Source organism: Gordionus sp. m RMFG-2023, chromosome 2 (assembly GCF_954871325.1).
Source record: "Gordionus sp. m RMFG-2023 chromosome 2, tfGorSpeb1-WG-v2, whole genome shotgun sequence".
NCBI lineage: Eukaryota > Metazoa > Nematomorpha > Gordioida > Chordodea > Parachordodidae > Gordionus > Gordionus sp. m RMFG-2023.
This window is the reverse complement of record NC_088776.1, coordinates 48,534,653-48,606,741: the sequence shown is the minus strand read 5'-3', so window position 1 is coordinate 48,606,741 and position 72,089 is coordinate 48,534,653. Positions and strand designations below refer to the sequence as shown.

Here is a 72,089-nt window from a genome sequence, read left to right as displayed (position 1 = left end):
TTTATTTATAATGATATTATTTGAAAAATAAAAAATATATTAGTAATAGGACAAGTAAGGACAAACAAATAATATTTAATTTAGATATTTAATATGTAATCGAAATAAATATAGAAAATAAAAAGTAATATGCATTAATGATATTTAAAAAAAATAGGAAATGGCCAGAAGTGAAACTTGATTTAAAATAATATGCTCTAAAATTAGAGGGGAAAAAATTGTGCTTCTTTTGGAATACTTAAGCATATACATACCAAAAGAACATTAATTAAAATGAGTTATTCAAATCCTAAGAACTGCGTCGATTTTATATTAATTTATTACTAGTCATATTCATTGCATATTTCATGGTTATTTAAGGTAAATATTTTTATACATACATTTATATTAAATGATAAACTTTTTTTGAAACTTTTAGATATCATTTTATTTTTAAAGCCTATTATAAAAAAAATAAAAAGAATTATTATTATATATCTAGAGCTATTGACGTTACTCAAAAAATAACGTCAATACATTACGAGTTACTCTGGAAGAATAGTAACGCCGTTGCGGTTTTATGTTGCCTTATTTTTTTAAGATTGAAATCGTTACTATGAAAAATATTGCAAAATTTTCTTTTATTTCATCAGATTTATAATTATCCTAAATAGCATTATACTTTCTAATATACTAAAGGCATCCATTAGAACAATAACACCATAAAAATATGCCATTGAAATATGCTTATAATTTGTTTTTAAAAACTCTGATCTGGATTAAATCTATAAACTTCTTATTATTCCAATTTTATGAATTTGAATTATATAATCCATTCCGACTATAATAGAAATAATAATATTCGATAGAATAATTTAGAATTATTCTAAACTATTTATTAATCTTAGCATTTATTTTGGTGGAGTTTTATATTTATATAAAAGGAAATAATATTTTCTTTGAATTTAAAAGGCAAAAAGGCGTGGAAATTTTAATAGATTATATTATTTTAACATAGACTTTGCAAGTAGAGATCTGTTAAAGAACTGAATGTTACATTTAAAATTCAAAAATATATTTTAGATATTTTTTTTACATTTCAAATATTTTATTTACTTTAGGATATAACTAAATAAAAAAAAATATATGTTAAAAAACAAATAAGCATATTAAAAATGAATTAAAAAAATATATATGTATAAAAAACTGAGAAAAAAAATATAAAAAAGGGTACAGAAGAGTGAATGCTTAAAAAATTGGACCTGCAGATTTCCAGGGAAATCTGCCTGGCCTAGGTAAAATCCGTCATTAGGGTCCCCTTAGATCTGTCTCATTTTTTTCATATGATTTTAATGAATTACTTCTTAACATGTCTAGGGTATTGGTAATGATCGGTTGTTTTTTTAACTATTTTAACAATAATTTTAGATATCGTAATTTATGAATAATAAAATTTTAAATTCAATAAAATCATCATTTGCAAACTCTAATGGATTCATAGTTATCCAAATTTTTCGTTGTTAAAAAAGTTTAGAACCAAGACGAAAAAAGATTCTGGTTTCGTGAAAATCTTTTTAAAAATAGTTCTGATTCCTAAAATTTAAAAAGTAAGTTCTGGTTGCGGTTTCTAAATTTGTGGCGATTTTATGAATTCCAGTTCAAAAAATAATTTTAAACAATATTACCAGATGGCTCAAAAAAAATGTGACGTTTTGAAATATTTATAATTTCAAAGTTTCTTCTTTTTTTAAAATAAAATTTCATATTTTATACAAACAAGAACTTGAAATTCAAAAATTTAGAATTTCATAGAAGAATTGTAATCAAAAACTAAAGTTTGTCAACAAATAACTCAAAAACTTATTTTAAAAAAAAGTGCCAAAATGCTTACCACTATATTGGACTATAAGAGAACTCTAGTCTTTTTTAAAAATCATTTTATCTTAATTGTAAATTATATAGAGTAGGCTATCAAACAAATCGGAATAAACTGATTTTTATTTATTTTGAAGGTGTGGTAAAGGATTGAATGAATTACTTTAAGTTTAATCAAAATTTAAATAACTAGGTAAATAATTGGAAAGATAATAAACAATCTAACGGGTAATCCCCCTGCTTTGAAACAGAAGATAGAAATTATAATTTTAAAATTAATTTTCTTTATGCACATGTATTTATAAATTTTCCTATTCCAGATTTGTTCTATTATTAATAATAAGGTTAGAATAAAATAATATTAATAAAATAGTATGTTTTTAAATTTTATATAGTATACATATTTTTTAGGTATGTATTTTTTAATATAAATTTTTTGAATTGTTTATTTTGATGTCATTTTAAATGTACTTATGTAATTGGAAAATAAGGTATGAGATATTGCATAAAAAATTAAATAAATAAAGTATTAAGAAATTGATATCAAATTCCTTTGATTAAAATTTATACACTAAATTGCCATGTAGCTGGTTGCTAGTTATTTTTAAAATATAATTAACTCTAAAATGTTAGTTTATAGAAATCACATTTTATATAGAAAAAAATATATTTCCTAATATATTACATTATATAAATCAGTGGCGAAGCCATTATTTTTTATGGGGGGGGGGGGGTGAGATGGGGGTTTAAAATATTTTTTGAAGGCTTCGCCCCCTAAATCTCCCATTTTTTATGAACACTCAATTCAATTTCTTATATCTTAGATGTTAAAATTATTTTAAATATTTGAATATAACAAAATTTTAGAGAGTATTTCATTTTAAATTTTATTTATTATGTAAAAATGCTTTAGCATTAAATTCCTTTATTTAACCCTTCAATACTCCGGTGAAAAAAATGACGTTAGTACTCGGGTGGGGTTTAATAGACCCCAATTTTAAATGTATATATCTCCAGTAATATTCATTATTTTCATTTGATATTTGGATATAAGATAGATCTAACCTTAAGCTTGATAAAATATTTAAATATTTTTATTTCTTAAGCCTAGATTAAAGATGATGAGGATAATTATAATTTTCCAAAATTTTTTTAAAAAAAGTTCTTTTTTAAAATTTCAAATATAAAATTAAAAAAACAACTTATCCATCATACAATCATATAATTCATAATATGGATCTTTATTCTTCAATATAAAAAAAATTACACTAATACATTCAAATATAAAAAAATATAGAACATACAAATTTACTCTGGGAGTTATTACAAAAATTATATAAAAGTTATAACTAAGAATTCATTTTACCAAAAAATTTGTTTATAAATATTATATATTAAAACTAATATAATCATATTGCAATTTTTTGATTTGAATTTATAAAGAGAGGTCTACTTTTCTCTGAGATTTTGTTAATTCATCTATAATCAATTTTTTATCTAGAATAATTTCCTTATAAATATTTAATAGGGCTAATCCATTTAAACATTTTTCACCGGTTGTATTTCTTAAATAGATTTTAAACCTTTTTATAGTTGAAAAAAACCTTTCTTTCATCAGTGCAGGTGCTAATTGGTAAGGTAGCAGGGCCGTAGCCAGGAATTTTCCGTTAGGGAGGCCAATTGCTTACTTAGGGGGGGCCACTATTTCTTTAAAAATAAAACAAATAATTAAGCATTCATAGAAATTTTTTGCTATTTTTATTAAAAAATTATTAATGTTATATGAATACAAAATAATACTATAAATACAAAAATAATACAATAATATAATACGACGATTTTTATTTTTAAATTTTAACAAATGAATTAAAGGATAAATTTCGTGTTAATTTTTTTTCATAAGTCATCAATACTAAATTTTGCTTACTTTGATCTTTCATCGACCCTCCTCTTTATTATAGAGAATGAAGCCACACAAGAAGCCGTTGTTACTCCAATGCCGAGTAGCATTTATACAATTCTTTAAATGCATGATGATATTTTTTTATACATAATATTTAAGATATTTTCAAAATTATGTGTTTCGTTAACTTCTGCAGTTAATAATCTATTAGCCAATTTTCATTTCATGATGTAAAGTTTCCATGTTTAAGTTTAATAATTATTCTAAACGGGCCATTTTGTACGATATAAAATAATCACTATCAAAGGGGGACAATGCATTAAAACTTGATAAATGATTATAATCATCTTGTGTAAATCTATCTAAAAAATTATTATCTAAAAAATTATCACAAAGTAATCAATAATTTCATACTAATTCTATTTTAAAGAACTCCAATTGGAGTCTTTTCGCAATCAAATTGTAATTTGGTTTCTACTAAAAAATCTTGGAAATTTATAGGCGTTTTAAATAAGCTTGATGATTTGTGGGGAGTGAGATTAAATTTTGTTAAAAGTTTTTCAGCCTTTATTCTAATCAAATCAATAGAATTATTGCTTCTTATATTTTTTAAATATATTGATAGTAGAATCAATACAATTTTTACATCCACTTGATAAGTACCTACAGACTGTAGATACATAGTGGATCTATTGTTATTAATATCTCATAAATTATAATGGCTAATATAATGTAATTTATATTAACGTTTTGAGATAAAAGACCATAGGCTATGACAGAATCATGAGTGCTAACCTCTGTATTAATAAATTAGAAAAGTAAACTAATACTTCACCAATAGCCTCAAAATTAACATAAATGATGCGAGATGTTTCTAAATGACCCCACCTCTGGTCTAAAAGTCTTTTAAGAGTATGGTCTGCATATTTACAGGATACGTTAAACCGCCTAAAAAATTATGCAATGCATTGAATAAATTTAAAAAAATAGAAATGATAACAATATTATTATACCAATTTTGAACCACAAGATGCAACATATGGTTGTAGCACTGTATAAAAGGAACTTTTTTATTAATTTTTTTTTGAGGTAAAATTTGCACTCCTCCATTTCGGCCAGACATAACGTTTGCACCATCATATGCCTGGTTTATCATATTCGTTGAATTAATATTTAACTCATTAAGTTGCTTTAAAATGCAATTAGTAATGCTTTCAGCAGAAAGACACTGTAAATTAATAATCCCTATTAAATTTTCTTGGACTTCTCCAGAAAAAAATAATATAATTATGCTCAGGTTTTCAAAACCTGATGCATCTTTTGTCACATCTGCTTTAAGACAAAATAAAAGGCATCTCACTTTTATTATATTTATCTGAAATATAATCAAGCATCATATCTACCATAATAGATATTACTTCGTTTAAAATCGGGTGATGTATATCGCATATTTTTGTTTATAAATTTCGTAATTTTATTTAATTCAGGATATTTTTGGATGGTGTATGAGAACATTGCTATAAATAGTCCAGAAAGAATAAATTATGTTTTCTACATTTGCAGCATCCTTAATTTTTGTTAGTCCCAGGGAAAGGTAGCTTTTTATGTTAAGAAATATCATGAAATCTTGATTTAAGATCCTAAAGATTAAGGTTAATTTGTTGGCTTATCAAAATTGTTGTTGTCTCAGTATTTTATGATAAATTATTTACCGCTGTATTAAATAACTGGTTATATCGGGCTTAGATATTATTATTTTGTCTAAGATCTTAATCGGACCATTTTTAAAAATCGGCCTAAATCGAGCTGTTTAGCAACACTGCACAATAATTACCAAATTTTATAAAAGAACCTTTTTTATTTTAATCAGTATTTACGGATCGGTATCAATCTGTTTCCTTATATTTGATATATATATCAAGCCTTGAGTAACCACTTAATTAGCTTCAGAAAATTCCGGTTTTTTATGATTTGCACCCAGATCTATATCAGAGACCTTCAAAAGATAATATTATTGTGATTGAACCATAATAAATAAAATAATTATCATTGAAATAAGTACAATTTAAACGTTATAATTAAGCGCCTATATAATGTTATACACAAACACACAAGAAATGATAAAATATGAATGATGATTTATTATTGGATAAAAATAAAAGGATAGGAAGAAATTTACAAACAAGACATGTTTTTAAAATAAATATTTCAAATTTATTTTAAAAATATAAAAATAATCAATTTTTTTAAATTTGGGGGGCCGGGAAAATTTATGGGGGCGCCAAAGATTTTTTCTAAGCGCCAGGTTTGGGGACCAAAAATTTTTTTTTGGGTGGGGGGATCTGCCCCCCCCCCCGTGGCTACGGCCCTGTAAGGTAGTTAAATAAGTATTAATATTAGGCAGGGAATCTAAAGTGCAATTACACATGGAAACCTGCAGAACATTTTTTGGTCACAAAGAATGTTCTAATCTTTCAAGATCTTTATACCAAAATCCGACATCACAAAATAAATTATCATATGAGCCTACTAAATCATCAGCGTAAAACTCTAAGATTTTCTTAATATCCTCTCGTGTTTCAAGTGTATTGACTCAACTGGCTAAAGACAATAAAAGCTTTTTTAAATAAAATTATGACCAATAAATCTTTATTTTAATTGAAATAAAAATGTAACAATAAGAGGAATAAAAATGTTTATTTTATAAAAATCCTCAATCGTAGATGCATCAATATTGAGCGATTGGATTGTCTAGAATACTTTAGGTTTTAAAATTTCAGTCTCAAACATATTAGCAATCTCCTTTACTTTCTCATATATTTCATGAAATTTTCATCCACATTCTCTCTGATATTTGTTAATATTTCAACAATATCCTTTGCTCTATTCATAACGTACCTTAAATCTGAATCAATTTTTTGTAGCATTTTGCTAAAATCATATGTATAATTAAATAAAAAATCAACACATTGAATTGATATTAAAAATTTTGGCTTAACTATAGCTTGAAATAGATTTCAGCATCTGCTGAATCTTTTTCCTTGCTTGATATATAAAATTCCAGTATAATTTATTTTAAAAAATATAAAAATAATCAAATACCGTAGATCAATTATTATTTTTAATAAAATTAAAAACATAAATTTTTTTAAAATTTTCAGGATATATTATCAATTTAATAAAATTTTTTTTTAAAAATTTTGTAAATTTTATTTATTCACAGGGAATATTTACTGCATGCAGTAGATTTCCTACATGTGAAAAGAATCCCAAATTTACTTCTGCCATTTCATATTAGAAAAATTTTTTCAAATTTTAGGACAGCCTTTAAAATCTTTATTTAAGAAGTATTTTTTTAAGGGTTTGTAAAATTTTAAAATTCTATCGATGGCAGGTATTAATGACAACCACCTGATAGGTATATATCGCAACAACTCACACCATTCCAAGTCAGACCACTTCACCAACTCTTTTAATTCATTAACTCTTTTAGTTGAACTAAATTCGTTAAAATATTTCATCACAATTATTTCGACATCCACAGACAGTACATTCATTGCCTTCTTGCAAGAACTATGTAGTATATATGGCATATACAGCCAATTGGTAATAATTCATTTGTGCTGCCTCAATTCGGTAACTTTAGTTTTGGCCAAAATTTACAGAGGCATTATCAGCGCAGAAAGCTGGCATGCAAATCATTGATAACCTTGAATCAGCTATATTTACCCTTATGTGGCTAGCTACATCGTTGGATTTTTCACTATTTGAGGACTTTTTTTTAACAGTTTTATTGAAATGTTCTTATTCTTGTTGAAATTGCATAGGATCGAGGGAAATGTTTTAATATTTCCATTATTAGATACATTTGTTAGAATTGCATATGGATGCCCATCTTTCAAATCGTCTAGAATTGACCTCTAGGATTCAGGTACCAAAACATTGTGATAGCCTTGCTCATTTTTATTGGCACAAGTAAGGTTTGCACTTATATTGGAGTCGTTAAATATTACGAGAAAAAGATTCTACCCACATTGTAATGATATATATAGAGCTCTGTGAATGTTGAACTACATAATAGATGTATACGATTTCCGCAAATATAGTTTCATTTTGAGAATATTTTTGTATTGCAATCGATGTTGATATACTCCCCTGTACTGACTAATATTAATGAAATAATGTTGATTTATTATTGGATAAAAATAAAACAGGATAGAAAGAAATTTACAAACTAGACATGTTTTTCGAATAAATATTTAAAAATATAAAAATAATCAATTAATGTCTCAAAATTATTATTTAAATATTAAAAACGTTTAAAATACTTTTTTTTAAAAATCGCGGGCGAAATTAAATTGCGGTAGATTTTTGCGAGAGATTTCCAATTGCCGTAGTTTTGCGGGAGAGAGATATTTGCGTGTAAACTAAAAAATTGCGGGAGTCCCGGTGATGGGGAGAGACATGGCAACCCTGTTCATACTTAAAGGTTGCTACTGTCTATTTCTCTTATTAAAATTAGTTTTTGTTTATTGACTAGAAAAACTGATTGATGGAATAGTAAGTACTAATCTGGCATTTCTATGGTATGAGCTCACCCAAAAATATTTGTTTTTTTCGCATGTTGTCAATCGTGGCAATTTTATCTTATTTTGTCGAAAAACGTAATAAATTTCAATTATTGATTTAAGTTCCAGATTAAATGCTTCCAGAAATTTGGTTGGTTTTACGCTTTAATGGGAGATATAGATTTTATCTCTCTTTTAGTACGATTACCTTTTTGTGTGTGAAAAAAATGACTGAAGAATTAATAAATATTAGCGCAAACCAGCTATTTTCCATTCTATCAATAATGCCAAATTAGGCAATTTTTCTTATTTTGCTAATAAACTTTTTCTTTATACTGTCTCTTAAACGAATTAAATTATAATTAATACGGAACATCGATAAAATTTTCTGAATAAATTATTTCCGTCGCTTAAATCATAGATTTGCCAAAATTTTGTTACTAATAGTTTTTTTCCTTTTACGAGCTACTATACTCGTTTAAATACTCAATTGGTACAAATAAAGCAAGAAATAATGATATAATTTACAATTAGTTCGTAGAACTATTCAGCCGCCAAATTTAACGGCGCTGATATTAAAATATATAAATCTTGTTTATTCCTCTGTGATACACAAGTTGAAGCATATAAAGAAGTTACTCAGAATTATCAAACTATTATGGTAATTATAGATATAAATAGCTTAAACCTTTGATTTTGAATGATACGATCAAGTTAGAATATTTAGAAAGAATTAAATAAAAATGTAAATATAAGCCTAAAAAATATCTAAAAATTTATTTTTAATTCTACATTCAAATGCTGGCTCAGAAATGAGTTTAATGAATATGATTAGGCGAAAAAATTTTTCTTAGGTCTCATTTGATTTATTAGAGGCCGAATTAATGGTAAAGCAGAATTTTGACATGAATTGCGAAGAGTTAAAATTTATTTCATATATAATAAACTTTTAAATAAAATAAATTCCTTCCGATAAATATGTAGATTTGGATCTAATTTTTATATATTTTGACTTTATATTCAAATTCAAATTTAAATTTGTAAATTATAATTTGAAAAAAATTATTCACCAATATTTATATATAAAAGGATTGCAGTTGTGGCGCTTTCCCGCTTTTTATCCTTTAGTCATTAAAAATCCCACCTCACTCTTAGAATATGGGAGGTATGGCCGGCCTAAAAATTTTTGCAATTTACAAAATGAATGAGAAAATTGAATAATACACCTATTTAATATAATTAAAATATAGCCACTTTTTATAATTATTTTTTATTATCCTTCATTTATATATTCCTCTCAAAATTTAGAAAATGTTTTTAACAACCCCCCCCACCCCCCACCCCCACCCTTGTCGTGGTAAAATATGTAAAAGTAAATAAATAAACACTTAACCCATTTTGCCCTGATTTCCCGATATTGGAATATCTCTTTTTTCTTGATTTGGAACATTTTATATTTATTTTCAAAAAATCCTGATTTTTTTAATTCCATTTTATTAGAAAAAATGAGTAAAAGTGCTTACAAATTGAGTAGAAGCGTTTAGTGATGTTTTCACAAATACGCTATGATTTAAATTGAACTGGTATTATTTTAAAAAATGATGAAAACTATTTTACGTTTTTTAATTTTTTTTTATATTGTTTAGTTTGACTTGTGAAATCAGCAAAAATAAAAAACTAAAATAATTGAAGATCTAATGATTTATTTCCATAATTTATTCTTCATAAATATTACAAATTTATGTAATCTAGAATATTTTGAATTTTTTTTTTGATTAATCATAACTTTGCAGTTATTTCTATTTATTAAAATGCGAATAGAAGAAAAAGGAAAGGTCATAATATTCAAATGAATTAGTTACTATTATATTAAAGTTATATCGATGTGCATTATCTCAAAATTGTAATTAGGAGGCATTAATTATCAATAAAATTTTCTATAATTAAAATAATCTGAGAAAATCAATAAAAAATTCTTAGCTTTCAGTATATTTTTTTTATCTAGATTAGAAATAAAGTATTACTTTAAATGACATAAAGCACACTTTTAAATTTTATGTTGGGGGGGGGTTAACTTATTCTGCTAAAAACTTAACCCAAAATGTCCGCTCCATACTTACAACCATGAGTGAGTGAGACCAGGAAGACTAATATATTTTCTATCACATCAGATAGAGGTTACATGCTTATTAAATAAACAATAAGTAATAAAATATCCTTAAAACATTAGCGTTTATGATTTAAGAAACTTCGGTTGGTAAATTGATATTGAATATATCGATTTCACTTAAAATGAATTCACAATTTTCGCGGTCATGCGCTCGTTATAATAATTTCGCGCAAATACATTCGCGGTAGAAAATTCGCTATAAATGGTTCACGATTAAAGTTTCGCTATAACGAGTTCGCGATCAAAGTTTCGCTAAAATGTATTCGCTCTAAAGTATTCGCGGTTTAGGTTTCGCGGAAATAAATTCGCGATAATGAGTTCGCGATAAAAGTTTCGCCAAAATGTATTCGCTATAAAGTATTCGCGGTTAAAGTTTCGCGAAAATAAATTCGCTATAAAGAGTTCGCGATAAAAGTTTCGCTAAAATGTATTCGCTATAAAGTATTCGCGGTTACGGTTTCGCGGAAATAAATTCGCTATAACGAGTTCGCGATCAAAGTTTCGCTATAATGTATTCGCTATAAAGTATTCGCGGTCATGGTTTCGCGGAAATAAATTCGCGATAATAAGTTCGCGATATTGTCTTCGCTATAAAAGTTTCGCGGAAAAAAATTCGCGAAATTGATTTCGCGATATTGCCTTCGCTATAAAATTCCTTCGCGATAAACGACATTCGCGATAAAAGTTTCGCTGAATTGACCTGATACGTATTCACAGATATATAGTATATTACAAATTATAAAAATAAAAAAAGAATATATATATATATATATATATTAAAAGTGAATGTATATTTTAAAAATATCGATGGCTCTAAAAAGAGCTTATAGTAAAAATGTTCCTAAAAAACAGGTATAATTATGTTTAAAAATTTCTAATTGGAGTTTTTGTTTAAGAAAAATTGATTCGCGTTTTTCGTTTGTAATGTTATAAATTTTACGTGCTAAGATTTTTTAAAAAAAATATGTTGATTGTGAGAATTCGCCATTAGTTGAACTGACTATGGGTTGAAAAATAAAGTTATTTAGTATTGAGTATTTATTAATTTTTTTATTTTCCCCGCTAGTAAGAGGGTTGAGGGTTTGAATTAATTGATGAGGGAAAGGAAGAGACGCAGGTTGCGTCCCAAATTAGGGATTTCCCATACCATGGGGTGCAGGTTAAACTGTCAGGTCTGAGACCATCTTGTAAAGAGAGGTTTGTTGGTTCAAGGATGTTAGGTATTTTAGCTTTATTAAGAGCTTATGGAAGATTTTATTTATAGCTTTATGCCGGAGTTGGCGACCGACCTTGGCTGCAGGAGCAGTTTAGGCCGTGTCTTGCGTTTGGTTGAACGGGTAGGTTGCAAAGGTGGCAAGTGTGCGAATGTGTAAGCGAACATCCAGGTTTAAATCCTATGGTAACTCTCAGTTGGTAATTGGTTAAGAGAATATCAAGGGTTAGGCTGGAAGTGCCTCGAGTTATTCATGCCCGCCGTATTTATCGTTTAGTTGAAGAAGTTGTATATCGCTGATATCGGAATAAGACTATTTTGTAGTTTCTTTATAAGGGGTTCCAAGATTGATTTATTAGAAATTTCGGTTGGGAAGGTTTGACCGTCTGGGGTTACAAGACTCCATCTTTCGATATTACTGTTAAGAGATCGTCATTGGGGGTTATGAAAGATGAGATCGCGGAATTTAGCGAAAGACGATTAGAGATAAAAAGAGATAGGGAGAGTAATTCTAAGGGGATCAGGTCAATACCACTAAGTTTAGCGGGTATAAAATAAAAAAATTTTGAAAAAAAATTTTCATAGGGGATGTCTACGCCACTGATATAATATATATATATTTTTTCATTATATCAATATTAAAATATATATAATCATTCAATTATAAATATAATTTATAATTTAATACGGCTGAGTTTTAATGTTTAAGAAATAGATTAGAATGATAGTGATTTCAAATTGAGCGTTTGGGTTAATGTTAAATATAAAATATGCGAACTAACCAAATTTTGATATGATCGAGATAACCAATGTTTATTTATAATTAGTGCTGCAAACTTTACATCAAAAAAGAAACAGTGGCTCGTTACACGTTACCATTACTCGTTACCTTGTGAAAATAAAGTAATGCCTGCTATTGGCTATTCAAAAAGGTAGCGCATTATTCATTACTTAAAAAATATTATATTATAGATAAATTTTCTTTTTATTTATTCATAGATGATAAAAATAAAATTATACAAAATAATATGTTATAAGATAATTTCTTTTTGTAATAATTTTTATTTATTTTATAACAAAATTTGATTTACAAAGTTTTGATCGGATAATCAAGAGCGCTTAGTGCTAAACAGAGGATGGGAAGATGGTATTATAAAAATTTTAATTGGAGGAATTTAAAAAAATATTTAAAGAAAGTCTTTAATTTAAAGAAATTAATAGATCACCTCCACAAGAATCTTCATTTCGACTGTCATAATTGGCATTTTTTATTATTATTATTTTGATATATTTTTTTTTCGTAAAAATTCAGGGCCGTAGCCAGGAATTTTCACTTAGGGGGGCCAAGTGCTTACTTGGGGGGGGGGGAGGCACTATTTTTTTAAAATCAAACAAATAATTACGCATTCATAGAAATTTTTTCCTATTTTTATTAAAAATTTAATAACAAAATAATACTGTAATATGAATATGCAAAACAAAATAATACTATAATATGCATATACAAAACAAAATATTACTATAATAGAATACGGCGATTTTTATTTTTAAATTTTAATATAAATGAACTAAAAGATAAATTCTGCGTTATTCTTTTTTAATACGCCATTAATACTAAATTTTGTTTACGTTTATCCTTCATAGACTTTCTACTGCTCGATAAAACTCTCTTTAGTGTAGAGAACGAGGCATCACAGAGCCGTTGATATCCCAATGATTATCGCTGCTGAGTAGCATTTATATAATTCTTTAAATGCATGATTATATTATTTCTTTATACATAATATGTAAGATATTTTCAAAATTATGATTTTCTTTAGCTTCCGAAGCTAGCATAGAAATCCTTTTGCTATCTTCATTTCATGATGCAGTGTTTCCATATTTAAGTTTAACAGGGATTTTAATGGGGCCATTTTATCTGATAAAAAATAATCAGAGTCAAGGGGGGACAATGTATTAAAAGATGAAAAAAGATTAAAATCATCTTCTGTAAATCGGTCTAAAAAACGATCCACAAAGTTATCTATAATTTCATAATATATCCTTTTTAAAGAACTCCAATTAAAGTCTTTTTCACAATCGAATTCTAGTTTGCTGTCAACTAAAAAATCTTGGAAATTTTTAGGCGTTTTACGTACACGTGATGATTTTTGGGGAGTAAGATTAAATTTTGATAAAAGTTTTTCAGCCTTAATCGTAATCAAAGCAAAAGAATTATCACTTCTTTTATTTTTTAATATATTGATAGTAGAATCAATACAATTTTTAGCACCCACTAGATTAGTACCTACTGATTGTAGATACTTATTTAGTGGATCTATTGTAATTAATATCTCATAAATTATAATGGCTAATATAATGCAATTTATATTAATACATTGAGATAAAAGACCAGAGGCTTCCACTGAATCATGAAATGAAACCTCTGAATTAAGAGTTCTATTAGAAAAGTAAAATAATACTTCACCAATAGCCTCAAAATTCTCATAAATAATGTGAGATGTTTCCAAATGACCAGTCCACCTCTGGTCTAAAAGTCTCTTAAGGGTGTGGCCTGTGTATTTACAAGATACGTTAAAACGCCTGAAAAAATTATACAATTCAATTGATAAATTAAAAAAATTAGAAATAATAACAATATTATTATACCAATTTTGAACCACAAGATGCAACTCGTGGTTGTAGCAATGTATAAAAGGAACATTTTTATTAATTTTTTTTTGAAGAAGTGTTTGCACTCCTCCATTTCGGCCAGACATAACGTTTGCACCATCATATGCCTGGCTTATTATATTAGCTGAATTAATATTTAGATCATTAAGTTGCTTTAAAATGCAATCTGTAATGCTTTCAGCAGAAAGACACTCTAAATTAATGATTCCTATTAAATTTTCTTGGATTTCTCCAGAAAAAAATATAGCGAATTATTATGCTCAGGTTTTCACAGCCTGAAGCATCTTTTGTCTCATCAGCCTTAAGACAAAAAAAAGGCATCTCGCTTTTATTATATTTGTCTGAAATATGTTCAAGCACCATATCTGCCATAATGGATATTACTTCGTTTTGAATCTGTGGTGATGTATACTGGGCATTTTGGGGTATAAATTTTATAATTTTATTTAATTCAGGGTCTTTTTGGATGGTGTAGGAAAACATTGCTATAAATAGCCCAGAAGAATAAATTATGTTTTCATCTTTTGCAGAATCCGTAATATTTGTTGAACCAGTCCCACGGAAAGGTAGCTCTTGTACGCTAAGAAACAGCATCAAATCAAATATTGATTTAATATAATATTGATTACGATTAATTTGATCACCTCACAACATTTTAGTTATTTCTGTACCTTTGTTTATATTTTGATTTTTATCATGCCATATTGTAATTGAATTTAAATGAGCTTTTGAGCTCTCGTGTTTTAGCAGTCCCTTCTTGGCAGCTAACGCATTTTTCCAATTTCTGAATCCCGTTTGTCCAAATTCATCACTTGGATTACACAATATTTTCTACATGGAAAACAAAAGGCAGTGTCAGCTTCTACACTATACTCCACCAGTCTCGACCTCTATACCATGATTTTTGAAATGATCCTTGCCTTCCATGGATATCTTTTTTCGGGTAATTGTTTAATTTGATTTGATTTGGTTTATTCTGGCCAAGGTCACCTGTGATTTGAATTGAACTATTAGAGGACTTTTTTGACACTAAAAATATTATAATTAATAAATTGTAATGAGGGAAAGGGTCATAAATAAGGACGAAGGAAGGGCATGCTGAAAATGAACAAACACAAAATTTATCTTGTATTTAAGATACAAGTATATGCTTTACTGTAGTGCCCAACCCTGATGAAGATTATCAGTAAAGTTGATCAGTAAAATTATAGATATTCAGTATTAAAAACTAGAAAAAGGTCTTAAACATTGAATCTTTAAAGATTAACAAAAAAATATAATATTAGTTGCCTCTTGACAATGAGAGACTGAGTTGCTAGATGAAGATGATTGAGTCTCTTCTTCGTCTTTATTTGTTTTAAAATCAAAATGTAATAATGAAACATCATAATCTCTCACTCCTATTGATATTGTCAAAAATATATAAATAGAAAAATTTGGGTTAAATTTTAAACTAATTACTATCTTCCTCCTCCTTAGTGTAGTGAGGATCATTTTCTAGATTATTAGTTTCATTCATATCTTGAAATATGAGTGAATATATTTATTTTAATAATTAAAATTATTATACAAAAATGATAATATTAATAATAAATGTCTGTCTCTTATCTTATATAAAATAAATATATATGAAATAATAATATATAGGTATTGCCCTATATCAATATCATATAAGTCATGAAATAATAATATAAATTTATACTAACTATGAGAAGAATCAGTTTCTGAAATTTCTGATGTAGTATTACTAATAGTTTGTAGAGGTGATGTTACTTGACATTTGTTTAACTTTAACTTAAAATAAGAGTTAATAACTGATTGTTTCTTCATAATTTTAAAATAAACGCTGTAAAATAAAATAACTGGTTATATATTATAATATAAATGTGATACCTAGAGAGAATGTTATACACAACAAAAAAAAATGAAAAAAAAATGAATGAATGATAATTTAATATTAGGTAAAAATAAAAATAAAACAGGATAGAAAAAATTTTACAAACTAGACATGTTTGTAGAATAAATATTCAAAATTTATAAAAATATTATTAATAATCAATTCTAAATAGACATATTTTTTGAATATTTTGAATAAATATTCAAAATTTATATTAAAAATTTAAAAATAATCAATTCTAAAACAAATTTTCAAATTTGGGGGTGGGGGGGGGGCAGAAAAATTTTTGGGGGCCAAAGATTTTTTCTGGGAGCCGGGTTTGGGGGCCAAAAATGTTTTTTTTTGGGGGGGGGCCCTCGTGGTTATGGCCCTATAAAAATTCATTATATTTTTATCACGCGCAATAATCTGGTTTGATAACATTGGCGCATTTGTTTGACTTTGGATTATAAAACTAAGGATGAGTCGTGATATTTGAAATTTCAAGAATTATAAAGTATAAAAGAAGCCGTGTTAGGCAAAAAATTATTCATGATTTTTTTCCTTTCCTTTCCTTTCCTTTCCTTTCCTTTTTTTTTAATTTGAATTTAATAAAATTATTCTTTACGGTATCGGATTTATTCTCAGCGGTATAACGGCAATAATTGGTGCCGTGACCTGACAATAACGTAAAAATTTTATATTTATATTTATTTAGGTAAAAAAAACTTGTTTGTTAAGAGCACAGTGAGTTAACTGTGGCATTGATTGAATAGTAATTTGTTAAAGGCACAGGGGTTCTGTGGAGTATTTTTTGTGGGCGGTGGAGTGCCGTGGTTGTTGTTAAAGTCACAGAGATTCTCTGGAGTAATCATTTCGGCATTGATTTTATTAATTGTATCATATTGTTTAAAATTTAAAATATTTTTAGTTTAGTTAATTATTAACTTTTTGTAGGTAATATATTGAGCTATATTTTATTTTTGTTAGAATATTTGGTATAGATTAATTAATTTAGAGATAAAATAGCGCAATTTTTTAATTATTTTAATAAATTATTTTGTTAGTTAAATGAAGGATTTTAAATTAACTAAATATGCGAAAGTACAATATAATATATTGGGTGATATTACGTATTTGGTTAGGAAGTTTATATTTCGGCAGGAGAGAGCGCCGGAATAGGAGTATTAAAATACGGGACAGACGTTGTTGATCGAAGGACATAACGGTGAGGAGGATAGATATGGAAGGGTAACGTGGTTGCCCGTCCAAGAAATGTTGCAGGGATGGGTTAGTAATAAACTTTTGAAATTGAGTGAGGATGGAAAGGAGGTAAAGATGTAAGAATGGGAATATATACAGGTCATAGAGAATTAAAACGGTTGTTTAGGATGGAAGGTCTGAGGAATAAAAATATTGTATGTTTTAAATATGGTGCAAAAGGGCACATAGTGATTAACTGTTGGGACATTAAATGTTTTGAGTGTGGCAACACTTGTAACATTTCGACGTTTTGTCCCAGTAAGCAGGACAGAGTGAGATGCGCTGAATGTGGTAGATTTGGGCATAGGAGGGAAAATTGTATGGGAAATGTATCAATACGAGAGGAGGGTTCTAGCATAGGGTAGAAGTATCGGGCGCCATTAATGTGAAAATGTCAACGATTGAAAACGAAGGCAGAGTGCAGTGTTCTGGAGATAGTCAAAGAGAGCCAAATTGTATGTTTTAAGTAACGGAAGGAGGGCATTGGGCGAGGGATTGTGAAAAAGGTGAATGTATGATGGCAAGGCTGGCCGCCAGATGGGAAAGGTGAGCATGAGAGTAGATAAATGGAAAAGTGAAATAAGGATGTTGCAAGGAGAGAGGAAAGGGAGTTTTGTGTATGATCCCTGTCCGAGGGTATGGTTTAATCTGAATGGGAAGGTAGTATCAATGTTGTTTGATATGGGAAGGGCAATATTGGTGATGGGATATTAGGAATATAATAAATTATAGCCGAGGGGAATTATAAACAGAGAGGAGATTTGTGTGAGGCATTTTGATGGAGCGGTGATAACGGGGGGTCGAGTAAAAATCGGGGATTTGTATACAGGGGAGCTACAGGTGCTTGATTTATGGATAATGGATCGGATGGTAGAAACAGTGCTGGGATGGAATTGGAAGAGAGTAGGTCTGGTTTAAGATTTTTTTCTGGGGAGTGTGGGGGGTGGTATATGCGTGATGGGGTGTGTTTGATCCCATGGAAAACGATAGTAGAGATGGGATCCTGAAAACAGTGATGGATGATAGCCGAAAGGTGCGGAGGAGTGGTTGGAAGGAAGGGATAATGTAGAGATGAATGAAGGTGAGTCACTTTATTGGGGAGAAAGTGAGAGAATTACAATGAAAGATCGTGTAGATACGGTGAGAGAATGTCAAATGTTGATTAAAATGGAAAAGGGGATGTCGATGATGAGAAAGGAGGTAGTGAGACCACAAGTTCGAGGTGTAGGAAATGGAGAATTACAGTACGAGAAATGCAATAACAAGGAATGGAGAGGAGACCGGAAGGATCGGAGGGGAATTGGAAGTTGTGCAAAAGGAAGTAGAGCGATTGGCAAATGAGTATGATAAAATTTTTGCCAGGTGTTAGGCTGTTTGAGAGATTATAAAGTGAAAATACGGATGAAAGATGGATGTGTGCCAAAATATTGTGGTGTGCGAGAATAGAGGCAGGAGGTAGAGCTGGAGTTAGATCGCTAGGTAAAGGAGGGCATAGTGGGCCCGATTGTGTACCGCGGGACGACGCCTTTGGGATCAGTGAAGAAGGCCAATAGGAAGTTGCGGTTGTGTGCGGATTTACGGGTAGCGTTGAATCCATGGTGGTTGAAGTGAAATATCTGTTACCTAGGATCGATGTAATATTGGTTAATTTGAAAGGGGGGAAGGTATTTTTCGAAAGTGGATTTTTCGAATGCATATTTGCAATTGCAGGTGAGGAAGGAGATTCAGAAATTGTTGACGATAATCATGCCAAAGAAGTTGTTCGCCTTTCGGAGGTTGCCGTTGGGTTGGGCGTTTCTGCGTCGATATTTCAGCGGAAGATGGCGGCAGTGTTTCAGGGATTAGAGGGAGTTTTTATTATATGGATAATGTGTTGGTAACGGAGGTCACACAGCAGTACAATCGATGGTTAAAGGAGGTATTTCAGAAAATCCGGGAGAAGAGATTGCGAGGGAGTAGAGAGAAAAGTGTACTGGGAGTAATAGAAGTTGTGTATTTAGGACATCGAATAAATGGGGTGGAAGTGAAGCCAGTTGATAAAAATATTGTTGGAAATCAAAATATGATGAAGCCGCAGTGTAAAGCGGAAATTCTTTGTAGGGAGTGGCAGCGCCATTGAACAAGTTGTTGAAAACGCGAGTGATTTGAGTGGAGAGATGAGCAAGATGCCGCGTTTGAGTATCTAAAGAGAAAATTTGAGGAGAAGCCAATTTTGATATGTTTCAACAACGAATTAGAGGTGGTTCTGGCGGTAGATATGTCGAGTAAAGGAGTAGGAGAGACTTTGTTACATGAGATAGATGTGTTATAGACATGTAAATTTTTGTTATAATGTTTTCAAAAGAAAGGAGATTAATTTTTGTAATATTCATATTTCAGAAACGAGATTGTACTTTATCTTAATTTAAAGATGAATTGGATGTAAAATGAATGATTATAAAATTTGAATAATTGTTGCATAAAAAAAAGAGGATATAAAAGATTGTCATACAAAATTATTATAACTTTTTATATTTTTCGCCTTAATTTTCTTAACTTTTTATTTTTTCGCATTTTTATTTTTATTTTTTGTTACTTTTTCCTTTTATGTTAGTTTATAATTGAGTAATTTATATAGTAATTAATAAAGGAATTAGTATTTAATCCTATTTCTTCTATTTTATTTCTGAGCCCCGAAGTCTCAACTAAAACAAGATGGAATAGAGAAACCGGTATCGTTTTTCTTCAGAGTATTCCGGGATGTGGAAACAAGGTATTTGGTAATCGAACAGGAGGCCTTGGAGGTGATTTTCGGGCTGACCATATGCAGATAATATTTGATTGGGCGGCGGTTTGTGGTGTATACGGATCACAAGCTGTTGATACATTTTTAAAAAAGATAACAAGGAGTTGATGATTATTAGTAGGAAGTTTTGATTTGACGTGAAATATCAAAGGGGACAAGATAGGTATTTGCCAGACATTATGTCGAGATGAGTAGGAAGTTTTGATTTGACGTTGAAATATCGAATGGGACGAGAGAGGTATTTGCCAGACATTATGTCGAGATGTGGGGCAAGAAATGATGTTGAGAACAAAGGACTGAAGTAATTGAGAGGCTGGCTAAGCAATGTGTAGCGTGCAATACCTGGGCCAATGTGCCAGCAAGGGAAAAAGAATAACATGGCAAGCGTCGGGGGCCTGGGAGAGAATACACCTGGACCACTTTGAGTTTGAGAGGAAAGAGTATTTCCTTGTGGTAGACACATACTCCAAGTGGGCGGAGTTTGAAATTGTGGTTAGGAAATTGAAAAATTTATGGATGAATCGGAGTGGCCAAGGTAATCGTGTCTGACGGAGGTCCGGCTTTTAGTAGTGAAGTGTTTGGTAAATTTTTTATGGAAAGTGGGGCGAAACATATGCTGGCGCCTCCTTATCATCCGAGATCGAATAGGCAGACTGAGATAATGGTGGTGGTAAATAATTAGTTGAAGAAGGCCAAATTTAGAGAAGGTGAGATATGGGTATCTGTGGCTTATTAAAATAATAGCAGGAAAGGGGCGGAGTTGTCGCCGTCAGAAAAGTTTTTGGGAGGGGGAACGCGGATCGATTTGGATGCATTGAGGCCAGGAAATGAGCCGGAAGGGAAAAAGATTGAACAGGAAAATGGTGAAAGTTTGAGGTAGGCCACACAGTGTGGGCAAGTTTGTATGGAAGTAAACAAAATAGGAATCGGGAGTAGTGGTCAAAAATATGGATGGAATGCTGTGCCGTATAAGGTTCCCGGAGAATGGGGCTTAGGCATGCTGACCAGCGGAGAAGAGAAATCGAACCAGAACGGTTACGGTCCGGAAGTGGAGGACGGAAATAAAAGGGTAGTGAAGGACCCGAGTTTTTCTGTCTTTTAAATTTTTTAACGTCATTGAAAGATCAACGGTTTCCTTTTCTCATGATGGGATAAAGAGACAATATGGTATCTAAAAATGTTTATCTGTACATAATTATTGAATTTTTATATGAATATATACCTTTTTAAATTAATTTATAATCTTCAATATATATTACCGCTCAACAAAATGGTCTAAATAAATATAAAAAAAGACTTATGGTGTCTAGAAGAGAATTTTGTCCTGATTATTGAAGTTAATTTTTATAAAAATACATATTTTCACAAATTAATTAAAGCCTATGTATTTTATTTCATAACATGTTATATCGCATATGTTTAATTGAGGAATTTGTTTTTTTGCTAGAGGATAATGAGAATTTAAGACTTGAGTAGAAAGAAAATCAGATTATGTATATAAACCTGTGTTGAAATATTTATCGTAAATGTAATAGGGGAAGGTGAGTAAAATTTTAAGGGTTTTAATGTGATGAAAACACGAAGAAGTAGGAGTATTTTTTGTGTCTTTTTATAAAAGTTGTTGTAAAAAGGAAAAAGTAATGAGATATGAAAAATGATGTAAGGCAAGCTTAATATATATATTATATAAAGCATTAAAAAATTGAAGATCGTTTACCTTGTTTTTTTAAAGTTGAAGAGAAATAAGGGTCTGTCAATGAATAACAATGTGGATCAAATTTTGAAAGAAAGAAAGTATATATTTTATCAGATCTGTCAATGAATAAGAATGCGGATTAGATTTATAAAATAATATTGATATTTTCTGGGTGCCCTTGATTATTTTGAGTGTTTTTTTCAAAATGAGGAATGTGATATAATAATTAAATTTCTTGAGATAATGATAGGGTTTTTAAGATAAAGTTCATATTTTTCATTTACCCCGTTTACTTACGGAAGACGAAAGAAGAAAACGGATTATGAAAATATTGCGAAACAAAAGAGATCAAGTGGTCCACCGAAATCAACTTATGGTGAAACGTAGCCGGGAGTAATGCAGTAGTCAAATGCAAGAGAAGTTCGGTCGTTTGTAAGGGGGATGATGTCATAATTGGTGTTTTTTTTAATTATTATTTTGATATATTTTTTTGTGTAAATTCATTAAATTTTTATCAAGCGCAATAATCTGGTTTTATAGCATTGGCGCATTTGTTTGACTTTGGATTGTAAGACTCAGGATGAGTCGTGATATTTGAAATTTCAAGAATTATAAAGTATAAAAGAAGCCGTGTTAGGCAAAAAATTATTCATTATTTTTTTCCTTTCCTTTCCTTTCCTTTAATTTGAATTTAATAAAATTATTCTTTACGGTATGGGAATATTCCCAGCGGCATAACGGCAATAATTGGTGCCGTGACCTGACCATAAGGTAAAAGTTTTATATTTATATTTATTTAGGTAAAAAAAACTTAACGTTTGTTAAGAGCACAGTGAGTTGTATTTTCAAGAATTATTAAGTATAAAGAATAAAAGAAGCCGTATAAGACAAAAAAATTATTCATATTTTTTCCTTTCCTTTTTTTTGAATTTGATAAAATTATTCTTTACGGTATCGGAAGCGGCATAATGGCAATACCGTCAAAAATAAAGTTGATATAAAAATAGGAAAGATAAAAAATATCCTCAACCCCCCCCCCCCCCCTCCCTCTTTATTAGGTTTTTTATCGATTGTATTGTATGTGCTAATAAACAATGCGGTAACAAATGTTGTTATAATAAAAAAACAACCTTTGTTCGCCAAAAATGAAATTCATACGTGTTCATCAATTTCGAATTTTCTAAGGCTAGTTATTTCTAAAGGAGGGCAATTAAAATTTGCTAGTTGATTTCGATAACAAAAAAGGGGGTAATTAAAATTACTTAATTAAGTTGTAACACATTATCTGTCACTTAAATATTCATATTTAAAGAGTATTTATATCGGTATCTAAATACCCTTTTTCTTAAAGTATACCGATCCCTGTACATATAATATTGTTTTTTGCAACAAGTGTATATAAATTAAGATTTTGTAGCTAATATTGATTTTGGCAACTAATATGTAGTAATTAGGATCAATCATATGTTTTATAATTATTATATATATATGTCGTATGGGGATTCGGAATTCGTGGGGATTCGGAATCACTTGATTTTAAATCCTTTACCGAGGGCGATTTAAAAAATTTTAAAATCCAATTTAACCGGAATCTAACATGTGTAGAGTATTTGCCCTATAAATTTTAGCCAATTTTGTCATGAACTTTAGAACTATATATTAATCTTTATATGGATTTTTCATATAAATTAAAAAATACTAAAATGTCTATGGATGAAATTGGCTGAAATTTAAAGGGTAAATATTCTACACATGCTAGAATGCATTTCGGGTTAAATCGAATTTTAATTTTTTAATCGCCTTATACTTAATTCCTATAGGCTCTATAATTTTTATTTCTAAGTAGCTTATCATCAGTAGCGTCAGGGGGGTGAGGGATACAAAGGTTCGATTCTCCTCAAAATTATAATTTTTTTATACTAATAAAAAAAGGAAAGTTAGTTAAAAACAAGAAGGTAATATAACATAATGTTAGATAAAAATAAAGAAAGTAATTTTGATTAATTTTAGCTAACAAGAAAAAAAATGTTAGCTAAAAAAAGAAATTTTGAAAAAAAAAAAATTCCCCTCTGAGATTGTAAGGACTAGTGACCACCATGCTTATTCTGTTGATGTAGTTATTCTAGTGTTGTTAAACAGCTTGTTTCGAGTCGATTTTTATAAAGGCTAACTATATTTTAGCCAGAAAAATATTGTAGGCCTCAAGATTTCGATAATATATATTTAGACGTTTGTGCCTCCTATAAACAAAATCTTCAGGCTTGCATAATATTTTTTTTAGATGAAATATTGAGTTAGGTATTAAAAATCGTCTTGAATCGAGCCACTTAATAACACTAGTTATAATTTTATTTTTCACAATCTTAGATTTATATGAAAAGTTTTTATATCCCTTTTTGATTTTTCTTTCAAATTTTTTTTTTTATTAATTTTTCTCATAAAACAAAAAAGTAATGTCCAATGCACAATTTATTGTGATATAAAAAAATAATAATCAAAATAATTTAACAAGACAAATGTTTTTATAAAAAAAACTAATAATTATTTCTATATAAAAAACCTATCAAAAACATTAATGTTCATTTTGTTACACAATTAAAATTATTTCTCGTCTTTTACAATAACTCTCATAAAAATTGTATTTTCTTTGGTTGATAAAATCAGCTCGCTGACGACAGTCTAGGTTATCACCATTTCACTATCGTTTCTCATAATAAAGGCCGCCATTTACACCACCAAGAACTAAATTTAATTATCGCTAAAAATCTCCGTTCAGCTAATATTCCATCAACTTTGGAGCATGTTGGTCTTAATATCGGGGACAATATTAGGCTTGATGGAATGAAACTTATTCCATGGATTAGGAAAATCCCGGTATTCTGGGATTATACATGTGTTGATCAGTTCGCTCAATTCTTTAGCTCTAATTCCTGTTAGTGCGGAAATTAGAAAATTAATAAATACATTAACATTCCTAATATTACTCTAACCCCCCATTGTTTTTGACACAATCGGTGCTTTTAGACCCCTAGCAATAACTAATTTTAAGGCACTCGGCCAAAAAATGCGCTCAATTTCGGGTGATCGTCAGGAAGGTTTTTATCTACATCAACAAATTTAAATAGAAATTTACAGGCCTCATCATAGTATATCGATCCACGGTGCCATAGCCTAGAGGCACCTCCTCATGTTCATTTTTTAAATACATTACATTAGTTTATTACATTTTTTAAAAAAATAATAATATATATTTTATTTATATAGCTTATATCTTTTATTGTAAATTGCAATCGTTTTTAAATAGAAATAAAAATTAAAAAAAAGTAAACTCATCACATGGTAAACTTTATTATAATAATGTGACACTCAGAATATATTTGTAATTTAATAAATGTGATAAAGTATTTAATTTAATGCACGGTGCATGCATAACTACCCAGGGTAACTGTCATTCAAAATAATTATTTTCTAACTCTTATTAAACATTCTCAAAATGTAAGAAAAGTTTTTTAAATTTGTTTAATTAGCATCCTTGTATTATATCAACGCAATCTATATCATAAAAATGAATTTTAATAATATATAGAAATCTATATGATAAAATCTTTTTTTTACTTCTTTACATTTATTCTGCTATTCATAATTAGAACAATTTTATATTATAAATTCAATTCTCCAAACTAAATAATACCTGTCTTAACAATAAATCAACCAAGCAAAATTTTTTACCATATTTAAATTTTTTCCTATAAATTTATAGAACAATTAAAACTTGCTAAAGATTGCTCAATTTTTAAATTAGATGGAAGATTCAATTGTTGAGCCTCAAAATGAAATTCAAGCTCTTCCACAAAAAATGATATATATATGTGGTGGTAATTATTTTTAAAGCTATTTATATTTGATTATTTATTTTATATATACAAACTAGAGCAATACAAATTCTTTTTTTTCAGCCTGGCTTAACCTAATCTTACTATCTAGCTATTAAAATTTTAATTTTTGTATTCTTTAAGTATCAAGCTCAGGCTTTAAACTAACTTGCAGTCTAATTTAGAATAGAGACCTTCATGAGCCTTGATTTTTTTACAATCCTGACCCAAGCCTGTAATAAATATTTAAAAAAATTTCCAATCCCACATTAGTTTTAAATATTTTGCTCAAGCAAATCATATATAATTATGCGGAAATAATACTATCAGTGGTGTATCTATGGGGTTGGTTTTCGGGTTTGGACCCCTCCCAGAGCAAAAATTTATTATTAGATTATAAGTTCAAAAGACTTTAAAGCAACTTTATATCAAATAACACCATTAATATTTATATTTTTCTGGTTTTGATGTTTGTGGAAGGATATTATATTACTATTGAAATTATTCTGTATAGTATTATTTTAGAGTCATTGAGAATAATCTACTAAATTATAATAACATATTATTGATGCATTTAAAAAATATATTATTATATATTATCGAAAATATGGTTATGATTTGTAAGATAAACTTGGGGATCTGGGGGCAAAGCCCCCCAGGCTTTTATATGTATGGACCCCCTCTAAGGAAAATTCCTAGCTACACCAATGATACTAATGGAAATATAATATTTTATTTAGAAATTTCATATTAATTAGCATTTGGTTAATCTTGTTCAAAACATATCCAAAAATTTAATTTATTTTGTATTCAGTGAAAATAAACAACATTTAATTGTGTTTAGGCAATCATTTTGTTTGCAATACTGAAATTCATTATTAGAAGATTGAAATATTTTTTTAAGTTAGTTGGCAACTGTTTTGGAAGAAAATATGACTAGTTTGAAATAAAAGGAGATTACTACTACACTAGAATACAGTTATAGATAAATAATATTAATGAAATTATAAGGATTTGAGATTAATTGTTTAATTTAATATCCTTATAATTAGCTAAATTTAAATTAAATTTTTTTAGGCCCAATCCCATTTTAAACCTATACCAGACATATTTATCACCTCAAAATAACCATATAGTGAAATCACATTGGCTCATTGCAATTTTCATATTGGCGATACATTGCAAGTGCACCTCTTTTAAGATAATATTTATTTAAAAAAAACAATTTTAATGGACCATTCCATGTCAAATCTATCATGATTTGGCTGACTCATTATAAAATTGATAAGAGTATAAGGAATTATTTAGGATGTTGACCAGTTAGAATAAAAAAGTATAAAATATATAAAAAAATTCTGCGCCAGCATGATTTTCATAAACAGCAGCACTTTCGGCATAACCTAGTGCTACCATATACCCAAGTTGTAAGGTATGAGAAACACATCTTATATATATAATATTGCATTGAACATCATTAAGATCGATTGTTAATTTGTTATATACATTTATGAAATTATTAGAAATATTTTATTTCTCTATATTTTATATTTGTTTGTCATCATAATCACTATTCTCCATGAAAAATTTTACCATCTTTTATACTTGTGATGTTTTGATTCTATAATCATCTAATACTTTTATTAAAAGGAATTTTTTATTTCCAGCATTAGGCCATTTAAAAATTTCTTATATTGCTAGTGTTCTCAGAATCTTTTTTGAATATAATGAATATTGATTCAATAATGGACCTGTCTAAACAAGTTACAGTCAATTTTTGGAGATACTAGTTTTTCATTTATTTCTTTGGTTATATTTTGCCAAATACTCAAGGGTAATTTTGCAACATTCGATTTAATATTTTAAAAATTAATTTTAATATTACCCATGCTTTCTAAATAGGAATTTTTAAATTAGCTGTCATCGATTAATTTGAATGGTTCATCATTAAGGAATCCCTGACAAATGTCTTGGAATAAAAGACAATCAAAAATATCCAAATTTAATTTATATTAATTTTTAAATACATAGAAAGGGGAGTTTAAAATTATTTTTAAAAATAATTTATTTTACATGGCTCTAAGTAACTGTTATATTTACCAACTATAGTGGGTTTTGTCTTTAATCAAATTAGTATTTTTCCTCATCTAATATAAACACTAGTCCTTATCATTGTTTCATAATCTTAAGCTAATCGCTAACGTGTTCATGACTTAGCTTGGACCCCCTTCGGCAAGAACGAAAAGAAACTTATTTGCTGCTTCGTGCTGCTCAGGAGCTCTGAGTATTTTAGTTTTTACTGAATGTAGTGGGTTTTGTGCATAATAAAATGGTATTTCTCCATATTTAATATAAATACTAACCTTGTTACATAGCCCTAAGCTAACTTTTAATTCGGTCCATGGGTTTTGTATCAGGACAGCGACTAGTTCAATAAAAACTAAAAAAACTTATTGGCTGTTTCATGCTCTAAATTTAGATTTTACAGTAGGTTTGGTGCCTAATAAAGTATTTCTCTTCATCTAAACACAAATCCTTATCTATGTTGCATAGCATTAGCCAACTTCACCACTAGGGCAACAGGCCTTAACCTGAACAGCGTGTTAGATAAAAATTAAAAGTAACTTATTGTTACTTCGCGCTGCTCAGCAGCCCCAAATTTCTGTTAAATTTTAACAATTGTAGTGGATTTGGTGTTTAATAAAATTGAGTATTTCTCATACTCTACCGTTATGCTTAAATTAACCCTAACATCAGGCCTTGCTATGAACGCGTAGTAATACATTTAGCCCAACATCTAACATTTTCAATGTACTATACATATGTGCATAGTTTTTTTATAAAAATGTATGTAAAGATCACAGCGGCTGTGCATTATCATTAATTAAATATTTTTTTGTGAAGAATGAAACATGTGTATAGAAGATATTAATAATTTTTATCTTTTTCTTAATATTTAAACATTAAAATTTGAGCATTTTTGCCTAATGCCTTTTTGTCAAAGACACCTTAGATCGATTACCGTCATTATGAGGTACCATAACTACAACAATTTAATTTTACTGATATTTTTTGTTCGATACTTCAAATATCTGTACGCTTGATGAAATCCTAATTATTTTTCTCTTTTTGGCTTTAGTTTGTTTATTTTTTCAAGTTTTAGAGGATGATTTTTGTTGATATGACGCTCAATATTTGCACCATGGTGATCTTTCATAATAGTATCATTATCTTCAACTTTACATTTAGATATATCATTTTATTTATAACGTAAATAATTTATATGCTGGTTCATCTTTAGGCAAAGCTTTTTAAAAATTTGATTATAAAAAAGAAAGTAAATAAATCATTCAGTATTTGATACATAATTCGGATAGACTAACTTTTCACATATTTATAATCTATCTACTTGGAATAAGAATCGATTTAATAGATTATTTTTCGTAAAAAAATTTGAAAAAATCCAAATGAATCCTCTTCAACGCACTCTGAAAATATTACAACATGATGAGCTAACTGGAAAATTTTTATGGAATATAGTTAAAAGCCAACTAGAAATTTCTGAATTTAATTCACATCTTGTTAAATCTTTAACGGATGCAATGAAATTTAGAGAAAGACAACCTTACAAGATGTCATTTTGTCATATTTAGATTTAAAGGATATTTTAAAAATATATTTTTAATAAATTATTTTACCTTGTATATTTTAATACCCTGAAGAAGATATTTATATAATTCAATAAAAATATTTTTAAACATATTTTTCATTTTTTATTATAAAGATATCAAGTGCTTTTACTGAAGAAGAAAAAATCAAAGCTAAGAAATATATTATTAAGATATGTTTTATCATGGAATTATATTATGTTATAAGAGTGGGAGATTTTAGTGGAGATGAATCAACAACATAAATGGATCCTCATCTGAAGAGGATTTATTGGAAAGTTTTCTAAAAAAAAGGATAATCATAAATTAAATATATTAGAAGATCTTAGAATATTAGAGATATTGTAAACCTCGCTTAAATAAAGAAGTATAACTATTGACCAAATTGGAGTAATCGATTACCCCGAATTATATAAAGTGTCTAATGTTATATTGACAGCAACTCAAGATGGCATAGAGATGTTTTACAACAATAAAATTTATGTTTTATATTTTTTTTAATAATAAAATAAATTAAAATGTGGTTCTCTATATCTAATTTAATTTTACATACAAAAGACTTCATATTGATTTTAGAGGCTCAACCTAATCGATATTTTTTTTACTACTTAAACTCTGAGCAAGTATTTTTATTTGAACCATTATTCGTTTCTGTTCGAATCCCGGGTAATTACTCACATTTTGTAAGCATAAAATCATGAGGTTTAACTCGGTTCAAGAATTTTTACCGATTCGGATCAGGTTTAGATAAAAAATTATTTAACAGTTCAGGTTCTATAAAAAATAACCGTTTAAAGGGGTTCGGTTTAGGTCCCAGGTTTTTAGCCTTTGAAAATTTCTTTATATTATTTTACATTTTATTAGATTGCCATTCCGAAAACGAGATTAAATCAAAAGATCCTATTAGGTGCAGAGAATGTGGTTACAGAATAATGTACAAAAAGCGTACCAAAAGGCGTAAGAAAAAATTATTTGTATAATGAAAAATAAAATTATATATATATTTATAGTGATTGTATATGACGCGAGATAAGCGACCAAAGAATTTTTAACTCTGCAAATTAAATATTATAATATGAAATTATCCATGTAAATAAATTTATTTTGTATATTTATAAAAACATAATAAAGTATTTAAAATTTTCCATATTTTTTTTAATGATTTAAACCAGAAAGGCGTGTATTCTTCATACGATGTTTATGCGAAAATTATATATTCACCTAGTGTTGTTAAACGGCTCGTTTTGAGCCGATTTTTAAAAACGGCTAATTCAATATTTTAGCTAGAAAAATATTGCCTAAGCCTTGAGATTTCGCTAATTGATGTCTAGACCTTTGTGCCAGATATGAGCAAAATCTTCAGACTTGCGTAATATTATTCTAGATAAAATATTGAGTTAGTCTTTTTTAAAAATCGCCTCAAATCGAGCCGTTTAACAACACTATTTCACTTTATATCTACCTTTAAATTTTTACTATAATAATCTTTTCTTTTAGAATTGGGCAAAATATAACATTAACAAAGTTAAGCATATGTATATATATGTTTGTGTCAATGTGTTACTTTTTCAGCTTAATTTTTTGCGCACGTTTTTAAAATGTTAAAAATATAATTTTGCTGGAAATATATTCCAACATGTATAGAAAACCTACCCTGTAACTTTTAGAAAATTGATTTTAAAAACCGCATTCAAAAAATAATTAAAATTTGATAAAATAATTCTTCCAGGACTCATCCAATCATATCAAAGTCTTCTTGGTGATTATAGATATTATACTATAGAGTTTTTGCATTCCCTCTCCTTCACGCATATCTCATCACATTACGTTTGATGGTAATGCTAACACGAAATATGAACCCTAAAAAGGTTTATATATAGGAACATGCTTGATTTATCAAAGTATTACATGAATGTTTTAGATGTTGAGATTATCACAGGGCCTAACATAGGCTCTTAAGTTTTGATGCCTATTTTTTTTCTTTTTTTCGTACAATTACTTATTTAAATGAATATATCGAATATGTTATAGTATAATAAAGGACATATACTATTTTTTTTTAAATATAAAATTAATAGAGGTGTCAAAAAACTATGTTAAGGAGAAAATAAATAAACACAAGAAAAAAAAGATATAAAGAAATATATAAAGATAAATAAGTAATGAGAGTTATTGGAGATTATTCGATGGAAGGGATAAAACTTACGTAGTTAGAGCGAATAATCGCTGTAGCAAGCCTTTTCCTTAAAAAGAAAGACTCTTTGGGTTGATCGGTCTTCTCGGATCCTTCTCCCTAATCTAAAAAAATTTTAAGCTTTAATACCGAAAGATATTAAACAGGGAATGGGTATGAATGTTTAGAAGGATTGATGGAACTACATTCCGCTTTCCTAGAGAGAGTGCGAGGGCATCGGAATTTTTGTTGGATGGGGCTTTTGGGTCAATGCAGGTGAAGTACCAAACTAAGAGCTGGCCTTTATCATGGAGCTGAGGACACTCCGGTTGGACGTTTCTCATCGCTAAATATGACGGTTGGTTCGAATCCAAAGATGCCCACCGATTTAATTGCTCGCACGTGACAACACTGGTTTTACTATTTTTTCATTGGTATGGTAGAATAATTTCTCAATTAAACTGTAATCCAATAACTAATCTTTCCTTGTCTGAGGAGAGGAGCAAATTAACTTCATTAGTTTCACCATAAGTTTTTTAAATTCTATTTTATCAAAGCAACTGTTTTTTTTAAATTCTTTTATCATAGCAACATTTTGTTACGTACTATAATTTTATCTTATACACCATTTTTTTCATATCGAATATAATTAAAAGAAATACATTACGTTTTTGTAATAATCTTTTTATTTATTTTAACAAACATCAAAATTTTGATCGATTTAACATCGCTTAGTACCCAACATGGGGGAATTTATTTTCCCTGGAAATCGCCATAAGACGGAGAAGAAGAAGAAATATTTAAATAAAGTAACCTGACCAAAAAAATTAAATAATAATTATTTTCAAAAAGACTTATTGAAGCATTATCATATGAATCTTTACTAAGATCCTCATCGAATTTTTTTTATATTTATCAGAATTTAATCTGGTTTGTGTATTGTTTTTTAAAGGAATTAAGTCTTATTTATGTTTGTAATTGACAAGATCTATTCTCAAGCTGGAAATAAGTGATTTTTCCCTTCGCTGTCCCCGAAATTTCTTTCTTATCTAGGTCCAATTCAGTTTAAGTAACAAGTAACTTTTGGGTTTCATAAATGCCATTACTTTCATCCACGTACTTTGCACCACTTCTTAGAATTATATAGTTTATTTTCCATTTTATATTTAATACCAAATAAAAATAAATTATTTATTTTTTAATATTTGAAAATAAATTTAACATTATTTTTTTGACTACCATTGTAATTCTGATTTGTGATTTTTTTATTCGTTGCCAAATATGATTGATTTGCATATCCACAACCATTGTGATTCACTGCCATTTGTTATTCTCGATTATTTAGGATTCACCCCATTTACGATTTACAAAAATTTGTGATTTCGTTAATTTTATGATGGGATAAAAGTAAAAGTAATTGTTGGTAATCCTCATTGATCGAAAAAAGCATGATTACTTCCATTTAGTATTTAAACAAAATTTTTAGTAATTTTTAAAAAGTATTTGTAATAAAAACAAATTTTTTCTGAGAAATTGTAATTGGTAAATTAATTTCTTTTAAAATGTAATCATGCCCAACCCTGTTATACTATACTTATTAATTAATTTTTTTTATTGTTTATATTTACTTATTTTATTTATTTTCGGATGAGCAGAGGAAAGGGTATATGCGTATACTTTTTTATTTTTTTACATGATATTTAAAAAAAATTCGAATTTCACGGCAACATTTTTTAACAAATTTATTAATTGTTCATCATGAATTTATAATAATAGATATTCCATTCATAGGTTATTATTAGTAGCCTTCATTTTATAATGATATTCCCTTTCAGTAAATCATATCCATGCCGGTGTAACTTTTCTTTTGAATTTCCTATCATTCAACCATCTCTTTAATTCAGTATTATAGGGCCTTTGTTTCAAATGTCTATATAATATTTTTAAATATATAAAACTTGTAATATTGATCCAAAAAATCCCTAGTGGTTTGGTCTAATGGTGGATAATTTCTTCCTTTACTCTTTGGCATGCATTTTACTTTTGTGTTGTTTTTTAGGCAATAAAATTTTTTGGTGGTATCAAATCTAAAATATCAATTTATAATAATTTGAAATGATTATAAAATGTATTATAAATATTAGACTTGTAAAAAATATTTTAACGAACGCATACCTTAAATTTTCTTTGTAATTTATTTTTGCATCTAAATGCAGATTATTTTGAAGCGATGTCATTTCGGCCGGAGCGTCTTTCTTCAATTTTTCGCCATCAACTAACACAATCTTTATAAAATTAATATTATATTTACATAAAAAATCAATATTTGATTGATTAGTTATATTTTTTACGTAACTAGGACCTAATGATAATAGGGTTAAGTCATAACCCATTAAATTTCGAGTCATTTAACAGCATAGAGGGCAAAAAAATTATTGGGCTGGATTATTGATGAATCCTAATATTTGATAGAAGTGATAATCAATGAAGTGTAGTATTTTTGATAGCATTCCTCATTTACATAGTTTATTCTACAAAATGTATTTCGGGTTAGATCTTGTACTTAAAGGCCGAGCAATTAAGTAAAAAATTGATAAAGGGCTGGTCGGGCAGGCAGAAACTATCCCAACCTGGCCGATGTAGGATTGTGAAATCAATACCCATTGTATCTTCAACACCATAGTGATATTATCGTTCTAGATTCAATAACATAGTGATATTTTGCTATTGTAGAACAATACCATATTGAAATTTAATAAATGTTCATCGCTTCAAATAGCGTCATTATTTTTCAAATATTTATTATAATTCTTTCATCCCTTCAAATATATTGGCGGCCATTAAATTTGTAAAATATTTATCCATTGTATATTTTTTATAAATTAACAATACGATCGTATTGATTTTAGATGATGGTATTAATTTTACAACACTGGGTCTGAAATTTTTGCCATTTGCAGACTTATATTGGCGAGGTAGATATTCCTCCAAAAAATCGAGAAGTATATTTAATATTCAGTTTTGTAAATTGAATAAGTGTATTTTTTTCAATCGAATAACAATATTAAAGGAAGGACCGGCCCAAAGTCTCGAAAAAAAGAGATTTTTGTATAGGGCAAATTGTGCAAAATATTTTTACAACCCGGACAGAAATTTCGAAAATGTTTTTTTTAGCTAATAATTAGGCAAATTTATGTCATTTCTTTCATAAAAAATTATTATGGGACGGGTAAAAATACAAGCCGAATCACGTCGATTCCGACCTCTAGATTTTATTATTCATAATGCGAATAACAAATAATCATATTTTTTAAATTAATTTTTTGGGGGGATATTTTTAAGCAAGATTAAATTAGATCATAATTTATTAAATGTTTAAAAGAAAATGTAGTTAAAAAGATTCTTTATTGTGCATGTAAAGGTAATTTTTAAAAAAAATAACATTTCAAAATAATTTATCCATAATTGAAAGTATAAATAGGCTCGGCCTGTAAAATTTTAAGTCCGGTCTAGAAAAAAATTGTAATATCTAAAATATTTATCAAGATTAGGACAAGTTTCTGTTTCATTTCTCATCTCCTAACTTGTTAGGCCTGTAAGATCTAAGCCACACCTATGATGTAAAAAGACTGTTTTTATATATAATAATATTTCATAGATATGTTCTGTTTTTTTAAAAAAAATATAAAAACATTGTTGTCAGAGGTGCATTATTACTACTTGATTAAATTAAAAGCATATTTTTGATTACATTAATTTTAGAAATCATAGCTCAATTTTCTTATTTGAATTTAACGAAAATCAAAGTAAAAAGCTATTCATTCTTAAATCGTACATTCCAATCTTCAGCCTGGAGTTGGGATGGTTGGAATAGGGAAGGGCTCGACTGACTATTATATCGCGATAGTTTGATAGCTCTATCATAAATCGCGATGAATCAAATAAAATAACCAGTATCCCTATGTTTTATTGTTTTAAATAATATATATTTTTAAAAAAAATAATTAAAATGACATGTAAGTATTTCATAATTGTACCACTCTAAAAAACTAACATCTTTTACCTTAAACATTACCGCTTAATAAATCTGTTTCCAATTAATTTTTGTAAAAATGATATTAATAAATGAGAATATCACATGTTTCTTAACTTCTATTAAAATCTGGCCCTTTCAATGTCTTCTCACATAGAGAATTAGGAGTGTAGACGACTCCTTTATATATGAAGATAATTCCATCTTTTCGTGTTACCATTAAGAATAAATATCATTTACAATTTGATCTACACTTTTTTGATACTCATTTTTAAATGTAAGCTTTCTATAATTCGGGTTTTTTTAAATCCCACAAGAGCAATCTATTACTTTTAAACCCTGGTTTATCATTTATCGATTACATCTTATCAAAATATTCAATCAATGTCTATATATATTTTGTGTATCAGTATAAAGTTTAAATAATGTATTAGACGAATTACAATTATAAATTTACCTGCTCAGGGGGAAAATATTCCAGCCAACGATATAGATGAATAACGTATTTTCCTGGATTGAGGCACCTATTTTGTAATTTTAGAATTTTTGTACTTAAATTGGAAACGCTTCCAGAACTTTTAACACTGAAATTTACGATCGAATTGAAACTAAAGTCCGTTGCTATTGGGTCGTTATGGGCTTTCATATGCTAATTTATAACATCATATTTGCAATATTAAATTTTGGCTTTCTACTTATAACGCAGAGTTTTTGTAAAGCTTATATAAATCATTATAAGAATCATGTTTATCAGATTGTTAATAATTTGAACATTTTTTTTATTAATTTATATATACTTTTTATAAAAATAATTTGGGTTTTAAAAAATTCTTAGCTTAGACAATTTTTTATTAGCTCAAAATATAAAATTAAAATTTTAAATAAAAATGGTTTTAAATAATTACAACAGGAAATTTACTTGATACCAAGAATATGCGCGTTCTGCAGGATTGGTTAAAATAACAATGATTGTGGTGTTGGGTAATAGGTTAGAAACTCTCTCAGGAGCATATGAATGATCAAAATAAGTTGCAGATTTTTCCATATATTGAATATTCGATTTTGTACAATTAGAAGAACAGTTGGTATCATCCATAAAGAGGTCTAAATACCTAAGAATTTTTTAAAAATAAGTTAACCAATAATATTATTTATTTATATTAAACACCATAAATAATACATGAAATGAAAGCTTTAATCCTCTTCTCTCATCTGTATGTTTATATGCTAAGAATAAATTTTTTTATTTAATGACAAAATACTTGGTTGTTGGCATTTCGAACCGTTATATAGAACCCTTTATATCAATCAAATTGGCATTTGTAATTTAACATTTAATTGGATTAATATTTTCTATTAAATATAACCATACTCCAAAAATATATTCATATTTATTCAAAATTTTATTTAAAAAACATATAACATTAATTACTAAGTTATGTATCATCGATTAGAAAACAATTATATAAAGTAACAAAGATTCCTAAAACTTATCTTTTAAGAATAATTAAAAAAAGCATGATATACCATGATTTTAGTAAGCACAAAAAAGTTCAGGGTAATGAAGAAAAATATTTGCTGGAGTTACATTTATTATAAATTTTTCTAAAATGGATTAAGAATATATAAGGTATTTACATTAATTTATAAGATAAAAATTATTTTAATAATATAAAAATTGTTTTAATAATATAAAATATTCACTTTAATAATTATCATTTAGCAACGATGTTGATTATGAAACAGAAAATTAATTTTATATAATAATATAGGGCATATAATTATGGACAAGCATGTTTATATAATATTGCATTATTCAGATCTGGGTAGCTTTGATACAGGGCTATTCATTGCAGAGTTGGGTACTTATTAAACATATCTAGATCAGGGATATGCAAAACCTGTTTTTGTCCGTTAAGAATTTTTGCATAAGTTACCCAGCTAGTATTTTTTTTTACGAAAATTCAGGCCCGGTTAGTAGAGTTCGCTTTAGTTCGTTAAATTTCATTGTATGAATTTTTCATTCATCGTATTTTTTAATATCTATATCTAATTTTTTCTCATGACAATTGAAGCTCTTATAACTATTAGATCAGAAATATACACTCCATTGTCATATAAAAAAAATAAAATTAACTATATATCTCAGAAAATAACGTGAAGTGGGTAAAAAGCTGCATGAAATATCGAAGAGAGAAAGAAATGTTTGCAAAAATAAAATTGAAAAATAAAATTTTATAAGAAACAATATAATATTAATATTAATCATAAAATGAAGACATGTTAGAATGCAAAATATTTAAAAATGGGTACATTCATCCTGTGTTGCTCATGATTATAAATATACATGTTTACATTAAAATAAATTATTATTAATAATAAATCGAAAACTTATTATATAAGTCTTATTTTATAATAATTTTGTAATAAAAAAGTTTTCCATTATCTTAATGAACATAAACGATACGTTCCGTGAACGGAACTTTGAGTAAATTTATGGAACGAAACCGGAATGTTCATTTTGAAACCTTCCCGAAACCCTTTCGGTACGTTACTAAAATTATATATAAATTTATTATTTATTTCTAAAATTGAAAATAAATTTTTTTAATCTATCTAAGATGAATATATTAAGTTCTTTTTATTTTCCAAATCCTTACAAATGGTAAACCTTGAAATTTCTTTCTTTAATGAAGGTTGAAAAACTGTAGAAAATTCGTGGCCTCATTAGAAACAGTTAGAGGAAGCATACTTAATGTTCCAAAAAGAGAGCAGGCGACTTTATAAGTCAATAAACCAAATGTAAAATAAGGCTTCAAAAATTAAATCCTTGTTATCACAAGAATTGATTTCAACTCTCATTAAAAAGGGAAAAATGCTAATGAATTAATTGCTTGCCTTATATCTAGATTCTAGCCTTCATCTATTTTGAACGAAGAAGAAAATAATATAGCCATAAATCATTTATTGGCGATATGGGAGCATATTAAAATTGTTAAGGATGAAGATTTAATTATAATAAGTAATTCGGATAAATCTTTTGAAGAAGGACAAGAATATCATGAATTAGAAATGTTTCTAAAATCCAAATAAAAGAGAAAAACATATCAAAACTTACAAAAAGAATGATATTCTATCAACTATAAAAAATTTTCGAGCGGATATCAAAACTAATAAAATAAAAAATCCTATCTTGTATGAATTGGTCCAAATCGTATAAGCAACTCCATGTAGCTAAGTGTGTTGAACGTTGTTTTTCGACATTCAAATTTATACTAGCACCACAAAGAACCAATATAATTTCTAGAAACATTCCGAAATGTGGAAGAGAATTGGTACAGAACAATTTTTTTGTCAGGAACTGAAAGGAACGGTGACGCAAAAATGCCCTTGTTCCGGGTCCCTAATCTTAAAGGGTTAAAAATTTGTTAATATTCCAAAGTATACCATGTAGTGTCTTGCATGATCTTATATGCGATCCAATGAACCCATGGATTTTTTAATTTAAAAAATCAAAAATAAATTTATAGGTTTAATTAATTATTTTCTTTATTATATACATTCAGATGTATCATTTAGTTAGCTATCGGTTGATGGAGCTGGCAATTTTATTCGTTAATATTACAGATTTTATTAGAGTTAGCTGTGCCAAAGCCTCCCGTAATTTATAATAATTGATTTTGTTATATCATGTAACAACAAATTATGAAAATAAAATAGTAAAATATGGTATTGTACCATATAGAGTATATCCATTTACTTTACAAGTTTACCCCGTGTAAAATGGCTATCTTAAATTAAGCTGAGCCTGCAAATGAATTGTTTTAGAAAGTATATGCGCAAGCAGCTTGATGTTATACTTTTTAACTTCGACCTAACATAGCTTCAACTAGTTAAAATGTCCACATATTAGTATAAAATATTAAAGGATAAAGAATAAAATATACCAATCAATTCCTTTTTTATAGTTTTCGCCTGAAAAAAATTGAGTCTCTTCAAAATATTCCGTCATCTTATTCTCTTTTAAATAAGGGTTCATTGATAAAAACCAGAGTAATGCCGTTGTTCCTAATATTAAGCAATATTATTTTTTAAATTATAACTATATATTATACTAATCATTTTGCTGGTTAATAATTAAAAAACGATTTCTATATTTAACCTGTTTTTTGGGGGCCAACGATTACGAATTTAGGAAATCTGTGGCAATCATCAGGACGATTCCATAATTTAAGGGAATTTCGATCCTTACATGGATTCTGAAGTAAATTTAATATGAATCATATTTAAAAAATATTATACTTTTTAAATTTTATATCCTAATAATTGAATAATATTTCAATATATCTTATATATAAGAATTTAAGTTTTTCAATTATTTAATATAATCCAAATTCTTACCTCATGTTTTGGTCGGTAACATTGATTATTTATGTTTTTTTAAATTACATAACTCCTTTTTCAAAATCAGAGTAACTTTTTTCATATATATTGTGCCACATTTTTCAATCTAAAGTAGTAGGAAAAAGGCACTATATTTTTGAAAAATGTTAATATAATTTTTAAGGATATACTATGACTAAAAAGGCTATAATTGATCAAGTTTTATAATGTGATCAAATAACAATAAATCCATTTACAGTTCATTAAGTTTTATTTTATTACACAAAATGGAAGATTAAAAAGCGACATTTTTAGATTTACGCAGAATGATATTCTATAAAGTAAGATTTAGCCCTTTAAATTATAATTAACTGGAAAAATTAGAGAATTTATAAGTGTTATAGAAAAAATTAGGCGGAGAAATGGAAATTAAAGTTGGTGGGCTATAATAGTGTTTATATATCATCTATTGTTAGGCTAAACCGATTTAGAGTTAGCTTAAGTTAGAGTCACATAAATAGAACTGGCATATAGGAGAAGAGTCAAGAAAAGCTGTAGAAATTATGAGATATTATTATGGATAATTAATTAGTAGATACTATATGGTGCTATAAATTGTTTTCTTATAATCCCCATCATATAATATCATATTCATATAAAGTATAATAAGGTTTATTAAATTAACTTTGGCATATTTGAAATTATTTTGAATTAGTTGGTAATATGTATTAATTGATTTGATTAAATTTATTGAAAGCTATGGAGGAGAATAATGTTTATACAAAAACTATGTTAGATGGTAATTATTACAATGTTTTAAATATTTATGGCGAAATTTAAATAATATTGATACAATAAAATATATCGAATTCACGAAACATTATAGTGAGTTAGAGAGAAATTTTCCATAATTCTGAGTCAAATAAAAGCAAAACTTAATTTCGTAATTTTACTGAAATATTAAGTATCTCTCTATAAGGTTTTAAATATTCCTATATTTATAAAGAATCTGTAAACAAATATGTGAAAGTATTAATTTTTTCTTAAATCATTAGATAGTAGGGACCTGAAGCGTTATCTATAAAAATTTGGTTTCGGTTCAGCTAATCAAAATTAAAAAGGGTTTAATTCCATAGGCTCAACTGCTTAAAATTTAAAAAAGTAGGGTTTTAGAAAAACTATAAAAAAAAATTAGTATTATAAATTTTGTTTTTTTGTCAAAACCCAGAGAAACAAATATCATATTTTGACGCATTGTCCTTATGTTTTATAGACGTTGTTCAACAAAATTTGAAAAAAATAAAACAAAATATGTAATTAAAAATTTTAATAAACTCCTAGAGTTAAGAAAATTTCAATATTGTATATAAAAAATGTTTTGGGCATGTTTTTATAGATTGAAAAGGGATATATATATTTATTTATTCTAATAAAGTTTATTGTGTAAATTTTTTTCAAGCTTTAAACAGAAACTAAAAAAAATAAATAATAATTTCCATATATAATACTCAATTAATCAATGCAAATGTCTTTACCGTCCAAATAGGATTTTTTTCTTGCGGATATTCGGTAAAATAAATATTGGCCAAATTTTTTGGATTGTTAGTTTTAAAGATTAAGTTTGTATGTCGTCTCATGGTATCTAAGATTTTTTCAAATACATTAATAGCTAAATGGTCATTCACAAAATTCGGTATATGTGTCATATATACATTTACCTGTTATTATTGTATAATTGTATGTAAAACATAGTAATATATTTACCTTATTATGGAAAAAACTGGAAAATATATAACCATGATTTAAATCAGGAGTAATTGATCTAGATTGCCTTATTAAATCCTTATTCGTAGATTGCAGTGAGTATAAACCAAGGTCTTGCCTCGGGAGAACCTGTGAATGTTAAAATATAAAATTGAATTTATATATAATATATAATTACCGATATTCCGTTGAAAATGAAACCTTTTCTTTGAGATTTAGGATACATATAAGGGTAATTAATAGTGCTGGTGACTGTTATATTAAATATTTTGTTCCAATATTTAAACAAATTATTATATATTGGGTAAATGCCGGAATGTTTCGGAGATACTGCGTAACCGGTGTTGATACTCAAGTTATGTTTCTATTTGGAGAAAAATATAGTATTTGAAGGAATAAATTCGTTACAAATTTAATTTTATAAATTCTATAAAATATGCCGTTCTAGTAAATAATATTATTTATAGATATTTATAAAGAGATCAGAGGAGAAGATTCTTTTTGGAACTTGGTTTTGATTTAAAAATTCCAACAAAAAATTGAACTTTGGTATAAATTTTAAAAAATATTCTAGACAGTAGACACAGATACTTTAGAAAATACTGTATCTTAGTTAGATATAGATATAGATATATTATTAAAATATCGAAAATATTCTTGTATCTTTTGCTTGATTAGATATTCTAAATGCATGATACTCTTGATATAAAGAATTTATATAAAATGCTAAGTTATTAAATCAAAATATTAAATATAAAATTATTTGATCAAAATAGTGTCCTCCCAAAAAATAATAAAATTTTAAATAAATAAAAGAATTAGGATATTTGAGCTAAATTTTATTTTGTGCCATTGCTGGCAGAGATAATATGTTAGTTGCATTATAGGCTCACGAGCGTTCGACTACATAATGTTATAAGATAGTAAGCCAAAAATCGAGCTTTTCGAAATAAATTCTAATTTCGATATTTCGTTTCAAAAATTTATCTTTTGTGAACTAGTTGTATTAATTCCAAATAATTTCTATATTTTAAAGTAATGGATCAATCGGAGAGAACACCATCTACAACCTGCCTCGAATCGTCTTATGATTTCAAGATCCTTTGACCCCATGGATAGTAAAAGGATGCATAACACTTCAAAATGCCATAAATGACCACATATTCGGGATTTTTGTGGGGCACTTTGTCCCCGCTTATTTTGAAACATCACCCTTGCATCTATCTTAAAGAAAAAAGTGTTGTGAATTCATCTTTTTATGAATTTATAATTTTGTGTATTAAAATGATTTAATATTTCTTGACGCGTAATGGATTTAATTAGGCATATAAGCACCTTAGTCATAAAAGAAGAGACCTAGACAAAGTAGATTGGATTTCGTAAATATTTATAAAATTTGCAAATTTTAACAAAAAATATTTCAAGATAACACTAGCTTACTAATTGACATATTTATTTCGAATATATATAATTAATAATTTTTTAAATCGAAATGGGGGGGGGGGATTTCCGCTTAAAATTGTTAAATGATGTTAACCTTTAGTCATTCATTAAACTTGTGATAACTAAAGTTTAAGAAAAAATTAATCAGGACAAAAATTTAAAATCACAGGAAAGGGAAAGAATGAACCCCCTTCACAAGGTCTGTAAGTGGCCTCCTTTCCACTTACATAGTCTTCAAAGCGCTTCACCGGGAGTTATTAATGTTTGAAATCGTCTTTCATCAATTATATATATACATCATTGTGGTTTATATTTTAATTTATCTTAATAATATATATGTCGTATTGGGATTCGGAATCTCTTGATTTTAAATCCTTTACCGAGAGCGATTTAAAATATTTTAAAGTTCGATTTAACCGGAAATGTATTCTAGCATGGCTAGAGTACCCAAACTGTAAATTTTAAACAATTTTGCCACGAACTTGAACTATTTCTAATTTATACTAATTTTTATATGGATTTTTCATATAAATTAAAAAATACTAAAATGTCTATCGCTGAAATTGGCTGAATTTTATAGGGTAAATACTCTACCCATGCTGGAATACAATTCCTGTAAAATCAGATTTTTAAAATCCAAAAATCGCCCTTAGTAAATTATTTAAAATTGAGAGATCCCGAATTCCCACGGATTCCGAAACCCCATACTAGAGGTCTGCATTGGGCGGGTTTTTGGACCAAAAACCCGCCCATCCAATGTTTAAAAAAAATTTAACCCGCCCGCCCCGCCCAATGACATATATATAATACCTAGACTGACGATTCATACATTAAAATGCGTTTTTAAGCGTCGTTAAAAGCAATCAGCTGGACCCGCCATTTTGGTAACACATATAGTATAATTATTCTCATGTTAAAAACTACTATTTAATTGATAACTTGTTGCTTCCTTATTATCTCGATGATCCGGTAATTCTTTAATAAAGTTCGCACCAGATATAGGAATAAATTAGGCTCTCGTTTAAAATTTTGATAAAGATTAGTGTAACCAAGATGACGTCTCCAGCTGATTTGCATTGATGTACACTTTTAATGAATGAATCGTCAGTCTAGGTATTATATATGTCATTGGCCCCGCCTATTTGTCTAAAATTCCTTACCCGCCCGCCCACTTAGATGAGCTGCTTAGGCGGGCGGGCCGAAACCCCGCTCAATGCAGACCTCTACCCCATACGATATATATAATATTGTAAATGAAGGAAACAGTCTAATTTTTTTTTTCTGATTGGTTGCTTTATTTGAATAGTAGCTGATATAATGTTATCAATAATATATAATTTTTTTAAATTAAAATTTGCCAAAATCATCAGGTCATATTTACAAAAAAATATATATAATGATGGTGGTAATACTTTTGCAAATAGTAAATTATTTTCCATAGACCAATTAAGATATGTCGAATTTGCTTTATGGAACTGTTGATGACTAAACGAATGTGGAAACCAATTGAAATGTTTGCTATTATCTATTATGAAAATAATATATTTACATTTAGATATTTTATTTATTACAACCATTTTTTTGTACCTTTTTCATCATTCATTTTCAAAATAACATATAATTATAAAGTATATACGCCCAAACTTACAGGGTCTCTCATTCAAAAAAGGAAAAGTCCCAAGCATAAAAGGAAAAGGTCCAAACAAAAAAGGAAAAGTGTCAATCAAAAAAGGAAAATTCCCAAAAAGAAAGGAAAAAGTCCGATCAAAAAAGGAAAAGTGTCAAATAAAAAAGGAAAAGGTCCAATCAAAAAAGGAAAAGTGTCAATCGAAAAAGGAAAATTTCCAAAAGGAAAGGAAAAGTGTCAATCAAAAAAGGAAAATTCCCATTCAAAAAAGGAAAATCGTAATTTTTTTAAATTTTTTGTCAATTTTTCTAAAATTTTTATTTATTTTTGTTATTCCTTCTTAATTTATATCTAAATTATTGCGATTTCTTTACGTTTTTTTTTCTTACTAATCTTTTCTCAATTTATTTCTAACTTTTTGCGATTTTCTTTACCTTTATTTTTCTTATAATATCTTCTCTCAATTTATTTTTCTTCTCATTTTTGAGAATTCATTTGTATTTTTAAAAATAATTTATAAATTTAGGTCCATTTTTTAAACAATTCTTTACGTTTTTTTTTCATCATACATACAATATCCTTTTTATGATTTTTATTGTAATCTTATACATACATTTCTAACATTTTCAATCTCTTTAAGTCATTTTTAATCAATATTTTTTTGAGCATTTCTCAATTTTTTTCTTCTCATTTTTAATAATTATTTTTTAAAATTATATTTAATGTTTTTGGCAGACAATATAATTACAATTGCTAAATTAAATTAATCGTTTGGTAATAATGTACCTTTTTAAAATTAAATAAGTTTGAACTGTAATACCAAACGATATGTAAATTAATAAAATATAATCATTTTTAAATTCTTATTTTTTAAATTATCAAAAATGAGAAGAAATAAAATTGAGAAATGCTCAAAAAAATAAAGATTAAAAATGACTTAAAGAGATTGAAAAGGATAGAAATGTATGCAAAAGATTACAAAGATAAAATCATAAAAAGAATATTGTATGTATGATGAAAAAAAACGTAAAGAATTGTTAAAAAAATGGACCTAAATTTATAAATTATTTTTAAAAATACAAAAGAATTATCAAAAATGAAGAAGTAAATAAATTGAGAAAAGATATAGTAAGAAAAATAAAAGTAAAAAAAAAGCAAAAAGTTAGAAATAAATTGAGAAAAGATCAGTAAGAAAAAAAACGTAAAGAAATCGCAAAAATTTTGATATAAATTAAGAAGGAATAACAAAAATAAATAAAAATTTAAGAAAAATTGACAAAAAATTAAAAAAATTACGATTTTGCTTTTTTGAATGGGAATTTTCTTTCCTTTTGGGAATTTTCCTTTTTTGATTGGACCTTTTCCTTTTTTGTTTGACACTTTTCCTTTTTTGATCAGACTTTTTCCTTTCTTTTGGGGAATTTTCCTTTTTTGATTGAACCTTTTCCTTTTATGATTGACCCTTTTCCTTTTTTGATCGGACCTTTTCCGTTTATAATTGAAACTTTTCCTTTTTTGATTGGGACTTTTCCTTTTTTGAATGGGAAACTAGGTATAATTATTTTATATGTACAACCTATTAAAGACTTTATTTCACATGAAAGAGTATTTTAATTATTGAAAAATTCACTATGTATATACCCTATTTCAAATTCTTCTTTTTTTATGATTATAAAATATACTAAAACTAAATTTATATTAATATGTTTTAATTTATCATTATATAAAATTAGTCTCACTTAATAGATAGTCGTATCCCAATTGCGAAGATCTTTTTGTGTTTGTATATAGATCCCCCGAATATCCAAGATTGATTGTAAAATCTTTAACACCCCTTTTCCTTATTCTGGTTTGAAAATATATTAATTCCTAATTTTGTTAATAAATATAAATCAAAATTTAATGTATATTTTTAAAATAGGAAAATGGCGATTAGTAATAGTGATGCAAAATCGATCCATTTGAGCTGCTTTTTAAAAACAGAAAAATCTTGCAACTGAAGATTTTACTCATAAATTTAGAAACCTATTAGCAAAATCTTGAAGTGAAGCTTAGGCAATATTTTTCTGACTAAAATATTGAGTTAACCATTTTAAAAAATAAACTCAAATGGGAAATTTTCTATTACTAAGTAGCTACTTATTTTAGGTAAATGAGTTTTATATAAATATTTGCATTTATATATAAGTATACCAATCAAAAGCGATATTTATAATCTAACATAGGCATAGACAGGAATTATTATGTGGGGTTTTTCCTCATAAATTTTATTGGAGGTATTTAGGCCCATTGTAGGCCTTTGCCTGTATTAAATTTTTATTAAAATAATTTTGGAGTTTATTTTTTAATAAAAATGTTTTTAATAAAAATTGCAAATTATAGCCGTTAATTAAAAAAGTTATTAATTTTAACTAATTTTTCTTTTAAATTCTTATTAGTGATATATTGTATATGGGGGAGAGGGCGTCCTGGGTGTGTAGGGGGAATTTTTTATTAGCTTAAAATGATATTTAAGAAAACAGACAATTTTACAGTTGGGAAGAGTATTCCTCCTCCTTCTGGTTACGCGTCTGTGATCTACATATAGATCTTAGTTAGCAGGAATTAGAAAGAGGCATCTAGCAAGATTAATATAAGAAAGTTATCACCTTTGAAGATTATCATATTTTAAGAGACCTTTGTTATAAACACAAAAAAAATGTCTTTTAATATAAAGAAACTTTTATAATTATGACTTTCGCAAATAAATATGAAGCAATTATAATAATGGATTAGCTATTAATTTTATCTGTTACAATTAGTTTATAGTCAATCACCTCTTTTTCGAATTCAAAGGTACAAGTGGAATGTAATCAATTCATATAATAAAATTATTAAATGCTATGGTATAACATAACCTACTTAAAAAATTTATTATTATTATGTGTTCCTTAGTTTTTGGATTCAAATTTAGAAATCTTATAACTCACCATGTTCCTCAATTTAATACTTTAAATTTAAAGCGCCTTTGAATCCGATTATATAAGTGGATTATAGACTGTTATTTGAATAAATTATTAATAAACTCGTATTGAATAGCAAAGATAAATTTTTTTTAAAGGAGGTATTAAAGTAATATAATTGATAAATATTATACAAAAGTCAATTTACTTTAATATCAGATATGGACGGGTTCGTATCATTACCCACAAAAATATCATCAATATCTATCATGAAATATCGATTTTTATTTTTCAATTTATCTAGTTGTAGTTTTTTTGCGTCGTTTAATTTAGAATGCTTTAGGAGTGTCAACAAACAATCATGAAAGAGAATCTGGAAAGGCCAATATTGAAGTCTAGCGCCGAAAACTATTCTCTCTTGATTCAAGATTCGATCCGATAATTTGGTAAAAGATTGCAAATTTTTTAGGTAATATATCAGGGGTAACTTATTCTGGGTTTTAGCCGCTAAATCTTCAGTATATGCTAAAATTTCATTCTCCCAATGATAGGTTATATTTGGAGTCAATGTAAAACTTCTGATAGAATCTGACACAGAAAAAACTTCATCATATATTTTACCAAGCTTTGGCCCGTGTTCATCAACCACTGGTAACTTTAATATGTAAGGGATTTGCGATTCCTTGTTTACATATATGCCTTTAATTTTGGTCGAACGAAAATTTACGATATTTTGAACCTATAGAACATTTATTATATTTTCATATAAAAAATTATAATTAAATCTTAGGCCCCCAGTTTATCTTTTTAACACTGCTTTTAAAATGTCACTTAACCTATGAATAAATCATTTAATTCTTATTATTCAAAATTTATAACTTCTACCGGGCTCAAAAACGTAAAAAAATGAGAGGATATATTAAAAAATTTTAGCTTTACCCAACATCATTTATACACTAAACACTTATGCTCGGTTTATTTTTAATTATAAAGATTAACTAAGGTTACCCATCGTAAATGGTTGAAAATTTTTTTATGGTAATGATTCTAAACATATCTTAATATTATAAAAAAAATATATATACTTAAGAAGATATTTACTTTATTAAATGAATGTACACCCAATTCCTCTGCTTATGAAGAAATTGAAAAGTTTTATCAAAATTTTAAAACAAAATTTCCTAGGCGATCTTCTTTTCCGCTTAAATATAAAGGAACCAGGGGAAAATTCAGTCTTGGATGTATCCATTGTTTAATTTCTTTAAATAGTACCTAATATACTTATGATGGAATATAATTACGCCAAAATAAGAGTAAAAATCAATTTATCACCAAAATCCGAAAATAGCTTTAGAAAAAAACGGCATCTTCATGTTTATATCTATGTCATATTCGGTTATAGAATACACGGGAATTAGGAATCTTTTGATTTTGAATCATTTACTAAGGGCGATTTTTAAATTCTAAAAATCTGATTTGACATGAATTGTATTTCAGCATGTATAAAGTACCCAAACTGTAAATTTCTAACAATCCATGAACTTTAGAACTACTCCTAATTATATTAATTTTTATGTGGATTGTTCATATAAATTAAAAAATACTAAAATGTCCATGGCGGAAATTGACTGAAATTTATAAGGTAAATACTCCATGCTATAGAATACATTTCCGGTTAAATCGGATTTTGATCGTTCTCGGTAAAGAATTTAAAATCGAGAGATTCCTAATCCCCACGAATTCCATATCCCAATACGACATTTATATATTATAACTATAGGTACTAAACTACTTTACATCTGTATATAAAATCTTAGATTAGGTTGAATACAGATGTAGAAGTTATGCTTTTTTTGAAACCATGTTTTGGATAATTCCAAATTTTATAAAAATAATAAATATAAAGCAGTCTAATAACTAAATTTTAAAATATGAAATTAAACGAAAATTTTATATGACCATTTCTTGTTTTCTATTCCCGGTTTTCGGTGGTAATACCAAATTTTAATAAAATAGTATTAGTATTTAAGTTATTGCTTTCTCTTAAGTATTTCCCAATTTGGAATTAAAATGAAATGCAATTTTGTTAAATTCCCGTATTAAGAACTTACATCTCTGGAAGTATGAGGATTTAAGCAATAATTTTTTTTCCTTTGAGATATAATAATATATATATAGCATGTTACCTAGTAAATTATCATTTCAATCTGCAAAGGGCAAACATAATGATCTTTATAGATTTAAAATGATACATTTTATCGATTGGAAATGATACTTTGCAAGTTAAAATATCAAATAATATAATTATATCAAATTTTTTTTAAAAAATAAAAGGGCCCGGATGGAATCTTTGATTGGTTTAAAAATGCAATTCAACATTATATATACATATCTTTTTAAGCTTAAGAAAAATATAAAAAATTTTACCTCTTGAATAGTAGTAATGATGAAGAGGAAAAGTTTGGGGTTAATAAGATTAATGTAGTACCTTAAGTACTCCACATCTTGATTAGTCTGTTTTGTGATAAACTCGTTACCATTTATCGTGTCAAACACACCTTCATGCTGAATTTCGGAGTAATCTATACCATTTATCAAGTTAACGTAGTCCATTAAGTTTTCGAAAATGATGATGTCAAAGCACTCCTTGTTTATGATAACGTTCGTTTTTAAATAATTAGTAAAATAATTGACAAAAAAGTCTTTATCGAGTGTTTTGTTTTTGTCAGGAGTCTGTTGAACTGCAGTGTCAGGATTAAAATTATCAGTGTCCAAAACACGATAAGATAATCTGGCGTAATTTAAAGATCTTTCTAGATCCTTTGTTAATGACGTTAATTTTGGGTCCGACACTATTAACACATTAAACCCGTTAAGTTTGATGCAATAATCATTTATATGTTCTGCATTAGCAAAGTCGAAATTATTTAGAAATTTGTTGCTGAAATTGAAGCGCTTATTATAACTTTGGAATGATAATGTATCAAGAGTTTTTTCTTTAAGAATTTCATTGTAATTTTTTAAATCTATAGGTTTTATACGATATGATATTATAATGAGAAGAACATAATTAATCAAGTGAATATAACAATGTTAATTAAAAATTAACGTGCTATATCTACAACTACTTTCTAAAAAAATTAGCTATGTACTAGTTAGCTACTTCCTCAAAGAAATAGCCCACCTTAGCTATTATATTTTAAATATAATATAGCTATTTTAGTTACTTTAATAATTATGTGTAAAGTTAATTATATTATTAATATATTAATTAAAAAAGTTTTAAAGTAGCCAAATAAGTAGCTATTAATTAGATAGTTATTTTTTTTATAGCGCGCAACTTTTAATAGCTATTTTTCACAACATTTATGTATAAGTATACTAATTATTATTTAAATTTTTGAATCGAGTTAAATTTATAAAATCTATCTTATATAAAAGTTAATTTGATAAATAATTGTATTCATAATAATATTATATAGCACACTTATCAGGACTCATTTTAGAACGATAAATGATTGCTATATATTATTTTATTTTTCAATTTTTTAAATTAAATATTACCTATTTGAAATATTTGTTGTTTGAATTTCAGGGTTTCTATTAAGCAATTAGTCGGATAAAAATAATGAAAATAAAACATCGTCGCCAGAACAAACAAGATGAGCCCACAGAACAAAATCTTGGAGTTGCAAATGTGTTTAGACTTGAACATCATAATTTGATTCAAATATCTTCTTTCAAATAAATGTTGTTTCATAGTCTAAATAAAACAAAATGTTTATATAACTTTTGCTTGGCATAAATATATTTTATATCTAAAATACATAAAATGTTATATTATCTTTACATAAAAATTAATATAAGATTCGAATGGAAGTTCCGGAGCTGTGCGAATGAATAGAATTTTATTTTGTTTCAGATAGTTCTCATTTTATAAATGAGTCAAAGGCTTCTAAAATGGGAAAAATAAATTTTAAAAATAAATAAAGATTTTAAGTAAACAAACCATATATTATTATGCCAAGAATTTTATCAATATCATCTAAAAGTAAAATATAAAAGTTTTTGGATACTATTTACAAAATAAATCTTTTTTCTTGTAAATTTATTTATTCATAAAATTACTAAACTGTGCTGTGCAAATAGAAAATTCTTTTTCTCAAGCCTTTCTTTCTTTTTTTATTTATTTATTTATATATATTATTTATAATTTTCCGTTTTCTTAAAAAAACACGTCATTGATTTTCTTTACTAGGAATGAAAAAAAAAGGCCGGGGAGCTTTAGAGTCCTAAATGGCTAACGTTAATAAAATTTAAATCTCATTTTATTCCACTTATTTACTGTTCTCTACTACACATAAAATAAATTTGATTATACTTTTTAAACAGCATTAATTTTTACGAAAGAATAATTTGAGATAGGATGAGTTACACCCGGGGAAGGATAAGCTTTCCCATGTGGGGCTTCTGAGGGCAAAATATTGATTATTTTTAAATATAAAAATGATGTATATATATCATTGCAACTACTTTATTGATAAAAATACGCAATCATGGAAAAAAATTAAAAAAAAATTAGTGAAATTAATGGAAAATTAAATAAAAATTTAAAATTGCAACGGGATGCCATTGGCGTACGCAGCGGGGGGGAGGGGCAGGGGAACAAATCCCTCCCCCCAAGCCAAAATGCAGATGCCGGACATATTTTTCAAAAATATTATTTTTTATATTTTTATATTTTATTATAATTATTCATATCTATTTCTTCTTAAATTTTTATATTACCTTTTTCATTTACTAATTTACTTTATCAATTAATTTCATTTTCAAGTTTTCCTTGTGGCGTAATATTTATCTATTATTTTAAAATTTCCCAGTATTATAATTTTTCAAATTTCTAGTCATGGATATTAGACTTTTTTTAAAAAACGCTGAAGGTGAAAATCATGCCAAAAAGCAAAAAGTATAGTGTGATAATTTAATGAACAAAAGCTGTGAACTGATGATTTCCTCAAATGAATCAATTCAAAAGGGGGATATTACTCCCATTTCATCAATAATTGATAAAAATAGGGTTAAAATTGCAAAAGAAAATAGAGGCAAGATAAAACTAACTATTGAGGCTATTTTATATTGTGGCTTGCAAGGCCTAGCACTTCGTAGCCACATGGATTCAGGAAGCTTAAATTTTAATAATAATGATAACGAAGGTAATTTCCGTGGACTTTTAAAATTTAAAGCATTAGGAGATCCTGTATTAATGGAGAGCCTCATTAGTACCAATAAAAATGCTACTTATCTCAGCCCTAGGGTATAAAATGAGATAATTGATATTTGCAACAATATCATTTTAGAAAAATTGATTGTTGAAATCAATTCTGCCCCATGCTTCTCAATTTTGGCAGATGAGACCAAGGACATTGCTGGCATTGAGCAGATGTCGTTGTGTGCGCGATATGTAGATACTCATAAAAACATTATCAAGGAAATGTTTCTCCAATTTATTCCTGTTTCAAGCATGACTGGGTCTGCTTTAGCTGATGTAATATTTGTGAATCTTAAAATTAAAAGTAATAATTAATCTTATTATATAATTATTTTAAAAAATATAGCTAAATATAAATATGATATGTGGGCAAGGGTATGATGGAGCACGTGCAATGAGTGGACAATTCAATGGGCTTCAGGCATTTATTTAAAAAAATGCCCAACAGATATATATGTCCACTGTGCTGCCCATTCACTCAACTTAGCAATATCGGATTCATGTTCTTTACCATTGATATCAAATTGCTTAGGTTTTTAATTATTAAATTAAATTTTTTATATATATATCAGGTAAAATATCTAGCATCTATGAGATGTTTAGATACCCCAAGCGTCAAAATATTTTGAACTGAATTATATCTGAAACTCCTTGCCCAACAAGGAGAAAAAAATTGCAAAAAGCTTGTCCAACAAGATGGAGTCTTCGACATCAAGCAGTAACAGCTTTTATCGAGTTAGAAGAGCCGATTATTAATGCTCTTATAGAAATATCACAATGTCTGAAAAAGATATATCTTCAGAAGCAAGCAAGTTACTGGATTCAATACTTATACCAAATTTTTTTTTCGCATTAGAATGTATTAATAAATTATTTATTTATACAACTATTTTATGTAATACTTTTCAAAAACCTGATATTGATTTGATTGAGATGATGAGAATATCAGAGACAATTTTATTAGAACTCAAAGAAATTAGAGCTAATGCTGATGAGGAATTTCATATTTTATATGTTAATGTTGAATCAAAAGCAGAGCTATACGAGTTCAATATTTGTCTCCCTCGACTTACAGTAAGGCAAACTTATCGTCCAAATATTAATATAGGGTCAATAGAAGAATATTATAAAATAAATGTCTTTATACCTCTTTTGGATACATTTATAACCCAAGTAAATGAAAGGTTTTTAATTTATCAAGAAACACATATCATTCTGCAGATATTTCTTCCGCAAAAGCCCTCTGAACCTTTTTCAGATGGTGATAGAAAAAAAATAAAATATTTGGAAGATTTTTATCATGAAGACATTAATGTATCTCATGATGCTTTATTAGCTGAATGCCGGTATAAAAGATTAACTATGGTTGATATAGTCGCAAAAAATGCTATGATGCTTTGCATCATTTCAAACATCTTTTAGATTATTTTCCCAATATATTGAAATTATTATATATATTAGCAACTCTTCCCAGAGAACATTCTCTTCTTTAAGAAGATTAAAAACGTACCTAAGAAGTACAACTTCTGAAAGTAGGTTGAATGGTCTGGCCCTTTTGAATATTCATAGGCATTTGACGCCAAACACGGATGAGATAATTGAAAAATTAGCTCCCTCCCAACGAAGATTGGATTTTACATTATAAAAATATAATGTTTCTATAATATTTTTTGTGCTATCATTTTTTAATGTCTTATATATTTTTCTATTACATAAAATATATAATTATTCATATTTCCAACATTTAGATTTTTTATACTTTATATATAAATTTTAAAAGCTCAAAAAAATTTAAATTTCTATTATGGATTATTTATTTTATAGTCATCATATCCTGGTTATATCCACTTAATATTTTATAATTCAAATTTATTTAAAATATTTATATGCCTACCGGTTATATTCGTTTAATATTTTTTAAATCAAATTTATTTTTATATATCGGTTTATATATTTAATTTTTTATAATTCATATTAATTTAAATTTGTATATTAGAAATAGTTATTAGTCCTAATAAATTTATGCTTGATATTTTTAAATAACAATAATTTTATTTTTAAAAATTTTAATTATCCCCCCCCCCCCCACAACAAATTCCTGCGTACGCTACTGCGGGATGCATATGTTTAAAGAGCAATTATGTGGACAAAGACCCATAAACATTTTAGATGCATTTATTAGATAATTGTATAATATAGTTTCTTGGTTTTACTCTTTCTTGAATATTCGTCTTGATGTAGACAATTTAAAATCTTGTTGTTCCTTTAATCTTTATCTTTTTACTGTTAACTAAGTTTGTTTTTTCATGACGATTAGCATGAATGGTTCTTCATTAAATATAATGATTTCATTTGTTTATTGTTTTTCTCTTCTAATATCAATTAATTTCTTACCATAAAATAGCGCTCAAAAAGCTATTATGAACCTTTGAAAATAGCTCCAGACCCTCAATACCTGTAAAATTTAATTTTATTATAGTTTAAACATTTAATTGGTCAGAAGGTTCAAGCCTATCGACCACCAGAATTAATATAGGTCGTTGTCTCTTGTGTATATCTGAAGATTCTGGACTACAGGAATGGCTAATAGACCGTCTACAACATCTTGGTTTTCCGTTAGCAACATTAGCTCGGAAGAGGAAACATCTATTGTGAAATCTCTGGAGAGTACGCTCTTTGGAGTTTATAACGATTCTGGTGGGCCCCAGGTGGGATCAACAGCTTTCCAGACAATGAACGACATCCCCACTGGTAGCCGTGGAGGACAGAGGATCTACATAGATGCTGATCTCGCCAGTTATCCCTCTAAAAATAGCAATGGGCAGGCTAACTGTCGGGCCGCTGATATCTAACTTTACCGCGTAGTTGCTTCCAGGGGATTTAGGCTCAGACTAGACCATGCAAAGATTCTGAAAAGAAAATATTATTAAGGCATCGCCATGCGCTTGCCAGCAGATAACGTTCAATAATTACCCAATTACTGGTCAAAAACATCATAGAACTGGGAAACACTGACCAATATTGCTCCCTACTTTGCATCATTCCCAAATCGAAAGAATCCACAAAGGTTATCAGCGACTTTTCCGAGACGTCGAATAATTTGCTCAAGTATCCGTTCGCGTTAAATCCATCTCAATGAGGTCCCGAAAACTCAATACCACTATCGCACCATGTTAGAGGTTTCTTCGGACTACGATTTGAGGGACAGACATACAGGTACACAGTGGTCCCAATGGGAGCATCTTTTAGCCCATATTTCCTACAATAGATAATATTGGACGCATGTGCCAAGACAGTCAGAAAGGCCAACTACAATGTTTACCTGGATGACATATTGATATATGCGGACAGTGAGTTCGACGTTAAATGGTCCCCACAAGATCCCTCAGATGTACCCTGGACAGTTGGGGACTGGAACTGGCAATCGAAAAATCAATATTGGACTCAACTCCGCATCACTTACCTGGGTATCTCTATCGATCTACAAACTAAAAAGCTAACGGCTAATAATAATTGCCTTTAAATATTCAGATGCCATTTATACCAACATCTGAATATAAGTTGTTACTAGCAAGGGTAGGTGTCGTTAACCACTTCTCTTACACCATTACTATTATGTCGCGACTCTTTTCGTCATACTACATTACCATGAAAAACTCCGGGCTCACCCCTGTAGTGGATACCTACGTAGCCTTTCAAGGCCCAGATCATCGTGGAAGCCCTACAAGCCCCAATCAGCATACGATATTCGGAAAATCATTGCGTCTGACTCGCATATAGGGATCTCCTTCTGGAGTATTGATAAACTCTTCGCGTACCAAGAATCAGACCTCATGTTAAATATACCTATATACGCCATCTTGCATATCAACGCAAAAGAAATACTCGTAGTAGGAATGGGAGCCCTATTACCTATCGTCAAAGACGGGGTACCTCTCGTCATCTTTTTGGACTCTGCAGTGGCAAACTATATCTACAGGAAAGGAGGTTCGTGATCCCCGTTTATAGAATATGTAATAACACATATCCTTAGAAAGCTTGGGTTACCTAACTTTACCACAGTAAATAAAAACATCAAGTGGATCCCTACCGACGAAAACTCCTTGGATCAACACTCGCTTTTCGGAACGGAAACAATCAACACTCCCACGTTAATCTTAAGGTATCAACACCAGCAACCAAAACATCGAACATAGAACAAATATCAATACATTCCGACGAACCTAATGGTTAAATTAGCAACAATCAAAAAATCCTACGGAAGAAAACCGACATAACTGTAGAACAATTCATCGGCCAATGCTTATTTATACAAATACACAAATATTATATACAATCACTATATTGTCACTTTTACTTTTCTTCTCGAATTAATACACCCTTCCTCAAAAATTATTTGATAAGTATAATAAAGATATAAGAATGATCAAAGCCATAAAGGTCAAGTCATTAAGGTGATTTCTATCCCGGATCGTTTGTAATGGAAGGGAATGCTAACAGCTGTGAAGCAAAATGGATTTAATCTTTTATATATGATAGTTATTGGATAATTAAAACCTGTATTATTATTTTATTTTTGATGAATTACAGCAATTAAAAAGTATTATGGTTCTATATGTTTCGATATTAAAAAAAATATAGTCAACCATTAGGGTTGAGTACTCTGAAAACCGCACAGTCTCCCCTACTAATAATAATACATACTCAATCCTGATAAGATCATTTATTTTATACAAATAATAAATTTTTTTCAAAATAAAATCATATCCTAGTGTAAACGCTATCCGGGCCTGATTTTAATAAATATTAATTATTCCAATCAAAATACATGATAACAGTCACTTTCTTCTCATTTTCAAGGTAAATGTTAAATACTGCCAAGTCGACTTATAGCAATTTTATAAATATAACATAATTTGCTAAATCAAATGAAATAAAATATATATTTTAAGATACATTGAGAGATAGAATCACGCAATTGCCTCCGATATTCTATATACTCCCTCCAGGACGGAACCACTCAGTTAGATTAAGTGGCCCGATTTGTGACGATTTTTATAAGCGGCCCTATTATAGAGATTTTGCTCATAACTGGCAAAGGTTTGAACCTCTATTTGCCAAATCTTGAGGCTTAAGAGCCGTTTTTAAAAATCGACCCAAATCGGGCCGTTTAACAACACTAGAACACATCAAATTGGCTTCAGAAAAGGCCCTTGCTGGATTCGAACCCAGATGCATAGGTTAGGCATGCGGCAAACCAAATGTGACCTTCTTGATAAATAAAATATCGATTGGAACACTCCCTATGGAAGTATCGAACATTAACCTACTTTCAATTTTCCAATCATTTACATAATACAGCCAAAATTATTTAGAATGAGTCAATTTTAAAGGCCCAGGCCTGATTATTTCAAAAGAAAATTGAAAATATACTAGTAAATGAATATATTAAACAATCCATTATATATTTTCCAATTGGTTAATTGGTTTAGATTAATTAATCTGACCGGGGTTTATATCTTTTTTTTATATATTGAAGTCCAAATTTTTAAAATTTTAGGATTTTAAAGCTTCTGTTGAGTTCTGGACCAGATCTGTAAGTCAAAGAAGAGATAAAATAATTTATTTAATAATATATATAATTAATTAACCGGAACTCACAAAACCATGTGGAAAAAAAAATTATGTTCCAGATCCCAGTTTAAAAATTAAATGGATAAAATATTTTTTTACCTTTTCTATCAGAATTTGGAATTAAATATTGATTAATTTCGCAAAACAAATTAAAATTAATTGTAGATTATCTAAAATAAAATAAAATTTAGAAAAAAAAAAATTGTTAAAAAGTCAGCAAAATTTTTTTATTTATAAATAAAAGTATAATAATAAAAATATAAATAATTAAATACACATATACATAATATTATAAAATAATAGATATAAATTTTAAATAAGATTGAAGTAGGAACTGTGAAAGTCTTTTAAAAAATTTACTTATGAGAAAAATTTATAATATATTATAATCATTTTTGGGCCATATTTTTGGCAATATAAGCATAGCCAAGGTGAGGGAGGGAAGGGAAATCATTAGTTTTCGTCAATATCATTTTAAGGCTATAAAAATTAGACCCTTTCACCCTTCCCCTCTCTTCTGAATGTAAATATTTTTCCAATTGGTTGTGCCGATTTGAGGTGGGCGCTGACCTAATTTTTTATTCATGCCATCTCCCCCCCCCCGCTCACGGTGGCAATAAGTAATTCACGCCCATTTACGCCTACCACTAAAAAAAATTTGACCTGACCCGCTCGCTCACAAAAGGCAGTATTTTGATTCACGCCCGAAAATTTTACGGTGTTTTTAAATTTTACAAAATTTTATTGCTATAATTTTACATTTTTTTGAATTTATACAATTAATTTTTCTAATTGTTTAATCTATATTAAGAGAAAAAAATGATTACAATTTATAAATGGGAATTTTTATTTAAAAAAAGAAGAGTCTCCATGTTTTTTTTATTTCAATTGTGTACGCTTTTCCTCTAATAAGCGATTGGCTACAGAAAATAACCTTTCACTAGAAGTCGAACTTGCCAGAGCTGACAAAACTTTACTCGCTAATTTTCTCCAAAAAGGAAATGAATTTACCTGCTTACAAAACTTCAAAATATTGTCATTGTTATTTATTTTATGAGTGATGAATCTTTTAAGCTCATCCACACAGCTTTTATCGGTAGATGTTGATGCATCATCAGAATCATCTAGAAATTCTTTAAATATTTCATTTTAAATATATGGTTTTTTATGAGTGTGGGATGAATTAGGAAAGTTATAAATGATAGTTGGCATTGACTTATGCATATCGTCTAATTTTATTTCATTTAACATTTTTAAAGTTGTTTTATATATATATCTTCTTTTTCTTCTTCTATTAATAACTTAAGACTTTTGAAATTCGGATCTAGAATTAAGCCTACTTTATGTAGTGGCTGCATAATAAATCTTTCTTTTAAAAGAAATCTTGTTTTGTTTTTCAAGGTATTGATTATTATTGTATCACGGTCAGAAGGTTAACAAAATTTTACTAATTTTTGTTTCCATAGATAAACTTCATTTATTGTGGGACGAGAATCTGCGCTCAGATTATAGAGCATTCTTTAAATATTGATAAAAATTTATCTAACTAGCGTATGATGTTAATATCAATGCCAATCAATTCAATTCTTGCCTTCTAAGCAAGTACACCATAATTTTAAAATATGATTTTAAGAAACTTTGTATCATGATATATACAAAGTTCTATCTCGTTATTACATCCTGTTGGGTGTGGCTTAGCTTGCTATTAACTGAAAATTGTTTAAAATATCATACTAGTTTTTTTACACCTTTTATATTTAAGCTTATTTCAGGTAAACAATTGATAAAAATATAATTCATAATATTATTTAATATATGGCATTTACTAGCCTTTCGTCATCTTTGAATGCACTTATAAGATTTGCTCCGTTATCACTCACAACTATACATTTATTTAAATAATTTTCTACCTATATATTCTTCTAAAATTGAATAGACTACACTTTTAATATTGACGTTTTTTTTCATCCATTTCCCTTTTGGCCAAAAAAAATGTTTTTAACTCAAAATCATTATTGATGATATGTCCTGTAATGGTTTAAAAACTTTAAATTTTATAGTCATCCATCCAAAAATGGAGGATAAAAACAAGTAATTATTATTGATCATGTTTTTATTCTTAATTTTAATTTCATCATATATTTTTGGAGCTATAGTATTCATGAAAGTTTTTCAGCTAAGTATATCTTTTATATTGTTGTCCATATGTAACACCAACATTTATTAACTCTTGGCCTAGCTTGTAAAATCTTTCACTTTCTAGCATTTAAAGGTCGAAGGTCTTTACAAATAAAATATAACTGACTTTTGTGTAAAACTGCTTTTGATATGTCTGACATTTGTCTTTTAAGTATATTATATATTGTCTGATTAGAAAGATTTTTTGTATTTAAGGCACATTTATGTCTTAATAAACTGATAATATATAATAATAACAAACTTGAAAGTAGATCAACATACATATGTAAATAAGCTTAAGAAATTTGATTTGTATAAATTTTAAACACCTAAACATAAAAAGAAACTGAATTGGCGGCATGACAGCGGATGTTCATAAAATGAGGAAGATTTTTTGTTTTCAAAAATTATTTTTTTTTAAAAAAAAGAACTAAATTAAATTAGAAAATATATATTATAAATATTAAATTGCAAATTTATATTTATTAAAAAAACAATTTTAAAAATTAAAATTTCCTTGATTCAAGGGAAATTTATGTTCACACCCGAACACGCCCGGAAAAAATTTTGCGTAGGCCCATCAAGCCCTGTTACGCCTTATAATTTAAAATTTATTCATACTCATGCCGTGACCAACCGTAATAGATGGGTCGCGCGTAATTTCACGGCCAGCGCCCATCACTAGTGCAGATTATATTAATATTTAAGACAATAATTATTATTATTTTTACCTTATTCCTTTATGAATACTTTTCTTTAGTAACCACTCTACACTTTTGTTTTATTTTCTAAGACAAAGTTTTATTTTCTAGGACGAAATTTTATTTTCTAGGGAACAAATAAAAATAATGACAATTTTTACCCTTATTATACAGTAAATACAATTAAATAATAATACAATAATAATTAAGATAATATTGATATATATAATACTTCAAAATAATATAACAAGACCCACCATAAGTCTTATAATTAATGTAGCCAAATTCTCGCGCCATTCTTACAAAACAAAATTATTGTGCGTAAACAAAAATATATTAAAGATTAAAAAAAGGAACCCATTCATGACTAATATAGTATCAGAGATGCACTCCATTTATTTTGTCGAATACCAATCCTTGATATGCTGGGTCGGACAGGTTACTAGAAGGGTTGTCGTTGTGAAGGGGAGCATGGCGTGCCCCTTACAAAAATTAATATTTTTTAATAATACTATTTTGGCATTATCATGAAATAAAAATTATGAAATATTTTATTAACAAAATGATAGCTTATTAATTAATTGGGCATTTTACTTCCAAAAACCAAGAACCCGAAGCGAAACGAATATCGGATGGGTTCAGGTTCAGAAGAATAATAGTTCAAGGTTAAGGTTCGTAAAAATAAAAATATCAGAACCTCTAAAAACCGGTTTAAACACTGTATACAAACCTTAACTCAAATTTTGTATGTAGGGAAGCACATTAAATTAAATTAAAAAACACTTACATAAAACAAACATTCATATTTATTAATTGCACGCACATCATGTAATATTTAATTTAAAAATATAACAAATAATTTTCAGTTATTATATTAGTTTTAATATTGAACAATATTTATTTACTTAAAATTATTTATTCATCTCACTCAAATTACATTCTTTAAGGAGATAGTATAAATTTAATTATTGATAAACATATTTTCACACAAATTTGATTAGCCGGCACTGCTAATATAATACAAGACAAATTACATAATTCATTGTATCGATTACTCTGAATTTCTCTGATAGTCTTAAATATTCATATTTATGCTAGGTTTTTTTAGGGTAATCGGGAAAAAAGATTGTGAAAAAAAAAGCAAAGCTCAATTTAAAAAATATTGCGGGAAATAACCTGATAGGTAAAAAACTGTAAAAAACTGCAGAAAAAAATCTTAAGGAAAATAAACCTGCCGATTTAAAATTTACTCCTTTTTTCTTTTAAGGAATGACTGAATAGAGAAATGAATGTATAAATGAGTGAATGAAATATGTATTAATATATAATACACTTGCCATTTAAATAGTGTTTAATAAAGATTTCCATTTTTTTTAATTTTAAGTTATTCCGCAGATTTTTCCCGGCAGTTTTTTTTCTTGAGATTTTTTTCCTGAAGTTTTTTACGTCAGTTATTTTTCCTGAGTTTTTTTTTCGAGTTTTTTTCCTCAACTTTGTAACAATTTCATTAAATATATTTGATTTATTCTAAGACAACATATAATTATTCACAGATATTAATAACGAATTCAATTCAAAATCTTATATAAACTAGTAGAAAGCCTGTCAAAAATGACGGGGAATGAGATTTTTATTCATTTTTTACGATAGATGTCATGCCAGGTTCAAGCTTACAAAATTAGGAAGTATCCAAGATCTTATAATTTTAAAAAAGTTTATCAAGCCCAGCCCAACCCTTGATAATTTGTAAAAGATATAACCAAGTCAGGTGCAAGCTAATATTAATTTTGAAGTTCCAAGCCCAGTCCTACCCATTATAATTTTGAAAATTTTTTCCCGCCTCGGAAATAGTTAAATTTTTAATATCATCACATGAACGGGAAATATCTGATTTACCAATTAGTCTAATATGGGAAAAAAACATGTAAATTCCGTATTAAGAGAAACTGGGAAGGCCTGGGCAACCACTTATTAGAGAATTATGAAATAAAATAAAAATAACCGACTTTTATACTTTTTTTGTAATATGATTAATTAAAATTATATCTAAAAAATATGTTGTTTATTATATAGGGTTATTGTTGTTTTTCATATAAATTTAATGTATGTCTTGCATTTCTGAAATTATTTGTCAAATAATTTGATAAGGGATATATATTTTTTTATGTTAAGTAAAAAAAAAATGCTGTCTATTTAAATTACAAAAATGCCATTAAACACTAATGAAACTTATATGCAAATTATTTATATATTTTTTAAGATATTTTTTTTTATTGACATATAAATTTAGGATAATTTTTTTTTAAAATAATGAGGATTATTTATTATGTATTTGATAAAATTAAGAGCAAATCCTTGTTGACATTTTAATTTTTGATGGAAAAACGAACAAAATAAATCTGGGCGGTCGTTTGGAGAGGAAATAATTAATGTATGATTTTATATCATTTAGGGTTGTAGATGAAAGTGATGACGAACTAAGCAGTGTACAAAACACATTAAGTCCTGATAAAGATGATATGCCTTGGGATACTGGTAAAAGAAGAACGCAAAACGATATTTCTGTCAATGTCAGCATTGATATCCCCCCTAAAATAGAATCATGAACGACAATGTTAACTCAACCACAAAACGGTCGTAAGTATTGTTATAACGGCCACGACAGAACTACTGCATATATTTCCATTAATAAAGTTGATGAAATTGGCCATATACTGTACATTCAAGTTTGAACATGCAAAACGATATTTCTGTCAATGTCAGCATTGGTATCCCCTTATAAAATAGAATCAGGAACGACAATGTTAACTCAACCATAAAACAGATATAAGTATTGTTTTAAAGGCCACGACAAAACTACTGCATATTTTCATTAATAAAGTTGATGAAATTGGTCGTACTGTACATTCAAGTTTGAACATTCCTCTAAATATTCATGAAAGTTTCTCAGAGAATTGGATAAAGTAATATTTATATTAACTCCTAGTGAAGTGAATGATAGTACAAAATTAAATGTTTATATTTGTTAAAAAATAGGCGGAAGCATAGGGATTGTGGTAGTGGTGGTAGTATAATTTGGAGAACTGGGTGAAAATAAAATAAACATAGATATAAAACATAAGATAAAAAAACAAAATAAACCTCCAGATGAGTTCATTTCAAGCGTAGTTCTTTATTATTTTGTCTACCAGTAACTCTAGAACGGATAAGGCGTTTGTTTAATAGTCATTATTTTCTTTGCTTATCTTTAATAATAGATTCATCATGTTTTGTAGCAATTTGAGGGATTAGGGTTAGCCTAGACAAATAAAGATATCAGGCAAAAATATAAATAAACTATTGTTGAAATTAAGCAAACATTAAAATAATGTAAAACCGGTAGATGGGTCAATATTAGATGCATATTTCTAGTAGTTGGAGGGCTATCATCAAAAAAAATTTTTGGGGGACTTATCAAGCCTATTATGATATTCTAAAAGTTAAAAAATAACATGATGAATGTAATTGTATTAAGATTAATTAATTGTAAGGTAATTAAAAAATAAGATTAAAAAGGGGGGAAAAAAGAAGGTATAAATTATTATAAAAGAAACGAATGAGATGATAAAATTTAGTGATAAATAAATTCATTAAGGGAGGGGAAAAAAATAAAGAAAGAGTTATTTATACGGATTGGAGATTATAAATAGGTTAGGATAAGAATATTTAAATATTTGAATATACTTGGTTATCTTCTTAATTATTGGTTATGAAAGAAATATATGAGTATAAAAAATTGTAATGTAAGTACTGACAAAAATTACAAGTTGAGTATGTTGTAGAGATTTCATTAATATGTAATTGATAATATGAGATGAAAATTGATAAGGTAATCTAAAAAATAAAGAAAGGATAAAATGAAATAGAAAGTTTCATTCATATTTACAAAGTTGAGGGAATATTGTTTTTATCAATTCAAAGACGATTTTTCAAATCTCTCAATCCATGTTAGGTATGTGTACACCATCAATTCTCGAAATTCCATTAATCTGTTTGTATAAAATAAATAAATAAAAAAAATAAAAATAAATACGTACCGATGACATGACGTAGCGATGACATGACATCACGATGACGTAGTGAGGACATCGGAAAATTATAATATAGATAAATATGAATATCACAAAACTCAAATATAATACAGGTTCCTGAAATTATATATTAAGCAAAATTGTTGTCGTAATATCCATTAGCGAATTATATATAAATAACAAATAAATATATTTTGGCTCAAAATTAAACTCGAGCCAACTATAGAACCAACTATTGGGACGACTAGAACCAAATCCTGAGCTGACCAATGCCAACTCTTGAGCCAACTCATCTAGTCGGCTTGAGTCTTAGCCAATTTTTACCACTTTAAGACAGACCCCAAAAATTATTAATTAATAAATATATATTACCCTCATTTTTTGATGATATATGAATTATAAATATTTAAAAATCGATAAATTCCTATATATATATTTAAAAATCGATAAATTCCCATAAAATATTTTACCCGGTCTTAGAGAATAATTATTTCAAATTCGATGTTAATTATTTAATTAATATGGAATTGAATTACTCGTCCTCTATTTCGATTTTTTAGTGTAAAGTAAAAATTATACAATATATTTATCAAACGCTTTATAAAAAAAGTAATCTAATATATTCTTTTTTTTAATACGATAATTATTTCTATGTGAATATTGAACTACTCGTCCTCTTGTTTTTAATTTGGGTTTCCGATAACTCGAGTTCGCGATTCGAGTTGCTAGTTTAAAATAAAAATTATACTTTCAGATTATAAGAAGAGAACAATTTTTTAAAAAGGAATCACAAAATAATTCTAATCTAATATTGAAATATTCGTCCACTATACATAAAAATATGATTGAGTAAAATATTCAAAATAAAATTTTATAATAAGTTGGTTTTGGGTTAGTCATGTCGGTGCTCGGGTCTATGGATGCGGCCGACTAGATCAACCCATTTGGTTGGATTGGTTCTGGTTCACTTTTCGGTCAAAAACCAGGGTCGTGGTCGTGTGAAACTAGCTATTAAACCACACTAGTTACTGGTAAAGAAATGAGTTGTTTCACTATATATACTCGGTGCCTCTGTATGATAAATAGAAAAATTAACGAGGAGATATAAATCCAAGTTCACCCATTTTCGTAGGTGAGAATGCTAATTTTCAACTGAGATCACTAAATTTTGATTGCGGGAGTCTCCCACTGACGGGGGGGGGGGGGGATCTGTCAACCCTGCTCTTGTCCCATCAATTTTTTTAAAGAATATTGAACCTCATTATTTATAGTCATACTTGTCATCTCTTGACTTACCAAATAGATATGTAGTATTTCTTCTAAGCCCAATCAATAAGTCTTGATAGTTGAGATAGGCAGCATAACATCTAAACCCATAGATAAGTTTGGGTAAAAGTAAACTTTTTGATAAGGATTAGGAAATAATGTTTTGTTCATCTAGATTTGCATGAACTCGTCTAAAATCTTATAATATGTTATTGAAAGTATTTGAGATTATCCGCCGATATATTACTCAAGCTCTGAGAAGCAACTACGTTCAATAACCTTAGTAATATCATAATAATTAATTGAGGTCAAAGGAAGTTAATTTCGAATTTACTTTTATTCACAGATAGTCCATTACTAGAAGATAGGAAATCATTATAATGAACCACACTCTTAACATTAGGTAAATCGCCTCATAAAGTAATATCGTATGAAAACCATATATTCATATCAAGATTAGATTTTTAATAATATTAAATAAAGGAATCAGTGCCAAGATTAAATAAAATAATTAAATGATACAACATAAAAGTAGTTTTGGAATCATAACAAGCTTGCATTTGGGAAAGTAAAATCAAAAAAAGAAATAAAAATTTTCCTACAAAGAGTGTTAAGGGTTTTTGAAAGTCTCTTACGTATCACTCTACATAAAGTAATGAAATTAAGGTAATTTCTAAAATGAGCTGCTATTTTGCATCCTCCATGTCAAAACAAAATTCGGTAGGAACTTGTTGTGCCTCTAAGATTAGATGCCGCACAGGTCCAGGTATATCATATTCCATGGTTTTATTGCAAAAGATGTTTATATCTTAAACAAAGGATTTCATTTAGCAAATAAATTAAGATTTACAAATATCTTGAATAATGTTTGCCATCTAGGCCTCCAATGGGTTTTATAATTGATTTAAGGGCTATAAATGCTCTTATAGCGGATACAGGATGTTGTGACAATGTAGAAGAGGAAGACATAAAACCAGAGGATGAAGCTGGGTACTCATTTCATTACATAAAATAGCAAAGGAAGGTTGGTCGATAGGTGCAATATTATGTGCTTAACTCAAACGGATGGCCCTACTAATATTACTTTACATGTTTGGCTATTACATTTAACTTATATTTATCTGGCTAAATATCAATAAAGCAAATTTATGAAAGGCTAAGACATAGGCGTATCCAGGATTTTCCTAAGAGGGGGGGGGGGAATTAAAAAATAGCCTGGAACAAATAGGAAATATATTTTTATTAGTTTATATAAAATATAATAAATTACTTGCACATACATTAATATAAAAGCATGGTAATAATTTCCAAACAAGTGTAAGAAATTTATTTAGAAAAAGTAAGTAGGCATATAGTTGATATTCCTTTATTATATAGAATTAGTTACAAAATACTAGGTAAAATTCCACTTTTACAGACATATTTGACAGTTAGAGAATATATTACAGTTAATATTTTAACAAATTTTACTAATAAATGCTCTTGATAATAAATATAGCAACAATTTACATTTAATTATTTAACGCCATCTATATTATTTTAAATAAAATATTAAAAATTAATTTTCAGATTATTTATTTCACAATGTCTTAAAAGATATTTTCTGATGTCCTTATCAATATTTTATATTCTGTGAAATATATAATTCGCTATATTGGTAAAAATTACTTGATTGTCATATGATAATTTATATTATTAGATATACTGTAAATCTACGACATATAATATTCCACTGTTTGTTGTCCTTTAATTTTTTATTTAATTTATAATTTAATTTAATCAATAGTTTTATAATTATATTTGATAAATAAATTAAAATTACTCACTTTATAAAAAATTATATTTGATTTATTATATTATTTAGTAATTTTATGGATCTATTATTAATAATTATAATACATTTCACCTTTGTCTTAAGACTTATCTCAATTTCTTAAAAAGCATTTTTGGTTCACTTTTTTTATATACAAATGCTTTTTTCCAAAAATGTATAAATTATGAATATTTTTATAAAAAAATATTAACTTTTACATTCTTTCTTTCAAATTATTGTTTGTTATATGCACCCATTTTTGGGGGTCAGGGAGTGGGGGAAAGACTAAGGGGGATATTTTTTATTAGCTTAAAATGGTATTCACAAAAAGTGATAAATTTCTGAAGGGGGGTAAGAAATTTTCCCTTGCCCCCCCCTGGCTACGCTTATGGGCTAAGAGTTTTAAATTTCTTTTGTTATATAATAAATTATATTAGAATATTTTTATTTAATAATTTCTTCAGCTCACTTAATAAATAGTCATAACCCAATTGCGAAGATCTTTTTGTATAGATTCCTACAAAATCTAAGATTGATTGTAAAATTCGTTATACCCCTTTTCCTTATTCTGGTTTGAAAATTTATCAATTCCTAATTTTAATAATTAAATTATAATAAATTTAAAAAAAAATAACATTTGGATTTATATTCAAATCTCAATAAGAGGACCACTCAAGGACGGTTATGTTTTGATATGCAAATATAGATTTTTTAATAACATTTTGATAAAATTTTTTTAAGAGAATTTTAACAGAGTTTGAAAAGTAAGGTGGGACCTACCAAGATTTGGTTTCTATAATTTAAGCTACCATTATTATAAATGTCAAAAAATTATTTGTCAATTTTAATCAGCTTTAGCAATGATGGCTTGCAGAAATAAATAAGAGGCAATTAGTTTAACGAAGGTAGAACCATTATTTACATTTATTTATTTCTATAATTCAATCACAATAAGTATCAGTTTTCATTGACATTTTATTCAGTATAATTTAACCATAAGGTGCAACTTAATTACAAATGGCGATATATAATTACACGTTAATGGATGGGTGTGTACATAATACATTAGGAAGTTAAACAACACCTATTATATTAATCGTAAATATATATATATATATATAATCATATATAACTGGCAAATATAATATGATAAAATATTACAATAGATGACTTCTTTACTACATTTCCCTCTACGTTAATTGAGAGATGTCTATATCTCTTCAATCATTCGTTTCGGGGGCTTATGTGTCCGCCCTCGCCTTGGGGTATCACACTCTCTCCGATCGCTGTCAGCGATCACGCGCTACGTCGTATCTGATATCAAACGGTCCCTTAGCTGGTCAGCATATTTTCGTATTACACGATCTGTGGTCTTGACTACATAGGAATATAATCCCTTTCTATCCTGAATCACCCCTTCTCTCCAACCCTTAGTAGGTTTCATTCCTTACCCACACATGCTGACCAACGTCAAATTCCCTAAAATTAGAATGTGTATCACGTTCTTGATTTTTTTATCATTCTTTATCAATCTCCTTTCCCACCTCTGGTCTAGCACAGTCTAGATTAGTTCTTATTTGACGACCGAACATAATCTTCGCTGGTGACCTACCCGTCGAACTATGTTCTCCCAGCCTATACGCTGCTACCGTTTGAGTCAACGCCTCTTGCGGGTCATTTATTGATTCTCGACTGGCATAATACCTCCCTTTTAAGGTTCGAATGGTTCGTTCCGCCTGCCCATTTGTCTTCGGGTGGTACGGCGTTGAGCGAATATGGCAAATGTTGTTTTCTTCACAAATCGCTTTAATTCTATTGAAATAAATTGAGGTCCATTATCCGTTACAATGCTTTTAGGTACCATAAAGGTAGCAAACCACTTCTTTAATCTCGTTATCATCTCCTTGCCGATGTGTTTATCATCAGGTCTACCTCAGCCCATTTTAGGTTTGAACCTACTCCCACTAGCTAATATAAAGTGTCAATAAAGTGTTAACCGGTCCCGCAAAATCTAGATGTATAAGCTCCCATGGCTCTTTGGTACAATTCCATGAGTATAGTGGTAACTCCATTATGTTTGGTCGATTTTTTTGACATCACACAGCTTTATATACCGTTCTATGTCCTCTTCGCATTTCGGCCACCAACAATACAACCGAAAAAATAGATTTCATCGCGTTTATTCCCGGATCCCTGATGTAGTGTTTCCAACAATTCCTAAGTTTCGTAGGGATTATCAATCTACCATTTCATTCAACTATTCCCCTGTCTACTGTTAATTCCTCTCGTTGGGTGTGAAAGATTGCTAGCTCCGGTTCTTCTTTCCGATTAAAGCCTCTCCACCCTTGCTCAATATGTTGTGCCACTCACTTTAGTATTGGATTTTTAATTGAATTCTTGGGCAGATTTCCTTATAGGACCTGCATATCCTCTAGGTTTACGTTCCGAATCGCCAATGCATGCTTGGTATCCCGATTAGGTAGGATATCGTGGAGCGGTAGCCTAGATAAGGAGTCTGCTATAACTTTCTCACGACCAGATTTATAATCCACGCTAAAGTTGTAAGCGTCCATCTTCCAGGCCCAACGTGTCAGCGATTGTTCGATATCTTTGGCAGATCCCTATTTTCTCCGAACAACCGTTCCAAGGGTTTATGGTCTGTCCGAAGTATAAATTTTCGACCGCAGATAAAGTTGTGGAATTTTTCTTGGTAATGAACCGTTCATGATACGTGACAAGTCCAAGAAATTAACGTAACTGATGAACATTCTTGTGGTTAGGTGCGGCCTGGATTGCTTTAACTTTCTCTTCGCTTGTATGTATCCCATTTTGGTCGATAACGATACCTAAAAACGAAACAGATTTCCGTAGAAATTGGACTTTTTTAAATTTAGCTTTGAGGCCTCTTTCTGCAGCCTATCGAGTACTATTTTTAAATTAGCCAGATGTTCGGCGTCATTTTTGCCGGAGATAATTACATCGTCCAAATACACTCCAGTCATCGGGCAATCTTTCAAAACATTGTCCATGTAACGCTGGAAAATAGTTGGTGCGCATGAAAGTTCAAACGGCATCCTTTCAGTGGCGTCGCTAGGGGGGGGGGAGTGCGCAGGGGCTCGAGCCCCCTGAAAAATTTGAATAGCCCCTTGAAGCAAAAAATTTTTTTTTAATGGCTTCTTAATATCCCCTTGAACTAAAAATAAATTTTTTTGATTGCCAACTGAATGATTTCTTTTATAATTCCATTAAGTAATA

The 72,089-nt window shown here is 28.2% G+C and overlaps 1 protein-coding gene and 1 long non-coding RNA gene across 2 annotated transcripts; both read right to left on the bottom strand.

The window, feature by feature from the left end:
- Positions 1-33,411: 33,411 nt before the first annotated feature.
- LOC135924404 (bifunctional heparan sulfate N-deacetylase/N-sulfotransferase 4-like) lies at positions 33,412-51,404 on the bottom strand. Its single transcript, XM_065459461.1, has 15 exons — positions 51,389-51,404; positions 50,331-50,929; positions 48,112-48,642; positions 46,701-46,830; positions 44,747-44,859; positions 42,070-42,255; positions 41,892-42,020; positions 41,663-41,845; positions 39,907-40,003; positions 39,692-39,812; positions 36,664-36,856; positions 36,202-36,393; positions 33,887-33,996; positions 33,670-33,798; positions 33,412-33,626 (listed from the first exon to the last, which is right to left on the bottom strand). Exons 1-15 carry the CDS (start codon positions 51,402-51,404, stop codon positions 33,551-33,553), a joined length of 2,805 nt encoding a protein of 934 aa, XP_065315533.1. The 3' UTR covers positions 33,412-33,550.
- A 101-nt stretch (positions 51,405-51,505) lies between these two features.
- LOC135925569 (uncharacterized) lies at positions 51,506-51,973 on the bottom strand. Its single transcript, XR_010571678.1, has 3 exons — positions 51,913-51,973; positions 51,754-51,858; positions 51,506-51,666 (listed from the first exon to the last, which is right to left on the bottom strand). It is a non-coding gene; the product is annotated as an uncharacterized LOC135925569 (long non-coding RNA).
- Between the last annotated feature and the right edge of the window lie 20,116 nt (positions 51,974-72,089).

Coding starts and splice junctions, on each gene's coding strand:
- LOC135924404 (XM_065459461.1), bottom strand. Junction 41,846..41,891: donor CCAGTTTTTTCCATAATAAG/GTAAATATATTA, acceptor CAATAATAACAG/GTAAATGTATATATGACACA. Junction 39,813..39,906: donor CGTTGGCCCCCAAAAAACAG/GTTAAATATAGA, acceptor GCTTAATATTAG/GAACAACGGCATTACTCTGG.